Source organism: Dermacentor albipictus, chromosome 5, assembly GCF_038994185.2.
Source record: "Dermacentor albipictus isolate Rhodes 1998 colony chromosome 5, USDA_Dalb.pri_finalv2, whole genome shotgun sequence".
NCBI classification, from domain to species: domain Eukaryota; kingdom Metazoa; phylum Arthropoda; class Arachnida; order Ixodida; family Ixodidae; genus Dermacentor; species Dermacentor albipictus.
This window is the reverse complement of record NC_091825.1, coordinates 52,775,294-52,847,382: the sequence shown is the minus strand read 5'-3', so window position 1 is coordinate 52,847,382 and position 72,089 is coordinate 52,775,294. Positions and strand designations below refer to the sequence as shown.

The following is a 72,089-nucleotide window of genomic DNA, read 5'->3' as shown; positions in this document are numbered from 1 at the left end:
TCTAGGAATAGAACCAAAGGAAGAGGCTTTCCAATGCAACGACTCTACCAAGCGTTCGGTTCTCCGTGAACATAGTGTCTGAGGCTGCTGTAAAAACATTACCATGACGTCCTGCACCTACTATGCACAACTGAACTGATGTCTTTTACATAGCCAGCGCTATAAATACAGGGTTTGAATCCAACTGATTAGCTCAAACATTCGTGGAATTGCAAAGAAGGTCGAGCGAAAAACACAAAAAAAGAACGTGATGCTCATTACGGAGTTTATATAGATTACCAAGCTTTTTCATTGAAGGCGTAACAACAGGAATACTTTCAGTCACGTGCGACATAGTGCCGAGTATGATGCTATCCCGGAGCTATGGCCATGCTGTTGATACCAGTTGTCTCGTCTATCAACGCGAACTGAATTTGATCGTCACTAGCATACGAATTCCTCTCATGCAGACGCTCTTGCAGAGCGCGCGCCTGGCCGGAAGTAGGGTCCGCTACGTGCGCCGCATTTCGGCGACTACCCTGAACCACGGGCACCTCCGTTCCATTGGGAAAACGAGTGACCTGGCAGGCATTTAGTAAAGGAGGCATTGGCTCAGGGCGGGCACCCTTACCTGGTAGGCCTACCTTCCGGGTAGAGTGTACTAGAATATGTTATAAGGTGACACGACCGGAATGGCGCGCCTGGTTTTCCGGCGTCCCGTTATGCTCTGGAAAGCCGCTAGAGGCGCTGCCGATCTCCTTCATACTACTTGCATACTACTACATACTTACAACACTACTTTCATACCACTTAAGAGGAAAAAACGAAATCAGGAAAGAAACAATTTATGATAACTCAAAGGGAAACTCATACCTTTTCGAAGCGAGATCGGGATGCCTTAGAACACGCAACCTATAAAGTTAAATATAAGAAGAAGCATGTGCTTGCTGCGGTAAAGCTAGGGAAACTATGGAGCATGTTTTATTATAATGTGAAGACGTCTACCCAGAGGTTGATTTAGGCAGTACTGGCCTCCTTGAAGCCCTTGGGTTCAGCGAGAGCAGTGGAAAACTAAACATGTCCGCAATAGGGATTAGTAAGAGGTGTTTGGAGGATTGTACAAGAGCAATCGGAGACGTACAAGAGCACAGTTCGCTATAGGGGATCTGAAAATTTGGTTGTAAGAGTTCATAGCGCTTTTTCTCTTTTTTTATCGTTTAACCTAGGTAGGTCATTAGGCAGTATAATAGGAAGAGCTTGGTAGCGCAACCAGGCGCACCTTTCCAATGGGCCCGTTCCATTCCAACCTTCCCGTTCCAATCCAAACATCCATCCATCCATATTGCGGCGCGGACGGCTGGGCTTGCGAGGGGCACGGATAGTCATTCGTCACCCTGCCTCTCGTGCGTTTGGCAAGACTGCTGCGAGTGTTGTGTGCATCCGGTTGACCTTGTGTTTCATGCGAAGGGCCTTCTCGTGCGGACCGTGTGCCCTGTGCGTCTTCGCCGCGTGCAGCCCGCGGCATGGCGAAGAGGCGGACAGATTCACGCTGCTTCGCTCCGGTCTGCTGCACGGGCTACCCAAGCGGACCCAAAGCGTCGCTGTTCGCGGCACTGAAAGACGAACTCCATAAGAAGTAGGAGCGCAACCTTCTCACGAAGGATAAAGCTCTCGCCGTTCCTTCGGCGGTATGCAAGTATCATTTTGAACCATACTTAGTTCTGCGCGACTATGTGCACGTGGTAAACGGCAACGAAGTGCGGATTCCGCTAGGTAAGCAGTCGCTTGTTCCGGACGCGTTACCAACGCTGCTTCTAGGCTGCCCAACGTATCTTTTCACTGCAGCACCGCGACGAAGGCCAGAAAGGAAGAGGAAAGTTTTACCAACTACTGAAGTACAGCAGAAAATAACGTGCAAACGTAGCAGGAGCGGGTCCTGCAGCGGCGAGGATGATGCTGGAACGCCAGAGCATGAATATTCGCTTGCAGCCGACCGTGCTTCATTCCATCGTCTGTCGACTCTCTCCAGACCATGGAAGCTCCATCCAAGGATTGGTGCCGAATTGAGTTGGAGAGTCTCGAGGCCGTAATATTTCTAAAAACGGTGAAAAGACTATAGATGTAGCATGAGAAAATTGTGTGTTTTACAACGTCAGGAGAATTTGCTGCGAAGATGTACATTCAAGGTGCGCTATGTGCTGCAAAAGCAGTGACATTTGTGTCTGATGCACGCAATACTTTGAAAGATGCACATGCAAGCTATGCTTCTAAAGGAGCCATGGACATAAAGATTGCAGTCATATTTCCCACTCTCGGACGATAAAGCTGCGAGCTGCAACTTGATGTCTCCAACGTACAGTGCCCCGGAATAGTATCCACAGAAAGTATTTACCTTTTAATACCAATTGTTTCAGCTGAGGTGAACCAGAACATTTAAAGTTAGGTTTTTAAGATACAGAGCCAGCTCCCGCGGCATTGTAATGGCAGTGTTGGCAGGCATCAGTAAACAGATGAATTGGGGTAACTAGTTAGCTGGTTAACTGATTGCTAATAGTTACCTTTTCGACTGTTCACCAATTTTATTAGTTCACCTCGGCTGAAACAACTGGCTTATGTTTGTTGTATTTGTGTACAGTGGCACCATCTTTGCTGGCATGCTATCTAACTGGTGTGCTTGTCGTTTTATTAACTTTCAGGACAGATCTGCCCCCGAATGCAAGACTCTCTGAAAATCCTTGCTGAGTGTAAAGCCATGCGTAAATGCCGCTGTGCGCCTGTCTACTGGAAAAACCCTTGCTCATCGACTCAAGTTGCTTAAGCGGAAGAAGCAGTTAGATAAAATGATGATAAAAGACAAAGCTATTGCAGTGGAGGAACTGACTGAAAAGATGGCAGCCCTTTCTCCAAAGCAGCGCGAGGCAGCTCTTCATATCTTTAAGGCCTCATCACGTAAAAGCACCAGAATGAACTTCTCAAATGAGTGGGTGCTTGAATGCCTAATTATGAAGATGAAGAGCGTACGATTCTATGAACATTTAAGGAAGGAAAAAGTCCTAGTGCTACCAAGCAATTCCACTTTCGGAAATACCTGAAGCTGTGCAGGACTAGATTTGAATTGATCTGAAGATTTTTGAAGTGCTAAGACAACCTCCTCAATGGATATCTTCTAGCGCCACCATGGCCTCATAGTGGATGAGATGAAACTCTCAGAACACCTTTCCGTGACCACAGCAGGCCATGTGGATGGATTCGTTGACCTTGGTCCCCAGCGCTGGATTAAGGGGGCGGGGGGGGGGGGGGGGCATATGGGATCAGACATACCTAATAACTGACTTAGAAGCCCTGCAGAACAATGCTGTACGCTTCAATTTTTCAGAATATTCACGAGAAACCAGTGTAGCAGCGTAAAAAAATCGCGCCGAGCTTGAAGCCTTGTCCCTATGTCGTAATATATCTCGTTTGACACTATTCCATAAGCTTTACTATCACGTATCTCTTCATAACGAGTGCATCTGTGAACCCTCAGACATTTTGCGCGTCGGGATCATTGTTGCAAAACCAAATACATCATGTGTCGTTCCCTCGCATTTGGTCATTCATTTATACCTCACACATCGATAGAGTGGAATAATCTGCCATCGCACATTGTCACGGAAACAAATGCCTAGAAATTTACAGACGCTCTGCACAGTACCATGCATATACCTAATATATAACGTTTCACTCTCTGATTTGTAAACTGAGTTGTTTTCTTCATGCGCCGATAAACAAAGCCTCCGAGACGTTGTCATAGTTTGTGCAAATCATTTAAAGTTGTTGTACTGATGACTATTTTTATTTTTTATTTTTCTTGTGTTTGTATGCTGATGCACTGTAATTAATTTTGTCTCAGTTTTGTTTTTGTATTGTACTTCCATTTATGCACTTTTCCTTGCCTCACCAATGTAACCTTAACCCTATGTAATACCCTCCCTAGAGGGCCTTCAGGGTTATTGTGAAATAAATAAAATACCAGGTGACGATGAAGGGTAACATATATTGATCGCCTTTGCCTGCTCGTAAAAGCAAAGTAGCGCAATCAAGGCACAAGGACGTCCGGAGACGAAGAAAACACATGCTAGGGTCTTGTTCGTGTCCATGCGTGTTCTCGTGTCTGTGTGCCTTTTGCATTTGACTCTTCCCACGATTACTGACCTATACGCCTTCATCACCATTCTGATGATTTATTAGTCTCTGTCTTTCTGTGCTAAGCCTCATCTACGCAGACGAAATTTGACATGTGCAGAACGCTCGCGACATAAAAAAATATTTTCTAGAAGTAAGCACAACTACAGTGACTCCAAGATGAACGTGTTGTGCTACTTATTACGAGGTCAGCTGCTCCTGGCCGAATGCAACGTAGGCGGAATGCAAAACGAGACGCTCATGCGGGCGCGAGCCACTGCTGGTCCGTTGGCTGCATCGCTCCTCGCTGATTTCGTCGAAAGGTCGGTTCCTTTCACTTCCCTTTGCAATCTTTTGCGTGCAGGCTCTTCTTAAAGGCATCGTGCCTTCCCTGGACGAGACAGCTGGGCCAAAGGGGCCTATAATTTGATTTTCTGGCCGTTTGTAGCGGCTGCCGGTTCGGCCCCCTTCGGCCCATGGCTGAGGCGAAGGTGCCCGGCGCGGCATTACCGCCCGGCAGTGACGCATCTTTCACAGGCGACTCGACGCGGTCGGACGTTTCCGTATTCGACGCGGACGGGGACCGATTACTTGCAGATCTTCGTATCGGTTAGCAGGAGGCCGGGGCTCCTGCCGCAGTGGGGCGCGGGCCAACAGCGGCTCTGACGGATTGCAGGGCGCGGCGGCGCCTAGTTCGGAGTGCGGCGTAGTCGATGCCGCGCTCACAGATGCCTACCACCGCGTGGTGGGATTCTATCAGGAGATCACTGTCGTCCTGTTTGATTCTAACTGCAAAGTGAGCAAATGCCACAGGTCGCGCATCCTGGGCCTGTTGAGGCAGCTGATGCAGGAATACGCCGGCAGTGGCGGCGCGGCAGTGCGGCAGCGCAGATGAGCTAAGCGACCAGCAGGAGTGGATGCGTGGCGCCGGCCCTGTGATGTGCCCTGGTGCTGCTTCCCTGGTGACGCGGGGCTGTCTTATGCGGCCGTTTCCCGGACCGGTGTGCTGCCTGGTGCTCTGGCAACCGATGCGGCCGCGTCGGGCCTCGTCCGTGTGGGCTCTGCGTCTGCTCCGGCGATTGTTCCTGGGATGGTTACTTCGGAAGCTCCAGCCAACAAACGTAAGCACGCCCACATCATGTTTCTGACACCGATAGTGCCGTCTCCCACTGCCGCGCAGGACGTCTCCCGCCTCCTTAAATGTCACATTGACCCTGTCCAGGTGACCCTTACCGATCTGGCGCTCCGCAAAACACCCCGCGGAGTTACGGTATTGTCGGATGATCTCGCTCCATGTAGCGTTTACAACAAGGTAATGAGAATAATACCATTACGAGAATGGCTATCTATGTCTGTTCGCCTGGTTAACCAACGGAAGCCAGAAGTTACTTACAGGGGGATACCGACGTTCCGGCGAACGCACTTATCGATTAACACAACCTCCGTAGCACATACCTACACCTTGACCCCTCGTCATGTGAGGTGCGGGTCTCGTTCCGCGAGCGCTCGGGGAATTTCTCCATCATCGCGGGTAGACGCGCCGGCGTTCCGTACGCTAATGAGCCGCGGGCGTGTTGCCGTAGGATGGACGTGTACAGGACACGTGGATGGACGTGGATGGACACGAGTACAGCCCAGAAGACAAGGACACAGAGACACACGTAAAGCAAATGCAACAAGGTGAGGGAAAAACACTCAATGAGTAATTTTTACGGTTCAATAGTAGTTTTCTATATAATTTGCTCTCATCACTTATGACTCTAGTTAACTTTGTTTACCTCTGACTAAAGACTACCTGGCAATATGAATCAGTACCATTATAACGTTTCGTTATATTACAGTATTATGAGCAGTTAGACAACCGTAATGGTTGCCGGCGCCAGCAACGGTACGTTTCGTTTCAAGACAGGTTCATGTGACACACAGTGTACTTATAAAAATAAAAGAAATGTGAGAATCCCAGACGATTCCTATAATAATTGTTGAAACAATGTTACGTGGCTGGACTGTGCACATTTTTCAGGTGTTAATGCAATATGCCCGTGCCGAACGAACATGCTCAGCATAGTTCTTTCGGCACTTATCACTTATCACTCTGAGAAGGCAGAGGGACCTATCTACTGGAAGCGAAACCATCAGCTCCCAGGGTGCTGCATACGCAGCATAGCGATGAGATGAGGAAGTTCACACTAGCCTTCAGCCAACGCGTGTTGACATCATCCGCTGGTGCACGCGGAAAGCCCGTAGCCCCCCCCCCCCCCCTGCAGACATCTGATTGTTATGATTTTAAGGTCTTCACGACCAAGTCCAATATCAGCCAGGGTGCTCACAGATTGTCTTGACCATGTCCCTCGGTAAGATAAGGTCACTGTAGAGACGACTGCGCGTGAGGTTGAGTCCACGAGGGCTAGGAGTTCCGGAACTAAGTACTTCTTTCTTTTATTTTGATGGGCTTCACCTAGAGGAATTCGAGTCCCCACTACCTGGGCATCAAGAATCACCGTCTGGCCGTCCCTTTTGATGACCAGATCCGGAATTATCGTGCCCATTGTTGTTCGATAGTGGGGCTCCAGTTGGACCTGCCTACCCTTCTCATTGAGCCGTTTCGCGAGGTATTTTACAATGCCATCGTTTCTTTGAATTCTGGGATGATGTGTCCTGTGGCAGCGCTGCAGGATGTGCCCCAAGGACTGGGCTGTCTCGCAGCCCGCTCTGCATTGGATGGAAACATTTCTGCCTCTTTTGAGTCTTGTAAGATTTGGAATGGCAGCTATGTGAAACTTTACTAGATCGATGTATTCTCTTCCTTTGAGAAAGGTCGTGCCTTCCCCGAGCCAGGCCGTTGCTCCTATGGTGTTTGAGCAGTCCTTTAACGGCATCCCATCGAAACTTCTGTGAAGTGAGCCTTTCCAGAATTTCAGGGAATCTTCTGAATTCCTTATAATGTTATCCCTACATGTGCATGTCTAGCTTGCCTTGTGGCATCCAGCATGGTGTCTGTGGTGGCAGCCACCACACAGGGTTAGTATGGGGAGTGTAGGAGTTTTTCATACGTCCTCACCCTCATCCCGGGAATTGTTGTCCTAAGGTTCATTATCCCTAGTCCACCTTCAGAGATCGGGGCGTAGAAGAAGCCTAGAGGTACGTCGATCGGCAGCGCCAGCCACTGTCTCACCGAATAGCGGATAGTCTAGTCTAGTCTAGTCTATCTAGTCCTAAAAGTAGCTTGACCGTTACTGGCCCAAGCACCAAGCAGTGGAGTAGGCGAGGAACAACATATTGACGGAGGGCGACCAGCCTTTGTTGGGGCTTTAGTGGCGCCTTGGATAACCGATGTAGACACAGTTTGAGGTCCTGCCGGACCCCATTGTATGTTGTTCCCGTCGCCATAAATCGGATGCCTAAGTACTTCCACTGGGTTGTGCAGTTGATAGGTTCGATTCTGTTCCCGCCTATGGTGTAAGTACAGTCAGTTATGATTTTCGATTTCTTTACTTTTGCGCTTGGCAAGATAGTCAACGTTCGGGACTTGGCGGCATTTTATTCAAGTCATCTCTGCCACAGGTACACGTGTAGATAGTCTAATTGGCTTTGCAAGCCAGTCTTGGTGCTTGCAGTCAAAATGATGTCATCGGCAAATGCCACTGAGGTAACAGACAGTCCCCCACTGTGGATAGAGAGTTCAGGCTCCTGTGTCTCAAGGAACTCGTCCAAGACAAGGTGAAATAACAGTGGGGACAGTGGGTCGCCTTGACGAACTCATCCGGTTGGATGGTCTAGCAGCGTGGCCCCATCCTGGCAAAGGACGGTTGTGGCCAGACTGTAGAAGTCGTTTATGTATTGGCAGAAGAGTAATGTCTTTTTTCTCACACTTGGATATGAATAAATTTTCCACACTTTCAGTAAAATGCACATGAATGGGGGCGTATTGATAAAGTCACTTACCAACCGAAACATGCACCACTTACCAACCGAAACAAGCGCAATTTCCACTAGATTATTTGAATACTATGTGCGTTATCTACTAAGAAAAGACCACCAAATGGATAATCTGGCTATCTTTTTCTTTTGTACAGTGCATACATTAAACAGTCTGTCGAAGACGACGGCACTAAATGTAACAGTAATGAAAGCTGGAACACTTATAACGCACAAGGGCTTCATACCATGCACCACTGGCACAACGCGAATCTGCGCCAGCAGCTGCTTAGTGATTAACAGCACGTAAACTGCATAACGCCGACGCATCGAAACCCGTTGAACGCTTTTCATATAGCCCGAAAGATAACTTCTGCTGCTAAACTGTTCATAAAAGAGACAAAGAAAAATCTACCGTCAAACGCAATGCCTTCAGTTTGAAACATGTAAAGGTGCTTCCCGGCGCTACTTATTTATTGTTCTCTAATCTTTCCGCCTAAGTTGCGAAGCTGCGAGTGACTGAGCTTATCGCAGGTTTCATGCTCCAAAAGCGTTTGTGGTTGCATATATTTAGATAGGGTGAATCTAGATATTTCTGCTAGATATTTTTTCAAGTGTCGTGTTATGCTTGCGGTACTTTCCCAAAATTCTTTAGATTGGTTTCCAGCTAGGAAGCTTAAAAATACTACTACTTTTAAAGTTTACGAAAACGGCAGCGCATACACTGCTGATGAATGCCCCGCAAACACGGCCTTTCATCCGAGTGCGCAAGCAGTTATTCAACTAGACGTCTGTGTTTGAAAATTCTTCATGCTAACACAATTTCGAGATATATACGTAAAGTGTGTCACGAGAATTTCACTACACAAGCGGCGCAGCATTCGTCGCGGCCGAATCGAGCGCCACGAAATGAGTTATACCACACTGGCTGCCCAACACATACGATCCGCTTAGTGACAGCTCAGTATCAAGTTAAAACATGATGTACTTCCTTTTTTACGCACATCAACCATGCCGCTAAAATCAATAAGCGTGAGCGATCGCTTGCCTTAAAACATTCCGTATAGTAGAAGTGTGAACAAGAGCGCGTTATCAAATCATAAAAACGACAAACCGATTCTATGCCCCAGTCGCCTGCGCTACATGCAGCTGGTTCGCGCTACGAAATGCGCTCCCCTAATCATGAGCTATTGACGCAAAACATCTTTGCTAAAGCTTACCGTTTATTGAAGTTGACGTGTGATGCCACAAAAAAGACATGCATACAACGACACCAACGTCCAGGCCAACACCGCACACAGCTACAAGCGTTTACGTGCCTGGCGCACTCGTTGAGAATTCAAATCGACGCGGACAGATGGCGCACCGCCGCGCATGCACAGCAGCTCCGCACGTCAGGGCATGCGCGCTCCGAGGAGTCTGAGCTCCTTTCCTCTTTCTTTCTTTTTGTCTCTTTGTCTCTCTCTGCGCGTCATGCGCGCCGGAATGGATTGCTTTTCTTTTCCATTTTGCATATTTTTTTCATGGATGAAGAAAATGCGCTGGCAGGTTGTATTACAAACGCTGTGGGCTATCGCATGAGACTTGAACGCCCACATGGATGAATGCGCTGTTTCTAAAAGCCGTTACAAGGCCCTTCAAGCGCTTGCATTATCGCCAGCGACGATGAGTAATACAGCGCATTTGTAGCATATCTTCCAGCGTACCGCCAAATGTGATGCCCGCACGTATATTAGTGTTAATTTTCCGCTCCGATAGGTCAAAGCACTCAGTAAGGCAATGAGATATTCATATGCGTGACCGCGCAGGGGCATACCTCCTGCGAAATACTGGGTGGGCTCAGAGAATTTGGCACATATCTTAAGTGAATGAGAAACTTTGATGAGATTATAGTGCAGGATATCAGTCAACGGAAAGACCGCCCGGTGTTAGTGATGCAGCCGAGATATGAAAACAATGTGAAAAGTATCTGAGAATCGGACGAAACACAACGCGCACACCACATGCGCGACATCCGTTCATCGCACACTCACAAAGTCCGCGTTGTCAGCTGCAAACATTACGAGTCTCTGTGCAGTCAGCTTGATTCCTGTTTGGAATCCGCTTGTAGCTGAAGTTGGCGTTCATACCATCTATTATCACAATTGGATCGGCGTTTTTCTTTCTTTATTCTACTGCCGCAAAAGCCATGCTATGACAACGGTGAAGAGTGTCTTGGGATTGCTGAGAGCGACTACGCAGATCATATCATGTGGTCAACAAATGCGAAGGTGTACACTATGTGTATACTAAAGTCTACAAATAGGCTCTACAGCAATCTCAGCAGTATACAACTTCAGTGGCTTATATCAAACGCAGCTCCGTATTATCCACCGGTGCTGGGCTTGGTTATAGCGTACACGGGTTGAGCCCAGATTAACGATTTTTGACTATTGTCAATCTATAGACGGCATGTAAATCTGAAGCAATAAGTATTTTACAGCATCGGCTGTTTTCTTCTTCATCTTACGCCTTACCACGATTGGTATATGGGCTGTTCGCACAAGTTAACATGACCTTTGGTGACATCCCATCCTATGGCCTTCACCGATGGGGATATAGAAAACCGTGGAAAATAATTCGAAATGCAAAGAAGTGTATTACGGGGTGTTTCACTTAATTTCAGCCAGACTTTAACATATGCAAATGCTACGTAGCTGGAGAGAACCAAGGTAATGTTGTCTGCCATCGCTTGGAGATACTCAGATTATTCTTTTGCATTTGCCTGATTGGATAATTAGTGTTAATTTCTCGATTATTTTAATGAGATGAATATTCTCAATGATAAAACTGTAGAGCAACATTAGAAACTCCCGATACAGCTTTCTGTTGCTGAATACGTGCTCCATAGAAGTGTTTGACAGAGCGTGAAGAAGCCGGCTATTACACGCAATGTGACTCGAGCGGCCGGTCCCGCAGCAATATGTATATATATATATAACTGTCTATAAAAAGTCTATAGACTTTCTATAGACAGTCTAAAGTCGTTTTTGTAGGGGTTAATTGCCTCCGATTTTTTTCTTTAACTAATTGGCTTTTCTGTAAATTTTACTTGGGTAGCACCGGCTTCCCCTGTTCATTTATTTTTTATTGGCTTTTATGCCTGCTATACCTTATTGGTGGTGCGGGCTTCCCCACTTTATTTTTATTTACTTTTGGGGACACACAAAGCAAAACGAGACGCTTATGCATCAACTCGTCATGATATCTCAGCTGCTCTGCCACTGCGCTGCCGCATATCAATGGGGGCGACATGCAAGAACGCTTCTGTACTCGTATTTAAGAGCACAATAAAGAAACCAAGGAGGTCAAAATTATTCCGGAGTCCGCCACTACAGCAAGTTCATAATCAGATCGTGGATCATGGCCGGCTCCACGAAGTCTGTGCCATGAAAATGCGCAAGGAGATAGTGTAGTTTGTTTTACTTGGGCGAACCCATCAACTCTGGCTTTCCGGCATACCTTAAGAACACTTCCATCCGGAAAAAGAAAGTAAGTGAAAACCATAAATTCCAACCAGATAAAGTGCAGAGTCGGATCATGGAAAAGTGAACTCGTTTTCTCGTCTCGGCACAGAACAAGTTGTGATACATGTACCTTGAGTCTCAGAAACGCGTTTTTAAACGATGGCGAGTAATTTGCAGGAGGCGAATACAAAGCGCAAATCCAAGCACGCGGTTATATGAGAGACGAGAAGGGCTCGAGTGTTTAATGTTCGCCATTTGTTAGCAAAGAATATTACTGCAACACCGAGCTCTTCTTAAATGAGGAATATTGGCGAAATTAACGGTTGCCTCACTGCAGAAGAGCTATGAACGTCTTCGCACAATAATTAGCACAAGTGAAAGGTGGGCCACAAACTGCACGGGTAGCTCTGCACTTAGTTTCACAAGATAGCGACGCCGCCCTCCCCTTCTTTCTGTGTCTTCAAGATTGGATTGGCGCGGCTCGCTACGTGCTTCTGCTCGCGTTTTCGAGCACAGATTGGTGCGCGCATGGTTCTCCTACTGGGATTTCAACAAATCGCTGGTTTCTCGCGGAGTAGCCGTCTGGAGGAACTACGCCCTTGTGGTTGTGAGGTGAAGGTTGTAAAGGTTGTGAGGTGAAGTGAGCGTCGGCTATAGAAGTGGTTTGCCGCGCTCTTAATGTGTAACCACGCAGGAATGCCGGCAAACGCTGATACAAGTAAAAGGGTCAGGAAACCAGCTTCATTTACTTTTACTTTTTGATGCACCTTCATATTGGGTAGCGCCGAGTGATGGCTATTCTAACAACCGCAGGAAAGAGCCTTCATACGAAGGAAGTTACTTCGATAACACGCCCGACCGCATCAGACGTCCGGACGTTCACCCCTCCAGGGGGCGAGTGACTTGGCTCACGTGCTGCGTGAGCAAAAGCGTCCCTGTGTGGCTGCTTTTAGAGCGCAGCTCTTTGGCGTCCGTTCCTGGGTTTCGCGTCGGCGTTGTCGTCGGCCTCGTAACCAGCTCCGCCCCCCTTTCATCCCCCCAGCGCTAGCAGCGACCGACTGATACCGCTGGATGCCGCTGACGCCGCTAGAGAGTCAAGATAACGTGACTGCATAGAACACCGTCGCCGCCATGCAGAAAGAGGAGGAAAGGGCCCCCCCCCCCCCTGGTTCTTAGCGCTGCGGAAGCGAGGGTATCATATTGTTTGTGTCGGCATCGGCGGCGTTGTCCCTGAAACCAACTCCGCAGCTGGGGTTGACTCACTATCGGCGTCAGCGGCATCAGTCAGTCGCTGCTATCTCTTCCCTCCTCCCTTTATCGTGTTGTCCGCTTCCTGCACGCGCTTCTGCCCCCATCGTTTGCCGCTGGGTGTACACGCCGCCCCCCTCCCACCCCTTCCTGCGAGTCTCCGGTTGTCAAAGCGCCGGCTCGAACTTTGAAGTTGGCGAACTGTGCGCCGCAAAGTTGCCCAACGGCTTGCTGGTAGTAGCTGCCTACTTCGCCCCTACCGCACTCACGAAAGACGTCGTGCACTTCCTGCAACTCGCATTAACCGTCCATCGATCCACACCGATGTTAGTAGTGGGGGACTTTAATGTTGACCTAAAGACAAACAGCAATTTCCTAACACTTATGCGGGAGAACATCCCGTTCCTCTCGCTCGTAACGCGTCCCACGGCTGTGACAACCTCGCGAGGCACTTGTATAGATCTCGTCTTTGAGAATCAAGCATTGGTGTACCAAGTCGAACATATATCAGTCTATTTCTCCGACCACAAAGCTTCCTTCATGACTGTCAAGAACTGTTAGTGGAGTCTTTGTTAAAGGAATACGTGTGAAAAATAAAAAAAAATTCTGTGATAGCGCATACATGTGTTGCTCGATTTCTTTGCCTCAATCTATCGAAAAGGTGAAACAGCTTATTTGCTGCGCTCAAATTTCGCATTAGGAAGTAACGTAATCGTCGGTAATTTTTTGTGTCGGAGCACACCATCGCCGACTGAAGGAACCTTGTGGTTGTGAGGAAGACGCTGCTAGCGCCACCACCACTCGGGAACATGGCGCAAGTTCACGAGTGCCTTCTTCGCGGTAAGCGAAAGTCCAATTGAAGCCGCCTGATGACGGGCGAAAGGGTCCCGCCGAGCCGCCAAAATTACGGCTGTGTTGCAGATCGTGGACCGTAGGTCTTCAGCATGGTCTGCGCAACCACTGGGAGCTGCGACTTTTCAAGGTCGACCGACGAGACGTGGCGATGCTAGGCCCCATTACTGCGGCGCCAATGTTCAACCGGGGACCATTCTTCACAGTGACGAATGGGCCGTAGACAACTGTATCCCAGATATTTAGTGCATGCTAAGGGAGCGTGCCTCAATCTTCATTGAGAGACAGTCAAGCACAGCGTTAACTTTGTGGACCGCATCACGGGCGCTCACACGCAAAAAATAGAAAAAATGTTGTAAAAGACTGAAGGGCCACCTAGCCGGGTACCTGGTAACTGCACCGCTGCTGGAGTACCACCTAACATGGCAGTGATGGCAGCCGCGTGCGCCTCAGATATTACTTCCTGTGGTTGTTAGAATAGCCATCGCTCGGCGCTACCCAGTATGAAGTTGCATCACAAAGTAAAAGAAAATAAAGCCGGTTTACTGACCCTTCGCTCGCGTCGGTGTTTTCCGGCATTCCTGCGGTCTTGCACGTTAAGCGCGCGGCGAACCACTCTCCACTGGCAGACCCTACTTCGTGTCGCAGCCTTTACTTTTGCGTGGCCAACGAGCGATCTCCTGAAATCCCAGTGCAAAAACGAAGTGCGCACCAATCTGAGCTAGGAAATGCGAGCGCAAGCACGTAGCAAGCCGCGCCAATCCAATCCAGAGGAAAGAGGAGGAGGGAGAGTGCGGCGCTGCCATCTTGTGACACTAAGCTCAGCGCTGCCTATTTTTGTGTTGAGTTCGCGCGCTTCAATCAGTGTCCTTTTAAAGATGTTCTTGCTTGATAGTAAAAAAGTCTATAACGGTGTTTAATCTGGCTTTTTATTTTTTGAAAGTTGCCGTGAGTGATGATTTTAGCAATTCAGCTCCGGACATCGAGCTATAAAGCCCAATATCTTACCTTCTTACAGTACATGAACCTTACTATGATGTGTGATTATCGCAGCATGTTCTCTGTGCTGAGGGCCGTGCACTATGTTAAAGGAAAATATAATTGTCTACTCATCCTGAAGTGTATATAATTTCTTCATATAATTTGTTACACGCACAAAGCCGACATGGGTGTACTGTTGCCTTTTCAAGTTAAAGATACACTTCGAGATACTATTCAACAGTGCGCATTACAATGTTTCGGCATGAACTCAGGGGTATTATATGTTGTGCCATACAGAGTTACTCCCTAGAAGTACTAATTCCTCCGTCGCTTGTAATTTGTAAGACATGAAGCAAAAAAATTATTTCAGCCTACACTGAAAGTATAGGATTCCACGCAGTTTTGTTAGTTTAGTAATTGGCTTTATTTGCCACGAAATTATTGTGCATGTGGCATGCTTATATGCATTTGTCTGGACAATGATACAGGACATGACATGAGCAGCAATCTGATCACTAGGAAATAGGTTTCTATGTGTCACTACTGCTATTATGGCAGATTTACTGGGTGATCATGGGGTTGAATTTCTAAGCTACACATTTGCCAAGTTACTTTAGGCACAGTGTTTGTGTTTAGTAAACATTAGCCCTTTCTTGCCTTCCCTTTGTGGAATTCTTATCTGGTTCTCACATAATGTTTATTATAATGCAACTGAAAGCAAGCATTATCAAGCACAAATGTTATGTACGAGTACCGGTTTTCATCACATCATTCGAAATTGATTTAATGAAAGCTAAAAACAGAAACTTTCATTCGTCATAACCGCTTTTATTCATGCCTTTCTAAGCGTGTAGGAATGGTACGCATTCATTAGTCATTGCATTAAAATATTTTGAGACTGCTTGTTTTCCAAAGCTACAAATTTGCCAACCACATGGGAGTGGGTACTAGGATAAAACACCCAGTTGTTTATCCGCCATTATATAACTATTTCGCATGGCACTTCTTGTGCCAAGGGAAACATTAACGACTGAAGTTCCCCTCCTTGTCGAGAAAGGTGAAAGTGGGAGATTTAAGCAATAAATTTTAATTTTGAATTGTCACAACCTGGAAATATATACATATATGTATATACACAATGTAAAATAATATTATAAAGGACCTTTGTCACGTATCCCGCTATTTCGCAAGCAAATGCGTAACATTATGGTTATTGAAACTTTTGTGTTCATATACACGTTATTATAATTCAGCTCATGTTTTCTGTCGTAAGTTGCAGGCATAGCTCTCTTGCGATGGTTTCCATTGTAATGGTTCCCATCTTTGAAACGTTTAGCTACCCACTGTCTCTTCCTGTCGCCATCTTGAATCATTGAAGTTTTTCCATGCTCTGATTACCTCTCCAGAACTTCCTTTACTCAGGAGCTCCATCACAACTGGTAGAACTACATCAGCTTAAAACCATCCCGACTGAATGGCTCCTTCCATAACCTAGTGCAGAATGAGACTGATGCAACAATACATTTTTGCTATCTTTTACCGAAAATAAACTGAATACGCAATTATGTTTCTCATAAAATCTTAATATTGGCACAACTATATTGCCGCGGGTATGTGCCAGTGGGGACGAGGTTGAAGTAGTGCGGGGTTTTAGGTTAAGCGTCGAGAGGAAGAAGACGTTGTTGGTTTTCTTTGACGACTAATAAGTTCCATTTGTGCTGCCCCAGGTTTGGACAGCAACAATGAGCTGTCGGAGTTTTGGCTAAGTGTCGGGCGGATTTAGTCCAGTTTTGTAGGTGCCAAGCAGTGTTTTATATTGTCTGATACGGAGATAGTGCCACAAATGTCGAAAAAGTCTCCACGGCACGGCCCAGGGCGATCTGCGCGTTGGTCAGCCTCCCTGCCACCTGATTAAATGCCCCTTGAAGCATTATATCGTAATGGAACGTGCAGCATTCCTGTGGCGCTGGTGTCTTTGCATGAAAGTGCCATCCGGCTAAACAACCCAAACGTAGTGCACGCGGAACTTCAGGCGGCAACGCATCACTACTTGCACATCACTGATGTACGACAGTTTGGCAGAGGTAGGATTGTTTGCCGTTCGCCAGACCAGGCCCGTGTGTATGACCTACTTAAGTGCTCATTATTTGGATCCATGCAAGTGGGTGCCTTCATTCCCCCGCATCTTGCCTGAACTAAAGGAAGAGTTCGTGGTGTAGACTACAATTTAAGTCCGGCAAAGACTCTAGAAAGGTTCTCCGCGGCTGGGGTCATTGCTGTTTACCGGTGCAACAAAATGGTGGATAATACACGTGTCCCTACTGAGTCAGTAATTGCCACGTTCGCAGGTACATCTTGCCCTGCTGAGATAAAAGTCTGGTCTCTAATATTTAGAGTGTACTTGCTTGCCTCGCGTCCATTACAATGTCGCAATTGTTGGCGCTATGGTCATAGCATGGGTGGTTGTAAATCCAGACTTCGTTGTTGCGTCTGTGGCGTGAGCCATTCCGCTAGTTATTGCTCAGCCGAGTCGGACTCTTGCTGCCTCTGCGGTGGAGCCAACAAGGCTGATTGCTCAAACAGCCCTGCTAGAAATCAAGAAGTTCAAATACTGGAAGCCGCCAAGAGGCCATTACGGCGGTAAAGGAAAGAGCCCATGGTTATGCGAGTGTGACAGCACGACACCAGAATGTCGTTGATGGAAGCCTGTTGGAGGTAATCGCACAAGCTGTCGAAAAGTCTACGGCTAAAATTATGGAGCGCATTGCAGAAAGTGTCGCAGAAAGCTTTAATGTACTGGTATCCTCACAGTTAGCACAATTATTACCGACTACTACTGCTCAGCCATTAAGCTCCGACATGAATGCTTGTTTACCCCACTGTGATGCGGTAAAGAGGATGGGGCAATTGCGTCCACAACCCATATAAAGCAAGTAAGGCTGTTCCAGGTTCCTCAAACAAGGTCACTACAAGCTCCGACAACTCTCATTCTCCGAATACCTCAAACATGGAAATTGACGTGAGGGCACAGAAAAGGTGTTCTCCCATGGAGGCTACTTCACACTCAGTAAATCTAAGAAAATCCTCTCTGAAGTCAGCCCGAAATGTAATATTTTGGAGGAGGCTATAGCCTCTGCGGTGCTCTCATCACTGGAAGGTAGCTGAGAGTGCTGCAGTGGAACTGCAGATCAATATTCGCTGCTCCTACTGATTTAAGCGTTCTATCTTCTCAAATTTGTCCAGATACAATTTTACTGGAAGAAACTTGGTTATCCCCTGAAAAAGTATTTTATTTGCACAATTTGAGGTCTTTTCGCCTAGATCGCCCGTCTAGAGGTAGGGGATGGTTAATTATGGTCTTAAGCAAGTTTTGCCACAGGGCAAATATATCATTGCAGCTGATGTCTCCAGAACGCTAAAATTTAGCAGTAGAAATTATTCTCCGTGGCAGTAGGCCTTTCTTGTTGATCAATATATACTTCCCCGCGGGTGTGCAGGATACACGCCCACTAGACTGTTTTGTCAAAATGCGGTAAAGATATAGTATTGGCTAGTGACTTCAACTCGCATCATTTATCATGGAGATCCAGAACAGACCAGTGCAGAAAGCGTCTATGGGACAGGGCAACAGCAAATAACTTTTCATGTCAAAATTCGGGATCGTTTATATTTCTTCGCGGACAGTTTAGATCTGTGCTGGATCTTACATTTCCCGGTCCAGGTCTTTCCACATCCGCATGGGAAATGGTGAATGTTGGGAGAACTAGCGATCATTTTACATTTGTGTGTGAAGTGGTAGGTCCGCAGTCCACTGTGGAGGCTCGAATCCATTCTTTCGATGATTACCGTACATTTAAAAAATGCTTGCAGACCACTTTCAAATCAATTAAAAATTCTCCATTGAGCGCTGAGGATATTTGCTCAATCATAGGTACATCGCGCGAAAGGCCAGAGTTCAGTTAAAGGCACGCAAAGACACTGCTTCTACGAATTGATGGAATGGCGATTGCTCGCGGGACTACAAGAGACGTAAAGCTGCATGAAAACGACTGGTGCATAAATGACTCATGCATCCGAAAAACTGGAGCAACTATATATTTATTGCTTGAACATTTAAAAGAACGGTATCTAAGGGAAAATACGATTACAATATCCGATATTTCGAATTTCTTTCAAGATCAAATATTAAGCATGCATTATTTCGGTTCTTCAGATCCCGAAATATTATTCCACGCCCTTTGAACTTGGAGTGAGTGAGTGAAAACTTTATTGTAAATGTCCGGCGATTTGGGCGGCGTGGGGCCATAAGCACCCAAGCCTAGGTGTCATTAGTTTTAACCAACAGTGAGAAAGCTGGACTCTCTATATGTAATTGCGAGAGGGTTAGAGACCCGATTCGCTGCCTGTCTTCCGTTCTCTCCTCAGAAACACGACACTTCAGACGATTTCGAAGAGTTTTCTATGTCAGAATTGTCCCAAGCTTTTTCCTGTTTACCTGCTGCAGCCCCAGGTCAAGATGGACCCACCACTAAGATGATTAAACTTCTCTTTAACGTCGCTCTTAACGGCTTGTTAGATGCCGCAAATTACTCAATACAATATGCATGGATCCCACCTGTGTGGAGAATCACGAAGGTGATTGCACTGCTGAAGCACCAAACCAAAGGGTATCTTCCATTTTTTTCCAAGTTTCCATTTATTTACCCTAAAGGCCCAGCTTGGGCATTACTTATATTATTATCTTCTTACTTATAATATTATCTTCTAGATAATTTTCGGCCTATTTCTCTAACATGAAATGTTGTAAAATTAATAGAAAGGTTACTAAACGCACGTATGGTTATATTTGTGATCACAAGAAAATTATTGAGCCCTTGCCAAATGGGATTTAGACGAGGGATGTCGATTTGGTGCGCACACGTCAACCTAGAGAGCCGAATTCATTTGGCTCGTTACCAAAGACAATATACAGCTTTAGCTACAATAGACATTTCTAAAGCATACGATAGTGTCGAATACGCTATGATAATAAACAGGATGCAGGATATTGGATTATCTGAACACTTCGTAACATAGACTTCTGAGTGGAATTTCATTGGGAAAATTCAGACAAACGAGCGTGGTTCCTTAAGGCGCAGTTTTGACCCCGCTCTTGTTTACCATCCTACTCAGCTCCATTCCTTATCAGAATGTAAGCACGTACGTTTACGCTGATGATATAGCGTTTTTTTTTCCTCGGCAAGTGATATGTCACTGTACGAGTGCTTACAGGAATTCTTATGCGAGCTAGAAGCATGGCTGGACAGTATTCGCTTGTCCCTTAATTTACATAAGAGTGCCGTTCTTATCTTTCATACCGCTATTCCACAAGTGGAAAAGTCAAGCACCTTGGAATTATTTATAATGCAAACCTTAATTGGCGTCATCATATTGAACATATAACTTCAGAAGCTTCCCGTGCAATGAGGATATTAAGAAGGATAAACAATTATCCATGTGGCATGCGCAGCGACACACTGAAAATGATTTACCGCATGTATATCCGACCTATACTAGAGTTCGGCTGCGTGTTATTCTCCGGCGCCTCTGCTTAAAAGCTACGTCCACTAGTTTTGCTGAAATGGGAAGCGCTTAGCTTATGTCTGGGGCTACCAAAGCTTGTAGCAAACGCTGTGCTCTACGAGGAATCACGATTACCTTCCCTTGAAATGAGATTTAAAATACCCACCGTTCAAACATTCATAAAGATCTATGAATCTCCACTAAGAAGGTACCAGCCCATCTCCATCAATCAACGAGCCCAATTCTTTGCAGTCAAATGGCCTATGTTTCACACGCCACATCTGATTATAGCACAATCGCTATTGAGTCTGTTAGATGTACATATAAATTATGTAAGCACGGCAAACAGTATCTCAAAATCCTTGATTATTACTTTTGATGATTTGCACCCAAATAATGCAAAGCAGCTTCCCTCGCAAATATTCCTAACGGCTCATACCACGATCACTTGAATCAGCCCCACACTAACGTATTATATCAAGAGATGCTTCGCAGTGAGGAATAGGCTGGAGTGGGAATTTTTTCATCATCATTGCAGTGGTATTTTTCCATTCGGCTTCCCGAATCCACTCCAATATTCCTAGCGGAACTCCTAGCTGTTGTTCCAGCGTTGCGTAAACTACAATCTTCCAGGACACAACCGCGGTAATAACCACAGATTCTTTATCGCTGGGCACTTCACTTACTGCTCCCGGCGAGTCGCGTATATTAAAACTTTGTACTCACTGGCTCCAAGTCATTTGCCGAGTTTACGATTAATATGGGTACCTGGGCACAAAGACATATTTATTAATGAAGCGGCACACAGCTTGGCCAAGGCTTCTATCAGCGGCCCGGTGCTAACCCTTCTTCCAACGACGGGTTTGATCACGTCTGTCAGGTTTGGAAGATACATCCTTTTAACATCAAAATCAAATCTTAAATCATCCTCGGAACTACACCACTTACAATTCCCATGGAGCTGGAAATTTTGCAAAACAAGACATACGGAAGTGACATTAATGAGATTGCGTTGTCGAGTCCCATCCCTAAATTTATACATGCACCGATCTGGTCTGGCGATATCCCTTTGCACCATTTTTGTAGCTCATTAGAGACGATCGAACACTACTTACTGGAACGCCGGTGTTTCTCTTGCCTGAGAAAAATGACATTGGGAATAACAGTTCGACAGCTCGACCTGCCATTGAACACTCCCGTACTGCTGTCTTTCGGAGCGTCTGTGCTTGGACACTCACACAGGAATGTGTGCATCGCCTTAGAAAAATTCATTGAATCTGCGGGGTGGGTAGAACACCTTATACGTTGGGAAATAACGTTTATTCAATCTTCAATCAAACCGATTTCATTACTGAACGTATTATTGAGTTCATTCCTCCCTTATTGCCTGACTTATATTATGTATACTTTTTTTCTCTTGATTGAATGACAGTCTACTGAATCATTTTGAACTTCACTCGCTTCAAGTTATGCTACATAATTATGGATTGTAAATTTGATTACCTGAACACATGTGTAAAGTCTGCCCGACTATTGGCCAATCCCCGTGAGTGGGTATGGGCCAAACACATCAAGGACGTCATCATCATCATCATCAAGTGTATTTGCTGGTGCTACTCCGCGTCCTCGTCAATCCCACGTCGTTACACTTTATTGTAGCGTACAAGTCGGGAAAAGTGCTCGCAGAAGCCGACTGCCTTTGTCGTTTTCCTATTGAGCCGGCAACACAAGACGATGTCGACACGGTCTTTCTGGCATTCGTGGACACTGCCGATCTTTCACACCAGCAACGGTATGACATTGAATTGTTGCCTCTTATTGATTACCTGGAAGGACGAAACAACAGCGTGCCGAGGCTATTTGCAAGATCGCTGGCGTCGTACTGCTTGCACCGCAGCGTCCTCCAGAATAACAACTAACCTAGCCGCAGCAAATGCTCGTTTTTCTCTCATCGCTTCCACGTGAAATCTTACACGCCTCCCTCAACGAGGAGACCGCTTGGCACTTGGGCTACACTCGCACGTTGGCACGGATTCGGTATAATTATTACTGGCCGATATTTGCTGTAGTCGTTGCAAACCACCATCCGTCAAGCCAGCCAGCCTACTGCACCCTTTTCAAGTACCGGCCGCACCATTTGCATAAGTAGGCATGGATTTTCTGGGCCCCTTCCCAACGTCTACTGCCGGCATTAGGCGGATAATCGTCGCCACAGATTATCTCACTAGATATGCCGAAACAGATGCTCTGCAACGGGAAACAGCAGATGAAGCGGTTCGATTTTTTTTCTCAAATCCATCGTTTTAAGGCATGGCGCTCCCGCAGTATTCGTCACGGACAGAGGTACTGCGTTCATGGCCAAGTTTTTGGATATCGTTCTACGTCTAAGTGGTACCGCCCCGCGGAAGACAACGGCTTATCACCCCCAAACAAACGGACTGACGGAACGATTCATTAGGACACTGGCTGATATGATAAGCATGTAGAGCACGAGAACTGGGACGAAGTTTTACCTCACGTCACATTCGCGTACACTACGGCTCTTCAAGAGACCACTCGCAACACACCCTTCAGTCTCGTATATGGCCGTGAAGTTACGACAACGTTCGACGCGATTCTCCCTCATGAATTTGGTGACAACACAGGAGATCACACAAGCAGATCACACAACGAGCAGAAGCAGCTAGGCAGCTTGCGCGTCTTCGAATCCATGAACAACAGGACTCTGACGCCACACGCTACAACCTTCGGCACAGACCCGTAACATACAACATCGGCGACAAAACGTGGGTCGGGACACCTATTCGTCGGTGTGGGCTCTCTGAGAAGCTCCTGCGTAAGTACTTCGGGCCCTACATAGTTCTCTGACGCATCAGTGACGTCAACTACGAAGTCGTTCCAGACAGCTCTCACTATGCGAAGCGCCGACAGAATTTAGCCGAGGTCGTTCACGTGCTTCGTATGAAGCCATATTATGAAGAGCGACAAAAGTGCGCAGTTTTTTTTTTCGCTGTTTTTTCAATCCTCTATCATCGGGACGATGATTTTTTTCTAAATGGGGAGCAAATGGCCCAACTATATTGCCGCGTGTACGTGTCAGTGGGGACGAGGTTGAAGTATCGCGGGTATTTAGGTTAAGCGTGGAGACGAAGAAGGCGTTGTTGGTTTTTCTTTGACAACTGATAAGGTGTATTTGTTTGGGGCTTCTCCGCGTCCTCGTCAATTCCACGTCGTTAAAGTATGCCCTGTTAACGCCACCAGTAAGCACACTGTGACTTAGGGTGCAGCTTTGGCTGCGTAAATATTTGGCAAACACAGATATTCAAGTGATCCTGCAGAATTAATTGTAGAATATATGTATCAAAATATATACCATGCAGATATGCGTAAAAGCTCTTACAACACACGAACAAGTTTGCATGTCATCTGCTGGGAGCCAGGCATGGCCTCACCGAAGCACATACAAGGTACACATGAATGTACGATTAAGGCACGAACAGTGAATACGGTGTGCCATTGGTTCTATATGTGGCACGTACTGTTACGTACAAGGCACATATAAATGGATACTGGGAACGTATGGTTCCATACGAAGCACTTACTTATTGAACGCATACGAGGCGCCAAAGAACGCATACGTGGGACGCAAGGACGGATAAGTGGCACGCAAGGACGGATACGTCGCTCGTAAGAAAGAATACGTGGCTCGTAAGAAAGATTACGTGATTCGTAAGAAAGAATGCGTAGGAGGCAGGAATGGATATGTGGCACGTATAATTTCATAAGAGATTTTTCGATAGGGTGCGTACGCCCTCTAAGGGTAAGACAGTTTTTTTTTTTCTGAACTCGCGATGCATCACGCTTGTGGAAGCATTACCAAGCATCCGCGTCTGCGCCGCCTGCTCGGTGGTTCCAGAGAGGCCCGTGCAGCTTCTCCGCGGCTACGCACCCTGTGTGAATTGCGTGAATACGACGCATTTGTCTGTGCCGCTGCCGGAGCCCAGCGGGACCAGGACGACAGTGGCGCAGCGATGCACCAAGGCAGCGTGTACCCTGAGGACTGGGCCCCGTGACGTCATAAGGACTGGTGTCAGTAGCTCAGTCTATTTGCATTAGTAAAGGTGGAATACGTATTGTAAAGGAGACAAGTACTAAGCTTGGCAACTGTCAAGGTCATTTACTGAGCCACAAGGTGGTTTCACGGCCATGTTTGAGGAGCATCACTTTGACATTCACTTTCTCTTCAACTAATCAACCCATTACTGTGGAATGAACTAACTGTCGAAAATGCTTCTATATATCCTAACTGAATCACTTCTCTTTATGGCGCTTTAAATGAGTGCTAGTCTGCTCTGTTGCAAGCTGGAGCAATCAATGTATTGTCCAAGATCAACAGAGCTGAAAGAAGGAGGATATTTTTTATGGAAGCGTTTGAGCGCGTTGATACAGTCATTAGCGCTTGCGTTTTTTTATCTAACAATAAAATACACCATTCAAAGCAAACAGGCAATGTACCACTCGAAGGTTGCTGGGTTCGTCTCAACTAGCGAAAAGCTTTTTTTTTTCGTCCACTTTGATTTCTCTTTTTTTTCATTATAATATACACTTGAAGCACAGCTAGGAAAGCACCCTATCCTGCCCTTGGCTTCATTGCCTGTTGACTTTGTATGGTCGTGCTCAACAAAAATCGAGCCCCTCTGCTTTCCTTTCTCTCGTTCAGCCAAGTATACCGTATTACAGTGCGTTGGTACGCATCAGAATGGTTGTACAGATAAGTTTGGTACTTCATAACCGTGTATTACCTTTCTGTCACATCGCGCAACAATGCGGAACTGTTCGTGCACTAGGACATCATAACACTTTCGAAGAACTCAGAGAGGCACAACATGTTGCTCAGCTGCGCAGACTAGAATAGACTCCGTCTGGCAGGGAACTTCTGCAGAAGTTGGGATGCAGCAAACAGATGTAAGAAACCCAAAGAACCGCGACTATCCCAGACAAAATACGAAACACAATCAAGGTGGCTCCCATTCCCAAGAACATGGACCCCAACCTACACGAAGAAAGCAGGAAGGCGAGAACCGAATACATCCAAAAGTCGCTAGCTTCCCAGGCAACAACGGTATACGTAGACGCAGCCACATACACCAGGAGGGCGAGATAGACCAACCCCAACGCAGTAGCGGCGGTGATAAACTCGGACATGCGAGAAATCGTCAGCGCAACTCTACGGGACTGCACGGTAGTCGAGGCTCAAGAAGCGGCCGTCACCCTATCGGCAGCTGAGGCCTATCGGACTAGGCGGTCCTTAACAATACTAACCGACTCCCAAACAGCATGCCGAAACTACATGTTAGGCAGAATAGGTCACAGAGAGCTCCGCATACTCCGCTCTGAAGATCACCACACACAAAACCCAGAAAAAGAACACCCAATCAGACACACGATAGTGTGGACGCCGGGTCACACGGACGTGGAAAGCAACCGTGAGGTCGACAGGGTAGCTCGAGGATACACCGCGTACCGAGCACCCTCCGCCAATGACCTCGAGGAAACTGAGCCAGTCCCCAGAGAATACTTGGGTATCGTAAACCACTATAAGGGCAGCAGGAAGCGATACCCCCCGCCGCATAGCTCTCTCTCACTAGAGAGGACTCCGTAGCTTGGAGGCTACTACAGACGGGTGCATATCCGAACTTAAACACACTCAGTAAAATACAACCCACACAGTACACTGACAAATGCCCATGGTGCAGGAAACACGCACGCTCTACCATATAACGTGGGCCTGCCAGAAAACAAATGCGGCACCAATAATACCAAACCCGAGTGCGAAGCAATGGGAAGGAATCCTCTCCAGCGACCGTCAGGACGCCCAACTAGGGCTGATCTGACGGGCCCAGCTGGCAGCGGCATCCAGCGGAGCCCTGGACTAGGGGCAGATGGCCATTGCTAAGAAGCTGGAAGACACCATCTGACTCCGCGAAATTCATAACATTTTTCTAGAGCTCAATAAACGTTTTTCCTCCTCCTCGTGTCACACAAGTATGGCGGCGCTCCTGGAATAGAAAATAAAATGGCCTTCACAACTTCTACTTTCCACAGTATTTATATACAGTAAAATTTTCGCTGTTGGTGGGATGCGTCCTTAAGGCAGTTATGTTGGTAAAATGTTTCTAGGTTTTGTTTTTATTTTCTTCGTTTTACTTTCTCTAACCTTTTCTTTTGAGAGACCACATCACGGCATTTCAGTTTTAATGAAACGCGATTGGGGGCCAATATATTATCGTAGGTAGTCGCTATATCAAATCAAACTATGCTAACATGCTAGGTAGGGAACGTTGACGTCGCCAAGTGTGTACACTAAATAATTTATACCCTTAAAAGTGAATAACGGGGAGCATGATCTACAACTGGCACACTTAACCCCCTAAAAAAAGGCTGTCACTTATAATAGACACACTTACCCACTTAGAGGGCGTAAATTATTATATAGTGCAACGGAATATGTGCGCCTACATTTTACTGTACAGTTTGTTCCTGCTTCTACACTTTGAGAGCCTGGGCTATAGAGGCCACCGTCACGAAACATTGATAAATTTTAAAGTGTCACTCTTAAACATAGGTTGTTATATACGGGACCGTTTCCTGAGCCTGCTTCCAGTTCACCAGACCACATCGAATCGCGTCACAGCTAATTAAGAAGCGCAGAAGCACATCTACACCGTTCCCGAGGCGCGGCACGTGCAAACGAGTTGGCGTCCCCCACCTTGTGCGCCGCAGTTGGAGCTATTCACTGTTTGACTCTTTCCGAAAGTGTAGCGGGAGCCTGGCACGGTTTCAGGTACCGCAGGTCCTGACCAAAGCTGCTTTGCAGCACTGAAACGTCGCCCCCTTCCGCCTATTGTGACGGCGCTTGCAAGCCATCAAGGCAATACCGCAGAGAGAAATAAGCACTCGGACAATTGGGGCCCAAGGAGCGACCGTGTGCGCCGGGTGTGACACAATCGCACGGGCGCCTACCATTAGCCGAAAATGACCATACCTGAGCGGGCTCGCCGATTGGCCGAACGTGACGTGACTTCGAGAATTCTAAGGGCTTAAAAGCCAGAGAGGGGAGCAGCAAGAGAGAATTCCTTCATTCATCTCTTTCAAGCTTCTTGCCACGGGCCGGCAGCAACTCGGCAGCAAGCTCAAGAGCAACTGCTGCTGTTGAGCTTGACTCTAGTCAGACGAGAGTCAAGCTCAACAGGGTCTTCTTTCCCCGCTGATTTTGCCACGCCCGTTCCCTTGGCTGTGGTTCCCTTGGCGGAGGAAGAAGAAGAAGCATCGAAGAACATGGAGAAAGATCGGCTCCCGCTTTCAACATCGGTTTCGTCCCGTTAGTCTGAGTGTATCCTTGGTTCGGTTACATCAATCGACGCTTAGCATCAAGAGGATTACGGCGACACCAGGATTTCTACGGTGGGTCGACTATTCACATTTTAAGAGACTTTTTCGAGCAGCCACCATTGCCGCCGCGATAGGCCAGGTGCTGCCTGAGTGTGGCAATTGGAGGCGAGTCAGGCATGCAAGTCATGATGGATGGGGAGGAACTACCTCCCGACAAGTGCACCGAAGAGTACGGATGGCAGGCAGCAGTTTCTAGGCGAATTTCTACCAGATCCGCTGTTAGCGGCAATTCAGCCGGAGCTAGGCCTCATATGGCTACGTCGCCTAGAACATTCGAGAACGGCAGTCGAGTCAAGAACAGGGTCGCCAGGGCATCCCGAATGCCATACTTGCCGAAAGATCACTTTAAAATCATACTCCGACCACGCGGCGGACTCAACAGTAGCAAGATTGGCTCTACCAAGATAGGCAAAACCATCGTTGAAGCAGCTGGTCTAAGCTCGGACCACATTGCATCAGACATCATATGCCCGAACGTGAACCAAAACATAATTGTGGCGAGTACGCCGCAACGAGAGAATGCTGAGAAATATGTGAGAATCAGGTCAAAAAACCTGAATGGATGCAGCTTCGAGATCAACGCATATGAGGCTGCACCTCACAACACGTGCAAGGGAGTGATAAGGAACGTTGACTTAGCAGATGGCCCGACGGAGCTGGAGAAGAACATAGTCAACTCAAGAAACCCTTTGGCTCTCGCCGTTAAAAGAATCAAGAATACCGGTACGGTGATCATCGCCTTTGATGGACACAAGGTTCCGAATTTCGTCAGATATGGCCCGGTCCTTGTAAGGTGTTCACCATACAAGAAACAAGTCGACGTATGCTACGCTTGCGGTCGGCTCGGTCACAGAGCTGATGTGTGCCCGTCTCCGCAAGAGAGAATATGCCGAGGCTGTGGTGCAGTGAATCCGACTGACAAACATCAGTGCCAACCCAGGTGTGAACTGTGTGGTGGCCCACACCCAACTGCGGACAAAGTGTGTAAGCAGCGCTATACAACTCCATACGTGGTCAGAAAACGGAGAAACGAAAGAGCACTAGCAACCAACGTCAACAAGGACAATAACGACACGCAGCCAAGCTCAAGGTCCCGCGGCAGGTCCAGGTCCCGCAGTCGCTCACGCTCCAGGGGAAGAAGCGTGTCCAGATCCCGACCCAGATCCAGATCCCAATCCAGGACGCGATCCGGATCAAGGGATCGGAGCCAACAGGCTGCATCGAAACCCGGGGAAGGAATCAACGGATCCACATGGGCCGACAAAGTCAAGGGAACGGCCATAGCGGACAAGACGCCTCCTCACCGGGACAACAATAAAACAAGACTTATCTGGGCCGACGACGTGCGTACCGATCCGGTAAGTGCCATGCTTTGTGACCCACCCCCAGAGCAAAGTAAGGATCGTGAAATAGAAAGACTTAAGAAAGAGAATGCAGAACTAAGGGAAATGAATCAGAACATGATTAGAGAGATGACGGCAATAAGGAAACTCTTAAGCGAGGCTAAACAAGCAGAAAACAAAGATAGCACTAATACACGCAAAGAAGCCCCAGTCCCGGCGCCTGCTGGTGAAGGCCCAATGTCAGCCAAGCGTAGGGCTGTTGAAAGTAAACTCAAGAACACTGAAACACAGATGGAGGAAGTCAAACAAGCGCTGGCGTCTTTTAAAGACAACATGCAGATGCTTATGGACAGTGTCTCACAGTTGACAATGAATGTAGGCCATATACAGACGGCACTGAATGACCCTAAGGAGGGACTGAAGGCTTTTGGCGAAAGAATTAAAACCCTGGAAATGATGACTATGTCAATGGACGTAAGGGAACAATGCGGGTCGTCATTCCTCAGAGCTACACTAACTCCCCAGGCGGGGAGATGAATATGCAATATGGCTCACAATAAGAGGGAATTTCGAATATGGCAGTGGAATTGCGGGGGGTACAATAACAAACGTTCCATCATCCAGCAATACCTTAGGTCACTTCAGTCTAAACCGGATATTATCGCACTTCAAGAGACAGGATATGGATATGTCACACTCACTGGATACAGAGCCATAGAGTGTCAAACGTTCGGTAGGGGCCTGTACGTGCTTGTAAATAAGCAGCTTACACACATCCCACATGAATTAGGCGTCATAGACAAAAACCTAGAGTACCTCATGGTTGAGGTTGTAGTACCAACTTCACACAAAAATCAAAGGAACAATAGCTTATTCGTACTCAACATTTACAGCAATCCGAAACACCAGAAACAACACTTCAAGAGATTATTCGAAAAGGCTACTAATTTAGCTGGAAGTAGACCTCTGATTATATTAGGAGACTTCAATGCAGCCCACGAGCTATGGGGCTACGTTACGACGAATGCCAAGGGCAGGAATCTGTGGAATCACGCGGATGAGCTAGACCAGGGCCCGCTTGCACAAACGCCAGCCTCTAAGTCTAGACTTACATCCGAATCTTGTCTTATTGTAATCTAAAATAAGACTGGACTTTCCGGCCATCATGTTTCACTTGCACGAACCGACGAGACTGAACTATAGTCCGGACTTATTGAAGACGTTAGGTACCTTTAGTACCTAGGTGGGAAATTTCGCCGTCGACAGGGAATGAGATGGGGAATGGGCCGGAAGTTGGTTGCGGCGGCGACAGGCGTTCGCGCTGTCCAATAGTTGACCGCGATTCGATGTCAACATCCGGCCGCACTCCCGCGCTTGTCACCCCTGCAGAAGCAGCCGAACCAGCTCCAAACGTTGACGGTACGCGCGTGTTTTCAAGCATGTCGTCGCAACCGCCCGCAAAGCGACTCAAGAGCCATCACTGGAGCGAAGAAGAAAAAATAGATTTGGTCCGTATCATAAGCGAGAAAACCACTGCTTTATTTAGTAAGTTCAACGTTTATGGAGTGATAAAAGTGGCGGTTGACGTAGGCTTCTTCATGCTCTCCAGGAGCCTGTATCCGCACATGCGTGCCGTCAATTGCACCCGCGACGCGCGGAAAGCCAGCGACAGCGTAGAAGCAGCCTTGGACTCCCCGCACCTGTCTAGGCGACGGCCAACTGGAAAGAAAACGAGGGTGGTCACCTTTAGATTCACGCCGATGTCATGCGCGGTCTTGCACACAATGACACACGCACATATTCAGGGAGGCACACGTATGTAGCGTTAAGCTCGTGCTGACCATCACACAGCTACGCATGTCGTCGGCTTGAAAGAGCAAAATGACGAACTGCTCACTTGAGGCTGGAAACGTTATTCACGGAGAGCGACACCTTCGCGGTACGTGCAATCAGTTAGCTTCGTTGCAGTCGAGTAGGTACAAACATTCGAGACATCGTCAGCTGATGTTCTGGCAGCGCAGCTTGTTCAAATTTAAAGTTCGACGAAGCGGGAACGCGGCCACACGTTACATCACATTAGCGAGATCACCAGAGCCTAGTTCCACCGATGATTCGACGTACTGCATGCCAGACGCGGCCAATGCGCTCCGACGCGCCCGGCGTCTAACGCTCGCCCTCTACGCACGTAGGCATTTCGCATCACTAAATTCCTAACGCGACACGCGCTCCTACGTTCCGCAAAGCACTTGCATGCGGCGTATTTATCGTTATGACGCAGTACTAAAGCTGTCTACTAAAACAGGCAGCAGAAAATAAATGGTTGGAGAGAGGCTTACCTGATGAGGCAACCCGGCGTACTGTGCGGCTTGCGGTCGATTCGTGGGCGCCGATCACATCTCCGGCAGTAATCAAGAAGCATCCGGAGGCAAAAAATTTCAGTACCAGCATCACCTGCAGCTCGGCGCTCAAAGCACCACTCTGACGCGTCGGGTACTCGATCTCGGAGCGAAGGAACTCGACAAGAAATACTATGCCGTCCCGCCCGAAGCGTACGCGCCGCTGCAGTTCCTCCTCGCTGAAGGCGTCCAGCGGATTTGTTCTGTCGCGAAACACACGTTCGCGGCGCAGCAAGTGCTCGGAGAGCATCTCGAGGCGGGCCAACCGCAGGGCAGCCATGTTGGAAAATACTGAATAAGTTTTGGATAAGCCAGCTCGAAGGCAAGCTAGATTCCGGTACTGCTGATTCCGCCGGTACTTGAAGCACGGGCTTGAAGTCTTGAAGTCTTCAGGGAGCTAGATTCCGGCAGCGAGCTGGCTTATCCAAAACTTATTCAGTATTTTCCAACATGGCTGCCCTGCGGTTGGCCCGCCTCGAGATGCTCTCCGAGCACTTGCTGCGCCGCGAACGTGTGTTTCGCGACAGAACAAATCCGCTGGACGCCTTCAGCGAGGAGGAACTGCAGCGGCGCGTACGCTTCGGGCGGGACGGCATAGTATTTCTTGTCGAGTTCCTTCGCTCCGAGATCGAGTACCCGACGCGTCAGAGTGGTGCTTTGAGCGCCGAGCTGCAGGTGATGCTGGTACTGAAATTTTTTGCCTCCGGATGCTTCTTGATTACTGCCGGAGATGTGATCGGCGCCCACGAATCGACCGCAAGCCGCACAGTACGCCGGGTTGCCTCATCAGGTAAGCCTCTCTCCAACCATTTATTTTCTGCTGCCTGTTTTAGTAGACAGCTTTAGTACTGCGTCATAACGATAAATACGCCGCATGCAAGTGCTTTGCGGAACGTAGGAGCGCGTGTCGCGTTAGGAATTTAGTGATGCGAAATGCCTACGTGCGTAGAGGGCGAGCGTTAGACGCCGGGCGCGTCGGAGCGCATTGGCCGCGTCTGGCATGCAGTACGTCGAATCATCGGTGGAACTAGGCTCTGGTGATCTCGCTAATGTGATGTAACGTGTGGCCGCGTTCCCGCTTCGTCGAACTTTAAATTTGAACAAGCTGCGCTGCCAGAACATCAGCTGACGATGTCTCGAATGTTTGTACCTACTCGACTGCAACGAAGCTAACTGATTGCACGTACCGCGAAGGTGTCGCTCTCCGTGAATAACGTTTCCAGCCTCAAGTGAGCAGTTCGTCATTTTGCTCTTTCAAGCCGACGACATGCGTAGCTGTGTGATGGTCAGCACGAGCTTAACGCTACATACGTGTGCCTCCCTGAATATGTGCGTGTGTCATTGTGTGCAAGACCGCGCATGACATCGGCGTGAATCTAAAGGTGACCACCCTCGTTTTCTTTCCAGTTGGCCGTCGCCTAGACAGGTGCGGGGAGTCCAAGGCTGCTTCTACGCTGTCGCTGGCTTTCCGCGCGTCGCGGGTGCAATTGACGGCACGCATGTGCGGATACAGGCTCCTGGAGAGCATGAAGAAGCCTACGTCAACCGCCACTTTTATCACTCCATAAACGTTGAACTTAATAAAGCAGTGGTTTTCTCGCTTATGATACGGACCAAATCTATTTTTTCTTCTTCGCTCCAGTGATGGCTCTTGAGTCGCTTTGCGGGCGGTTGCGACGACATGCTTGAAAACACGCGCGTACCGTCAACGTTTGGAGCTGGTTCGGCTGCTTCTGCAGGGGTGACAAGCGCGGGAGTGCGGCCGGATGTTGACATCGAATCGCGGTCAACTATTGGACAGCGCGAACGCCTGTCGCCGCCGCAACCAACTTCCGGCCCATTCCCCATCTCATTCCCTGTCGACGGCGAAATTTCCCACCTAGGTACTAAAGGTACCTAACGTCTTCAATAAGTCCGGACTATAGTTCAGTCTCGTCGGTTCGTGCAAGCGAAACATGATGGTCGGAAAGTCCAGTCTTATTTTAGATTACAATAAGACAAGATTCGGATTTAAGTCTAGACTTAGAGGCTGGCGTTTGTGCAAGCGGGCCCTGGTCTTAGTCACGTATAAGACACATCCTACAAGGCTTGGCAATTCTGTCTGCAGAGACACCACACCTGACCTTACGTTCATTAAGAACACAGAGCATGTTTCATGGACTAATACAAACATGAATTTTGGCAGCGATCATTACGTAATAGAAGTCACACTGGAAGTTGAGAAAGGCCGAACTCGAGAATTCGAGGTCGTAGATTGGGACCTTTTTCGTAAATTAAGAGCCCAAAGCGGAAAAGAAACCACCAAACTCAATCTCAGAGACTGGTGTGAGGGCATCAGAAGGGACATCAAAACAGCGTCCAAAAGAATTGTTACAGATACTAATGTAGAGGCAATGGACTCGAAACTTGCCCACTTAATAGAAGCCAAGGAAGCCATAACCCGAAGGTGGCGGGCACAAAGGCTAAATCGTAGGCTCAGAAAAAGAATCGCAGAACTTAAACAAATCGAACAATACTGTAACACCCTCTGCCAGCAACAGTGGGACGAGTTTTGTGAGTCAATCGATGGGCAAATCAGGAACGGCAAGGCGTGGAAATTGATCAAGCATCTGCTGGATGAAAAAGGCACTAAAGCCAACCAAAGACACAGCCTTGCCCGAGCCATACACGTAGCCCTTAGGAATAAGCCCATCGAAACAGTTACCAAACAACTAATTGACAAATACCTACCAGTTAGAAATGAGCAGAACCAGCCACTTCCATCAGAATACAGGGGAGCCGCTCAACCGGAACTCGACCAACCCTTCACCATATCCGAAATCCGGAGGGTGTTAAGTGAACTAAATCGAAATTCAGCCCCCGGTCCTGATGGAGTAACAAACTGATCACTTAAAAACCTCGATGAGCCGTCCATTGAATCGCTGACAGACTTCATTAATGAAGCATGGATCTCAGGCGAAGTCCCAGAAGAATGGAAAACTTCACAGGTTATACTAATACCCAAACCGGGTAAACCTCCAAGCTTGGACAACTTAAGGCCAATATCACTTACATCATGCGTGGGGAAGGTCGCTGAACACGCAATCCTTAACAGGCTAAAAGACCACTTAGAAGACAACAATATATACACTCACAACATGCTGGGTTTTCGGTCTGCACTTTCCACGCAGGATGCCATGAAGCAAATTAAACACCACATACTCGACGGATATTCTAGAAATACTAAGGCCATATTGGGATTAGACTTGGAAAAAGCGTTCGACAGAATCAAGCATGAGTACATCCTCAGAACGATAGAAGACATTGGACTCGGGTTGAGGATGTTTAAATACATCAAATCCTTTCTCGAAGCACGCACGGCGAAGATAAAGGTCGGAGACACAAATTTGGAAGTGGTTCAGCTCGGAGATCGAGGAACCCCCCAAGGATCGGTGATCTCTCCCGTCCTTTTCAACCTGTGCATGATTGGTCTGTCCAGAAAGCTGGGCAAGATTAACGGCATTGACCATACCATATATGCTGATGATCTCACTGTATGGTGTGCTGGTGGCAGTGAAGGGCAGATACAGGACGCACTGACTGAAGCGATCAAGACGGTGGAAGAATACCTGAGGCCCACTGGACTCAGGTGCTCCCCCCACAAATCGGAGTTACTACTTTATAGACGTGAAAAGGGAGGCAGGCCTAAGGGCTGGAAACCTCTATCGGAAAGCAATATACACCTACATACAGAAAATGGTGCCAATATCCCAGAGTCAACGTGATCAGGGTACTAGGCTTTTTCATTGATGCAAACGGTGGAAACCATACCGAGGTGAAGAAAATCACCCTTAAAACGGATAACGCTTGCAGGATGATCAGGCGCCTAGCAGGAAGACACAAGGGCATGAAAGAAGATAACCTCATCAGGATAATCAACTCATTCGTACTCTGTCATATATCATACGCCGCTGCCATGTACAATTGGACGCAGTTTCAACTCAAAAAGCTTGACGCAGTGATCAAGAAGGTTGTTAAAAGCGCATTGGGGCTCCCCATTCGAACCAGCACTGCAAAACTGCTCAAATTAGGAATACACAACACGACCATGGAGATCGCGGAGGCTCAAGAAACATCACAAATAGCGAGACTATCTACAACCAGCACGGGAAGATCAATCCTGGGCAAGATCATGATCAACCCCATTACGGATTCAGCACAGTACGTTAAAGTTAATCAAGAATTCGCAGACAACATAATTGTCGCACCTCTACCCAAGAATATGCACCCAAAACATATCAACAGGAGAGTCGCACGAGCCAGGGCGTTAATCGAGAAAATGGATAAAGGGGGCAGAGGAGCCTGCTTTGTCGATTCGGCTGCCTACAAAGATCTAACTAAGTTCGCGGCGGTGGTAGTGGATCATCAGGGCAATTGCACAAACTGCGCCACGGTCTACACTAACAAACCTGAAGACGCTGAACAAGTTGCCATTGCATTGGCACTAACAGACGATAGATTCATCGAAATATATAGCGACTCGAAAACGGCTATTAGAGCTTCCAATAGGGGAAAGATTGCCCCGCAGGCTGCGAGAATAATTAACAAAAGGCAAACAAATGTTACACGTTACATTTATTGGTTCCCGGCGCACCTTGGTACACTTGATGGCATTCCCGTCAATCCAAATGAATCGGCCAACAGCGTCGCCCGCGATCTTACAGACCGGGCCGCTTTTACATATGGTTTTGATTCTGCTGGATTGGAGAACTTACATAGAGATACGCTCATTACATACAATGAAATTACAAAACATTACTACATGGGAAGGAGGGAGTTTCCACCCCCTCACTATAGGCTAAACAGAGCACAAGCAGTTACACTTAGACAATTACAGACAGAGTCTTATTATTCACCTGCACAAATAAAGAAATGGTATAACATTGCAGACATGAATATTATATGCAAAGCATGCAAAACGGAGATATGCACGCTTGAACATCTGCTCTGGGAGTGTGGGTCACTCGGCCCTGGCATTTCCCGGAATCGCTTTTTAGGAATGATCAGATCTCCTGATCATATCCCTCAAGTCCTGGCTGTCCAGTACGCCCGTGATAGGGCTAGGAGGCTTGACCTCCCGGTCCCAACATGGAACTAGCGAGGCAGGTGGCAACACCTTGTACAGGACCAGAATAAAGTTTTTCCTCCTCCTCCTCCTCCTCCTCCTTGGCTGTGGTTTCGCTAGATAGTAGATAGGGACAGTGAGAATCTCGTTAATCTATTCATGCGCGTCACTAATTAGATGACGAGGCATTTGGCTAGAAACTCTTTATTTTCCTTCCCCTTTGGTGGGCAGGGGTAGCCGTGCTGGAACCAGGAACCGTAATGTCGGCCGAAGTTGGCCGGTTTTAGAAGGCTTCGTGGAATTCCAGTTGGACTTTGTAGCAGGTATACGTTGTAGCTTTGGTCCACTGTTGGCTCCAACAGGCTTTAAAAAAGTCTTCCTCGGACTGCTATAAAAAAAGATAGAAGTAAAGACAAAAGACACAAAAAGTGAAGCATGCTAGAAAAGAGTTAAAAGGACATGCCGAAGAGACTATGCATCGGGGCGATGCTCTCGCACAGTTAGCAGAGCACCGGAGAGGCAATTGTGCACTGACGTTTCCCGATGGGGCCAGCTAAGTGGCCAGAATATATATATGGTATTTAACCATGAAAACAATGCAGCAGCTGGGAAAAAGGTAGGAATACGAAAGTTACATGAAGTGTACATGTTTATTAGGTACATTTTACCGAGTACCCTAAAAAGACTGTAAGGGGGGACCAAGAGGTTATGTCGAAAAAACAAAAACATCGCTATTTCTAAGTTGATATAAGAAGCCAAGGGATATATTATAGGTATCTTATAAACTGTTTTACTGCGGATGTACTATTCGCCTTTTACATTACTTAATACATAATATCTAATACCTATTAAGTCATACTTTTCAATTACTTTTATCATTACGTTTATCATTTAGGATAACGTACAGGAGCTCAATGATTTTAGTAAGTTATGGTGGGATGTAAAAAAAAAGTTAAGTACTAGGTTATCTGAAAAAAAAAGAAGAAAAAAAAGAACTGGTGATATGCGGGTTGAGATACAAGGATGGCCTCAAGAGGGCTGCCGTTTTCCCAAATCAAGCGATCACTTTTTTAGGAATACGGTTGAGGCAGATAAGACTGCCAACCATTGTGCGTGCCGCAATCCAGGCCAGTTCCCACTCCTTTAAGCCAATTTCTTTGGCAGCCCTCTTGGTGCTGGGACAAAGGAGACCGCGTGCGCTAAACGCCAGCCCTAAGACCTTCACCTCTTTTCCACGGCACTTGACCTGAAGTACCGGCACCAAGGCCTGGTACTTTTGGCGCTTAGCAGCACACATGCCTTCCAATGTTTCTGTTCTGGCATCCCAAGCGATCGCTACATCCAAAATGAATGCTTTTTCCTTGAGCTCGAGGACAATGTCGGGCCTAAGCCTTGTGTTGTCCTCGGTCACGAGGAGGCGCTCGCTCGAAATTTCAGCATCATTGTGCTTTTCCCGCAGTTTCGTAATTATGGCCTGAGAAATGAAGTAATGCCGTGAGCAACATGGCTCGTGGGGGGATGGACACACCTGGAGGATGTGGTATGTGGTTTGCTGTGCCTAATGGCACCTTCTACAAAACTTGGCCGAATCGTTAGTTGAGTGCCGATTGGAGAGTACCGATAGGTTAGTACGCAGGCGCAGGGAGCGGATGCGATCACCATCTCCCATGTACCTGGTATCTGGCCGAAGCCACCCATTTCCAACTGGATCTATCTCAAAAGCAAATAGGCTTTTGTTTGTATAATTTTTCTTCCAGTCCTCCAAGTGTGTTTTACGTGCCCGCTGTAGAGCTTTTTGCAGTGATTTTGGCTCTACGAGGCCGGTTGCTATGCCCATCTTTTCCTCGAGTGCCTCCCGGTCTCCACGTAGTGATCCTTCTAACACCGCATCCACGATTGGAGACCCTAGACGTTGGAGCCGAGCGAATGCTTTTACCTGGCATTCAGCCGCCACTCGCGAGAGCTCCAGCACGCCAAGGCCCCCTGCTCAATGAGGAGTATGTATGATAATGTCTGGAAAGGATGCCGGGAGATGTAGGATGCTTTTGATCTCCTGGCGTATGTCGCGGTCTAACCTTGTGGTTAATGGTAGAACTGTGAGAGAGCTGGAGGCTGCATACATCAATTTCGGAACCAATAAGGTTGAGATGCAGTTAAGTTTTTGAAATGGCTTCAACTGGGCCGAATTAATCAGATTGAGATCGCGTCGAATAGCGTCAATTGAAGCCGTCGGGTGTTTGTTTATGAAAAGGTCAACTCCCAGGTATCGAATGGGTTCATTACGACATTTTGGGACGATTACAGCATCCCCAACTGTTAGGTCAGGAATGCCATAATCGAACGATTTTAGCCTGTGGGAGTCGAACCGCCAACCAAAATATTGGGTTTTTAGTGGATTTAAGGCCAATCCGATTTTTTGAAGTGGATTTCTGCAACCTCCAGGTTTCTTTTCAGTTCTTCATATGATGAGGCGACGAATAAGAGATCATCCTTATAGGCCATTGCAGCGATCGTCTGACCATTGATGGCATAGCCAAATGCCGAGGAGTTTAGTTGGTTTAACAGAGGGTCCAGAGTAAGATTAAAGAGGAACGGAGACAAAGGATCCCCTTGTTTAACCCCCTCTGGACGTACACCCTGACATTGTCACTTCTTCCTCTGTAGGTGAATGTGGTAGCCTGCGAAGTGTACATATCCCTAATACTGTCCAAATAAGCAGTATGGCGGCCGCCTTCTTCCAGAGCCGCAAAGAGTGCGTGGTGACTGATGGAATCGAATGCCTTCCGCAGATCGAGAGAGGCAGCAAAAAGCGGCCTGTGAAATTTCTTCGCGTGCTTCATGATGCCCTGTAAGAGGAGAAGATTTGATTGTGCAGCCCTGTCTGGTGAAAAACCACTTTGCAATTTGTTGAAGTTATAGGAGTCTTGTAGTCTTAAAAGAATCAGTCTGGAAAAGGTCCGAACAATCACCGAAGAGATGGTTATCGGACGAACCTCAGCCGCAGAGGCCGCATCGCAATTTTTAGGAATAAAGATTGTTCTAGATAGACGGAAATCATCCGGCAGACGTCGGAAGCATAGAAAATTATTCAAAATGATTATCCATATGGCATTCGGAATTTTTTTTTCATTTCCCGGACGTTTAGGCCATCCGGACCCGGTGCCGAGCCTACGGTCATGTTCTTCAGTGCTATCTGAATTTAGTCCTCGGAAAAGAGGTTGGCCTCATGAGGCAAGGAATGCTCTTCTATACCAACTCTATCTACAGAAATTGACTCTGCTCCCAGGATGTCGTCAAAGACGTCGTGGACGTCGCTCATTTCAGTTACCCCCAACTCCCCCTGCTGACATATTAATTCTTCTAAAAGAACTTTTGGACCAAAGTTGTATAAGCGTTGATGTTCTTTATACTGTCGCCGTTTGAATTCTCTGGCCTTTTCGTTTTTGCTTCGAGTGAGGCGGATTTTGGCGTGCTTCGCCTGCTACGATTTGCGTGGTTTAACTCCAAAATGTTTATATATAATGGCTAGATCCGGCATTGTTATTGGAGTATTGCATATATATTTTCTGCCAATCCTGGAAAATTAATGTTGTAGTCTAAGAGGGTCTGAGTGGCGTCCGCAACATCCAATGAGTCTACCGTGGGGGGCATTTCATCATCATGGTTCTCCTCGGGGGACAAGGTGCAAGGCTCATTGTCATCGTAAGTTTGGCACAGCTCAGACTCTCTGGCCAGAGTCTCTCTGTAGCGTTTACTCTTCCGGAGACCCTTAATTGCGTCTAGGGGCCTAGATGGATAAATGGCAGCTAGCTGTTGGTTTATATATTTCCCACCGGGGGGAAGGGACAGCTCCGTCCTGGCCAGAATGAGGACCTGCGGCGTCGTCCACCTGCAATAGGAGCTTGCAGCCGGTACCGCTGCCGACCTTGCCCTACCCTGCCCATCCGAGTCCGGATTCGGAGGCGCACCTGCAACTGACCCGGGCGGCTGAATAAGATGGAAGTTATTAAATGAGTTATCAATACTCATACTGGGAAGTTTACTTGATTCGGAGGTAGTTCGAACCGATGACGTAGGGCCGCATCCATCCTGGGAAAAGAGCCCGTCGTACGAGCTGGAAGCAGATACTGGCCCTAGGCCATGTTCGTGGATTGAGGTGTCGTCACTATCACTCTCCTTACTCTGTGCCCCATTCCTAAGACCATCGTTGCGGCCGGCTGATGAGGTCAGAGGGTGGGGAGCAGGCGTACTCAGCTGAGCCGAGTGCTCATCGAGCCCCCCTCCGGCAAGAGTGGGCGAGAGATATCCAGCAGCGCTGTCCCCGGCTAGCTGGCACGCCCGTTCGTCATCGTCATGGCTTTGTGGTATTGACGAGGAATACTCTGCTAGAACCCCCTGGGCCGCTCCAGCGATCTCTAGGTCGCGAGCATCTTCATTGTCTTCACACCCTGGGGGCACACCGGCAGGGGGCAATGGTCGTGGGACATTGTCTCCACTTGGCGTTTGACACACTGGCCCATGGGTAGACGACGACATGTCCCCACTAGAGGTAGAGGAGAGTGAAATGAACAAGTCCACAGGTAGGTCTGACTTCTTGTGTGCATTTGCTCCCACCGATAGATTGCAGCCCCGCCTCCTCGGCTCGCTACGCAAAGGGATTTTAAGTCTGTCTGATTCCGGTATCCTAGATTCGAATTGCAAGAATTCAGCCGACCGAGTCAAGCATGCCACGTCCGCAGCCGAACGAGCCGGTAGGCTTAAACTTAATTGGTAGGCGCTGGCAAGCGAGCCCAACTGTGCCCTTGCAGCGTCGACAACACGCATCTCCCGCTCAGGCTAAGCCGCCTGATCTCCCCCTAGCAGAGTGCTCTTCCCCAAATTACCCCTACTTTTATTTTGGCGACCGACTCTGAGCCCCGCAACCCTTGTCTCTCGAGCTTCCTGAAGCCATGTGCCCGGAGTTAGACGAAGTGTCTTTATCCTGATATATTCTACTTACACTGTGGTCTCCCCCAGACGAGGGCTGCGAAGAGGAAATTTTTTTACGGCATTTGGTAAAGTGGGCGGATGCCGATTGTGAGGTTTTGCAACTGAATGTGTTGCAGCTGCTGCATTGCCAAGGTACAGATAGCCCGTGCTTTCTGAAGACATGCTGCTCAACTTTAACTCTTGAGGAAAATTCTGCAGATCACTTAGGACAAACATTGCAGGAAGGTGGATATGAAGTGTTAGTTCCTTATTTTGGGTTTTAGCCTGTGAAGAAACATCCTTCATCTCTGCAGAATCGACTTGCGATTTGTGCTGGCTAACCAGACTTTCCGCAGTTGAACTTGTACCGGTTAGGGAAGATTCTTTATTCCGAGAGCAGTAACCAAAATGAGCAGCAACCGATCGGGATGAACCCAGTAAAGCACATAGACTGCATTGCCACTTAATGATTAACCCATGATTGCTTGTATAGTGCCTCTCCAGTGGTGCCATTCTGCGCTCGCTAAAGTTGCATAGGTGGCAGTCCAAATGAGAGTGGGGGTACATTAGTACGTGGAGGTTAGAGGCCATTTTAACTGTTAATTAGGAAAGTGAGAACCAGGGTGAGCCCAGTGCTCCATATCCGCCCCCGATTAGTGGGTTACAAGTTAGAGGTAGAGGCGGGGGAGAAGAATAGTCATTACTGGGAATGAAGGAAAAAAAATGAGGGAAAGGAAAAGTGAGAAAAAAATGTTTTTTTTGTTAGCGGGGATCGAACCTATAACCTCAAGGTTTAACGGAGAAATAGTGTCCTAGCGGGTTAATGCAGTACGTGGGCAGTTCCTTCAAAGTTTATTTTCTTTTATCTGGGGACGTTTCAAAGAAAACTGCGAACGTCAGAATGTCCGGAATGTTGACTTTCCATACTTTGCCATGCTTTGCAGGAAAGGACTGTTAACAGCATAGCAGTGCCGGATTCCGGACCATTAAAGTGAGTTGACGTTGCCAGCGCCACGTCTCGCCTTACGCGTGCACTACGGCAGCTTCTGGTGTGGCTTTGGCGTCCTTCAGACACCTGATAGCGCTCTCCTCACTGACAGTCAAATTGCGTAATGACGAGGAAGTGTAATTACAGGCGGAAAATGTTACGCAGCGACATGGCGACTCGGCAGAAAACGTTCAAAAACAGAAAAACGCATGAATGCCCGCTACCGAGCCGCCAGTGCTGTGTTTACTTAATGCGGTTGCATGCCCTTTATGCGCTTAACGCAAATGGAATCAGACCCTAATTCTCGTAATAATTAAGCTGCCACGAGCCATAGATAGCAAGTGCTTGAGCATTCTGACGGGATGTGTTTTACCTTGAAATAAAATTATTTGTTTGAACTATTCGAGGGCCTTGAATAAACGACACGGCTGAGGAAAAAAAAAGATGAACAGCCGGCCTTGAAGGAATTAATCGGACTGTTATTTAACCCATCACTTTACGAGCTGGAAAAAAAAAGAAAGAAAAGTTGCTGTCTCTCACGTCATCGGGAGCGGATACCAGGCCCAGGGCGTGACCTGCAGGCTTCAGCCGCACATGGGTCCAGACGACTTCAGCGTGTGGCAAAACACAGTAGACAGACTGCCAACGCAAATGCCTAGCTTATGTACACCCCCTAGCTACGCCCCACGACGCGTGAGTGGACACAAAATTCTATGCCCTGATATCTATTAAAAAAAACAGATAAGGGCAAGATTAAGCTCCAATTTTTTTATGGAATGTAGCCATTGCGTGGCGGTCGGAGGAAAACGAGCCTGTTTAAACGTAGCCATAAAAAATGAAGGGAGAAGGACAGGAAAAGAAAAAATGATTTTAGGCTACGTGTAGGAGGCAACAGTGCGTGAATGTTCAATTCTTATTATCCCCCCCACTTTTTTTTTGCTCTAATAGCAGTGGCAGCAGAACCATTTTCACCAAATGTTCAGCGCCTTAAGGAACAAAAAAAAAACAGAGCGCGCGAGGGGTCGCAAGCCATACTTTGCAGGAAAGGACTGTTAACAGCATAGCTGTACCGGATTCCGGACCATTAAAGTGAGTTAACGTTGCCAGCGCCACGTCTCGCCTTACGCGTGCACTACGGCAGCTTCTGGTGTGGCTTTGGCGTCCTTCAGACACCAGATAGCGCTCTCCCCAATAACAGTCAAATTGCGTAATTACGAGGAAGTGTAATTACAGGCGGAAAATGTTACGCAGTGACATGCGCCTCGGCAGAAAACGTTCAAAAACAGAAGAACGCATGAATGCCCGCTACCGAGCCGCCAGTGCTGTGTTTACTTAATGCGGTTGCACGCCCTTTATGCGCTTAACGCAAATAAAATCAGACCCTAATTCTCGTAATAATTAAGCTGCCACGAGCCATAGATAGCAAGTGCTTGAGCATTCTGACGGGATGAGTTTTACCTTGAAATAAAATTATTTTTTTGAACTATTCGAGGGCCTTGAATAAACGACACGGCTGAGGAAAAAAAAATGAACAGCCGGCCTTGAAGGAATTAATCGGACTGTTATTTAACCCATAACTTTAAGAGCTGGAAAAAAAGAAGAAAGAAGTCAAAGAGTGTCATAGTTAATCCCGCCGTTCACCCGCGTTTATATGAATTTCTTCATGTTGACATTCAGAGCGCTGGGCAGAAATCGCATAGCGTCAGCACCGTCAACGGCCCTCGCAATGCCTTGTTTTAATTAGACAGTCGGATTCCCCCGGTCCGTGCCATTTCTGAGTTGGCTGTTTTCTGCCGGCCGAAGCAAGAACCTCAGGCGCGAAGCCCAAGGAAAATGCACAGCTGTGGCTTTCCACAGGAAGGTCCCGACGCTGGTCCGGGCTCGGCCGCACCGCTTTTTACGGCGGCGAGCCTCGCCCAGTCCCGGTGCAGTGCCGTTCCTGCTTCTGGACCCCAGCCCGACCAGCTCAGCCCTCAGAGCCAATCCTTTTTCCAAGGTTACGGATCCGTTTTGCCGACTTCCTTTACCTACATTGGTCTATCGACTATAGGCTGTTCACCTTGGAGACCTGTTGTGGATGTGGGTATGGTACGGCACGAAAATCACACTCCCTCACTAGGATTTTCAAGGGCCGACAGGAGCGCACCGGACAGCGCAAGAGCCGCACTGCTCTACGGAGCCACCATGGTCAAGTTTGGTCATCTTTCCAACAGACCGGCGTAACCGAAAGGCCGCGCCGGACATCGGTCCGACGACCTCACTAAATCATTCAATCGGTAGTAGTGACGGGCGGTGTGTACAAAGGGCAGGGACGTAATCAACGCGAGCTTATGACTCGCGCTTACTGGGAATTCCTCGTTCAAGGGGAACAATTGCAAGCCCCTATCCCAATCACGAAAGAAGTTCCGCGGATTACCCAGTCTTTTCAGACAGGGATGAAGACACGCTGCTTCCTTCAGTGTAGCGCGCGTGCTGCCCCGGACATCTAAGGGCATCACAGACCTGCTATTGCTCTGTTTCGTGCGGCTAGGAGCCGCTTGTCCCTCTAAGAAGGTTGTAAGGTGCTGGGAACCCCGCACCTATTTAATAGACTAGAGTCTCGTTCGTTATCTGAATTAACCAGACAAATCGCTCCACCAACTAAGAACGGCCATGCACCACCATCCACCGAATCAAGAAAGAGCTCTCAATCTGTCAATCTGTCAAGCCGTAATGACTGAGACTATTAATTTCTTTGTACTCTCAGTGTAAATAATGTAAATAAACCTCCAGTTTTCATCTCAAAGTCCTCCTCAACCTCGGCCAACTCCCGCAACCAACAGCAAGGTCCAAGTCTCTGGAGGACAGAAATTGGGATTGTCCTCAAGATCCAACAACTCGTGGCAGCGTGAGGGATGAACCTTCGTCCAGAGAGATCCAACAAGGTTCAGTATCCTTTCCGCATAGTATTAAATTGAGAATTGAACGAATGACTCAACGTTCTATTTTTCTCTTCTTTACCAGAGCGCCCAGTTAGCAGCAATGATTCTGGCAAGAGCAACGGTAACAGCACATGAGCCACGTACTTAACTTCGAATTATTTTGTTTAGGAAAGACATCGTTAAAGAGAAGTCTTTAAGCGAATCTGAGGAACAGTCATTCATGGTCGGCAGAAGTCCGTAGCTTTATAGAACTCATTGCTCCACAGCTAAGTCACTAACACTCGCATGGCGCTCTTTGGCCACAACAGACGCTTGTGCCACTAAACACTAGATGGTCATTCATTCAAAAGCCCGTAGCCGTGTTCCTGTACGACACATACGAGCTAATGATCACCTACATAACCGCTTTACTCATGACATGAGTAACGCGCTAGAAATTTGTGGCCAGTAGCCAAGAAACGCTGGTGCCGTATTGACATTGTGGTCAAGTCATGATAATTTTGCATGTAGGATATAAGTGGCAGAGACTGTAACTGCTCTATGAGTTGTTTATTATGAAGCGCACATATCCCGAAAGTTGAGCAGATAGTGTAGGTTTCAAAGATGAAGGGTGGGGCGTCTGTCCGCGAGCTTACTAGGCCGTCCCGAGTGCAAAACCTGCGTGGTTCACTGACACAGTTCTACCGGACAATTTGGACGCCAGCAATAACGCTCGCAAGATCGCAGCGGTTCACGCGGTCTTGCAGCCACTGTTGCACACGACGCGGACGCAGCGCTGCCCCAGTGCCTTTGCTGCGCTGTTGCTGCTGGTCCCAGATGTAGTACCAGAGCATCGGAGACGGATTCCAGTGCCTCGAGGTCGATCGCGCGATCTCGCTCACTAGTTTGAGAGGGCCGCGACACCTTCGTGGAGCATGCACGGGCGACGGCGTGCGACCTGACTTCCAAGGCATCGGGCTTAGCGAGAGCACCAGGTACACGTTGAACGGCAGCGAAGTATCCGTCTTGGTAGATGCGTCGAACGCCAGAACGGACGTTTCGACAGATGGCGGTGGGCAGGTGGACACGCGGTCTTCTTGGTCTTCGCTGCAGCTTTCTGGAGTGGACACTCGTGGTTCGTTGAGCTGCGTCATGCCGTCGACGTTTATTAGCCACTCAATGTAGCCGCACTGTCTTTGAAGGTGTTCGCATTCTCTCCGGCTCAGCGCCTCCGTGTCGTCTTGTGCGACTGGAAAAAGACCAAAAGACACGGCGTGTGCATTTTCGCGACTTCTGATGGTGCATAAGTTATTTCCTCCAGGTACGTGGCGGCGTTTAGAGGTCTGCGTGTCTCAAGCAGCGAATAATATCTAGAATTTTTCCAACGTGTTCCGGAAGGGTTAGCTTCCCTTAATGTCTAATAGCCATGTTAAAAAAAAGGCTTTCCATGGATACATTCGTTCGATGTTTAAATTCTGGTGTTATACGTACCAAAACCAGGATATGATTATGAGGCACGCCGTTGTGGGTCATTTCTGAACAATTTTAACCACCTCGGGTTTTTTAACGTGCCCGCAATGCACAAAACCGCCCGTGTACCATGCATTGGGGGCACGAGGTGGTTAAAATTGTTCAGAAATGACCCACAACGGCGTGCCTCATAATTATATCCTGGTTTTGGTACGTAAAACGCCAGAATTTAAACATCGAACGAATGTATCCACGGAAAGCTTTTTTTTTCATATGGCTATTAGACATTAAGGGAAGCTAACCCTTCCGGAACACGTTGGAAAAATTCTAGATATTATTCGCTGCTTGAGACACGCACGGGCGGTTTTGTGTTTCGCCCACATTGATATTCCGCCGCCGCCACCGGGATACGATCCCGCGCCCGAAGGCATAGCAACGCAACCCCGAAGCCACTGCGCCTCCACGGCTGGTCCCGTTCAATGTGGAGCATGGCGGTCAAGTCTACCGGGCCAAGCGTGACTCATAACTGCAAGCATTGGTTTTCAACATCTGTGTGGAGCGCCGGTTCTATCTTGGATGAGATATACTGAAGCTATTATTAGCAAATTATCTGGTTGTTGACGAGCTACGGCAGCACTTTAAAGAGACACTAAACTGAAAAAAAAATGCGGATCCAAAGCACACCTTGGAATCCATGGAAAGCGAGGCTTCTCGCGGAGCGCTTAAAGGACACTTGGTAAACTATAGAAGGTGCAAAAATTAAACAGTGGTATAAACACTGCTTTGAAGTACTCGCACCGGTGCCCTGCGAATGTGGCCAATTTTTGTCGGTGACTGCGCTTGCTTACTGATATTTATTCGGTAAAGATGGACTACAGTGCATTACAAAGAACTCAAAAAATGAAGTTAGCAAGTTTTGAGGGCATTTGCTGCGCAGCAATGTTGCTAACAATGCACTGAAATCTATGACTTCACTTTAACGTACCGACGTTGGGTTTCGGTGCGCAATAAAAAAAAACATGGAAGTGAAGTTTGACCTCCATTTTCTGCATTAACAATAAACCACTTACAGCGAAATAGCGTAAATACTTTATTAAATAAAGTTATTGGTCTAGACCGATTTGGTGCTTCTCTGTTGTGTTCCATTAATGTAAGCCTGCTCGTCTCGGAAATGGCGTAAATAGGTTGAAGACAGCCGAGGTGACATGTTTCTTAGCGTACGGCTGATATAGTTAGCCAACTGCCATTCTCATCCTCCAAAAGAACAATGACAGTTGATGTAAAATATGCTGCTATCCGACCGAAGAAAGCGCCAATCTGCATAAGCATCAGGAGTGATGCGTGATTATAGCCGTTTACGCGCATACATGCACGTAAACGTTGCGTTGGATCCATTCGTTCACGAAACTAGCTACGAGGCTAGGAAGGCGCTTTCATTTAACTTAATAACCAATTTCCCTTGAATCGTTGCTGCAAATGAGCTTTTATTTAAAACGTGGGCAGAGCGGTTCACTCATGTTCACATGGCGGCGGCTGCTAGGTCCAAGGTAGCGCACGTATGAACATGCGCGGTCTAATAGACGTACACGGGTGCAATCTTATAACAATTTGGAAAACGAACCGTTCGGTTACCTTTACGTAACTGATCAGAACGGCACTTTTGTCAGTGGGAACACAATTAGGGGGTTTTACGTGCCAAGAAAGGCGTTAGGCAGGGAGATACGATCTCTCCAATGCTAGTAACAGCATGTTGACAAGAGGTATTCAGAGAACTGGATTGGGAAGGATTGTGGATAAGAGTTAATGGAGAATTCTTAGTAACTTGCGATTCGCTGATAATATTGCCTTGCTAAGTAACTCAGGAGACCAATCGGAATGCATGCTCACTGACCTGGAGAGGCAAAGCAGATGGGTGGGACTAAAAATTAATCTGCAGAAAACTAAAGTGTTTTACTGTCTCATAAGAGAACAGAAGTTTACGATAGGTAGCGAGACAATGGAAGTGGTAAGGGAGTACATCTACTTAGGGCAGGTAGTGACCGCGGATCCGGATCATGAGAGTGAAATAATCAGAAGAATAAGAATGAGCTGGGGTGCGTTTGGCAGAGATTCTCAGATCATGAGCAGCAGGTTGCCATTATCCCTCAAGAGAAATGTGTATAACAGCTGTGCCTATCAGTACTCACGTACGGGGCAAAAACCTGGAGGCTTACGAAAAAGGTTCTGCTTAAGTTGAGGACGACGCAAAGAGCTACGGATAGAAGAATGCTGGGTGTAACGTTAAGGGATAAGAAAAGAGTAGATTGGGTGAGGGATCAAACGCGAGTTAATGACATCTTAGTTGAAATCAACAAAAATAAATGCGCATGGGCAGGACATGTAATGAGGAGGGACGATAACCGATGGTCATTAAGGGTGACAGACTGGATTCCAAAGGAAGGGAAGCGTAGCAGGATACGGCAGAAAGGTGGACGGATGCGATTAAGAAGTTTGCAGGGACGACATGGCCACAATTAGTACACGACCGGAGTAGTTGGAGAAGTCTGGGAGAGACCTTTGCCCTGCAGTGGGCGTAACCAGGCTGATGATGATGATGACGACGTGCCAAAACCACTTTGTGATTATGAGCCACGCCGTAATGGAGGACTTCAGAAATTTCGGCCACCTGGGGTTCTTTAACGTGCGCCTAAATCTAAGTACACGGCTGTTTTCGCATTTCGCCTCCATCGAAATGCAGCCACCGTGGCCGGGATTCGATCCCGCAACCTCGTGCTCAGCCACTGGGAACGTGTTTAAGCGAAGCTTTCGTTGGTATTTTTTAAAGACCTCTGTTCCTGCTTAGCGACCATTTCCAAGCAGGGACCACATAACCCCGTCGCATACATTTTCACTTAAAACCGCCTTGTCCGACGTACACTTGTTGCGCTCGGTCATACACACGCCACGCATGACGACGGAGGAATGCCATACATGCGAACATTACAAAATTTTGTGATCGTTTAACAATTTTACTAATGTTCGGTCAAATTTTGCGAAAATGCTGTTTGCGAGAAATTTTCGCTAGTGAGTCTCATGACCTCCCTTTGGAAGCTTTCCTATGGCGAAAGCGTGCAAAAGGGCCGCTTGCTTTCAGCAAGTTGATAAAGACGTGTTCCAGAAGCAGGCTAAATCTGCAACAGCAAAGTCGCTGAATGACTTACTGCGATATGAAAAAACGATGCCTTGCTTGCCAGTCTCAGCTGTTCCTGCTTTGCTGCTGTTGCTGCATCTAAAGCTAAACCATCATTACTAACGTGCCTTTCTTGGTACACTCTGGATACCAGGAAAGGCGGGCACCTAAAACAAGCAATAAATAAATACCTGCCCCCCTCCCCTCCTCTTCCGTCCCCGATCTTCCACCTGAAGCATTTTGCGAATTTGAATGTACGCAAGCTGGAAGGTACGCATGAGAACAATGGAACGACTCTGGTGGCATAAAGACGCTTGCAGGAGGACGACGGTACGACCACACTGAAATCGCTACAAAAAAATCACGACCATTGCTCAACAATGACGCATTGACGACGCTGGAGGAACGACGATAACGGCGTGAAAACGTGATGGCGACGCTGAAATGTAGACGACGGCATCACGACAATGGGATGACGGTGCTAAAATCATTACAATGGCATGATGATGACGTAACGGAGATAGTATGACTAGGCTGCTGTGATGACCATAAGCATAATGACAGTTGGACGATGAACGTGGAATGACGACGACAGTGCGACAACAAAATAGCGACGACTATGGGATGGCGACGACGGAACGTCCACGGTGTCCTGACAATGAAATGACGACGGCCAACTGATCACGACAAAATGAACAGCCGGTATGACGACGATGACTGGAATATGAAGGCGTGATAACAACGGTATGGTAACGTAGTGATGATGACAGTGAAAATGGCGGAAGGATGACGATAACGTGACAACGAAAGAATTATTACAATAGCAGGAAGGCGACGAAATTACGACGACGGCACGATGACGGCGGCGTGTTGCTGCTGCGCCTCACGTCCGCGCTTATTCACGTTACATGAGTTGTTCACACTTTGTCCGTTACCGGTCAGTCGCGCAAGATTATAGCCAGCAAACAGCATTGATGACACTGGTAGGCGAATGAAGGCGAGACGACGGCAGCATGACTAAAAACGTGTGGCGATGCCTGAACGACGATGTAGGTGTGTCGACAACGGCATGACCACAGCCATATGCCGTAGCTAGAATGACAATGACGCAGTGACAACGATGGAAAGACAACGACACCGTCCCGTCGACGTTGGAATATCACTCGCACAGAATGACGACAATGGAATCGCCATGACAACTTGACGGCGCAGGAATGATCGCGAGCAGCTGTAATAAAGCGGTAGTAAAGGTAGTAAAGTAGCGGTAGTATCATACTCTGTATGAGCTAATCGGCAAGACAGCAGCAGCAGGAAAGTCAGAGAGAGAGGGCGAGAGAAAGCCAGGATAGGAAAGGTAAGGAGGTCAACCAGACGAGTGTCCGATTTGCTACCCTAAATGTTGAATGAAGAGGAACAGAATACTTCGTTTGAAATACGCGATTCTCGCCAATCGCGCAAGCCCGGCAAACGGGCGGGTTTACTAAATGTTGCAAGATTGCACCCCAGACCTCCGTTCATTGCTTTTGACGTTAGGCAGTGTTGGTAAGCGCCATCTTTCTTCCGGGCGTAGTCTGGGGACGCTGTTTTACTTTGCCGCGGGGCGATGGAAAGACGCGCGTCTTGTGACACGCCACATGGCCGCGTGCATACCCAGTTAGACGAAGGCGTTTCCAGCGTAACTGCTTGTAAAACGCAATACAAGTGCTCCTGCGTGTCTTTTATAGTGTTCCCATTAAAAGTGTCAAAGCAGAAAAAAAAAATATGTGAAGTGTGTAGAAGTGGACAGGTGGCAGAAATAGGGCATGTAGTACATATACATGCATATACATACATGAACTATATATATACATAGTGCAACTGACGGTGTTCTGCTCCTAACCAACGTCAGCTACACTTCGCTCCTCGAAAACGCAGGTGGTGTGTCGAATGGTCGACCTCCTGAACTAGATTTTGCCATGTGGTTCACGAAATCCGATCCAGAGCCTTACAGAGGTGCGACGTAATGCTGACGCATTTCTCTCGAATTTACCGCTAAATCTTCATCGAACCTTTTTATGCTTCGCAAGCTTGTGGACGCACAAACTAGAAGCAGCAGCGTTGCAAGCGCACACTGGAATATACCGCACTCGCGCGCCCCACATAACGGTGAACATGACTGTATGTTATAATGCACGCAGATCACATAAATTTGGTGGAAGCTTCTGCTCCTTAGGGGCGTTGACAGCAAGCTGTATCGTGCTGCTAGCTGCTATAGTAACATTATAATGTAATAATTTGGACACGCTGAGAGCAGCATTAAATTACTTACTCCAACAGAGCCGTAGAAATTCTTTCCTGGGGCTGCAGTCCCTCGAGTGGAGCAGTTGGCATAGTAGAAAATGTAGCTGTGCCTTGGTGGAGGAAGTCATTCTACCCATGTGATGGGTGGGACTGCAAAAAATTAGGTTTTCCATCACTAGGAGTCTAAATACTGAACATCGAACGAGCAGCTGGGACTACTGGCAGCTGTGACTACTAAACAAACAGTGTGCGCCACAAAATTACTGAACTATGAAAAAAATACAAGAACAAGAACAAGTACCATGAATTTTTTCTAACAATTTTGTTTGAATGACCAGCACACACGCACGCACACGCACGCACACACGCACGCTAAGAAATAAAATAAAGCATACTCCAACAGAAGCTTCTAAAAGTCAACATCAGGCAAAAATAAAAGGTTAGGGAATGTCGCCTTTTTCGAATACGAATAGTAAGCATCGAATATCGAATACGAAAATGCAGACGCTAATATTTGCAGCAGGAATATGTATTTGGGGGTAATAGTTAACGCATTGGTATCGACCAACGAAAATAGACAGCTATTATGGACGATCAGGAGGAGTTTTAAACAACCGTTCACTATAATTGTCATTAAATTAAGTGCACGAATAACCGCTGGACATCATTAGGGCCATGTTTCAAACAAGCTTTCCAAGTTTGACAGGCTGCTGTACGACTAGATTTCAAAAAGCTCTCCATAACTGGTTCTTGAAAAAAGAACAGACGTTGAGGAAAAGGAAAAGAATAACTGCCGCAGTATTTCTGTGCCGTTGACACCATAAAGAGCCCGTTACAAGAAACATATCAGTGGTGTAGCAAAAATAAATCAATAAAACAACTGCATGACTACACGGCAAGACACACTGCCAGAACAACTATAGTTATCAAAAATGATAGGCTGTCGTGTATTGCACGAGCCGACGGCTAACTAAGGGGCCCGATTTTATTAGTCACAATCACATGAAGCCAATAATTAGCGAAGAAAACAAAAGCACAGGAAAATAATTTGTAATATTTATTTTATTTTAAAAGTTAAAAGGGGATGAAAGTGGAGGAAATAAAAGTTCTGCTGGTGTAAGCCGATCCCATAGCCTACACATTACGCGCGCACCGCGCTAGCAATTGTGGTGTGGCGACGGCTATTACCCACGTCCACATTATTGGGTTATGTATGCTGGAAGATCTAACCTGGGGAGGGGAGGGGGGCGACTTGGCCAGCACCACGCTTCCGCCGCGAAACCGAAATCAAAGCTTGCATTACCGGTTTTATTTCTGCATTGCTTTCAAAAATTTTGCAGTTCTTTTACTTCTGATAATTTGCGATACCTTGTTCAACGGTAACCAGACTGGTCGATTGTTGCGAAATATATTCCGTTAGTCTCGATATTCGAAAATGCGGAGTGTTTCACTTTCAATTAAGGAATCTGCTCTCGCGCGAGGCGAGGGTAGATTTGTGGGTGCCGAGTCGACTCACGCATGTGACGCTACACGTCCTCGCGAGCATTAACGCGCCGTATACATACGTGTAAATGGCGTCTCATCGCCTTTCCCCAATGCGTTTGGAAATGCGACGCGCTACCGTCGCATTCGTGTACGTGGCTACAGATTACTTTGTGGCAAGTCGGCTTTAGCCACCGATCTCTACATTAGGGGCCTGGATCGAGCGTCCTCGCCTGAAGCCGTCGGGACTAAGCTCCCTTGTGCGGGAAGTCGACGCTTTGCTACGTACATTGCAGCGACATTTGGCCTGCACCGGAGATCGGCGTCTTTTTTTTTCTTCTTCCCCTTAGATACATGCCTATTGTACCGTAAACTACCCATGAAGGCCGGATACGTCTGTTGGGTAAAAACTTTAAAAAATTGGCCATCGCCACGCCGACAGCGTCCCTACTGACACGAGCGGCCTGTGCATGAGGCACTGGCGATTGATCAAACGCTTTTTGTCAGGAATAAAGTAACGAATGGGGGTTCAGATTATCGTAAAAGTCCTTACCAGACATGAAGCGACAACAACGCCCCCTGAAATGAGGTAAACCACGAAGAAACTTTGTTACTGGCGCAATATTATCCGACCAAGCGCACTAGGAACTGAAGCATGCGCCCTGTACTTCCGGGAGAAGCCGCCGCATGACGCCACATATCCATTGGCTTCAGCTGCACCTGGCTCGACAAACAGCGAAGCGGCATTCAGCAAAACTTAGTGCAGGTCAGCGGCTTTAGCCTTTAATCGACCACGCATGCTTCGCAGGGAAGTAAGCAATCAACAATGGCTGCCACTCTGCCGCCCGTCCAAGAAAATTTCTGGGACCTCCTGGTCACGGACACAACTCTGCATTGCTGCTATGAATTACCGACACCAGTGATTTCAACGGCAGACCCGCTTCCATACCATGATGCAAATGAATGAATGAATGTTTGATGTTTAATGGCGCAAGGGCCAAGTATGGCCAAAGAGCGCCATGTCTGTGGTAATGAGTTTGCAGTGTAATTATGATTACTATGAAGTTGATGTGACGTGGCTGTAAAGGGGCCTAAAATATAGGCACTGTAAAGTGCGTAAAATGTACGTGTAATAAAATTATGGCGATGACAAATGACGTGTACTATGAGCATTAGGGTGCATTGCAATATAATGATACGATATAAGAAAATGCATAAGTTTTTAAAATTCACTAGAGCACCATGGCCTCGTTAGAGCCCTTGAGACACAAGCGCCTGGAGTCATGTGCTATATAAAACAACTATAACAGAGGCATCTCTGGAAAGAGGATGCGCTACGAATTTATTGGGCTCATAATATGTAGGACAACGTCATTTAAAAAATTGAGGACTACTTTGGTGTTGAAAAATGGTTCCTTACCAAGCAACATAGCTGGGTGATGAGGTGCGCCATAACGATATGAGAGAGGAAAATGTTTCTTTTAGATTTGGCTTTGCGACACTCCAAGAGGACGTGGAGGACGGTCAGCCTCCCACCACATTGACCACAGGTTGGCGGTTCATTTCCAGTAAGCAGAAAATTGTGTGTACCAAATGTGTGCCCTATTCTGAGGCGGCAGAATAGGACATCTCTTCGGCGCGATTTTGTTGGGGAGGGCCAAGAACCTAACTGCGACTTTATAACGTGCAGTTTCTTTATTTCTGCGTTCCACGTGCGTTGCCAGTGTTGTCGCAGTTTCTTACGGAAGAAAGGCTTCAGATCTGTGACAGCGACAGCAGCTGTAGGAAAAGTGTTTAGTGATGCGAGTGATGTGGCCATTTTATCAGCCAGTACGTTACCCTCGATGTCTCTGTGGCCAGGTACCCAGCATATTACTACGTGTCTATTCGATATATAATTATTCCATAAGAGCGAGTAAAGTTGAATGAAAACAGGATTTGTATGCTTTTGTAAGGAAATTAACGCTTTTTCAAGACTTGACGAGTCTAAATACTATTGCTTTGTCGAGTTTTAATTTATGTTTTACGGCAGACAGAACTGCATAGGATTCTGCAGTGAAGATACTTGTTAAAAGATTCAACACGTCAGATTCAGAAAACGAGGGACCAACTGCAGCAAAAGATACGCCAGAATGTGATTTGGACGCCTCTGTGTAGAATTCGCTGCAGGAGTACTTCGATGGAATTTCACGGAAATGCATAGCAATTTCAACCTCAGGAGCGTGCTCTGTGACCTCTACAAAGGATATATCACAGTCTATCACCTGCCACTCCCAGGGTGGTAATAGCTTAGGTGGAAGCATTAGGCGATATTCGAGAACTAGGACATCCATTTCCGTGCTAAGTTCTCTTGCACGCAGTGAGAAAGAAAATCTCATAGGGGGTCTATCCCGAAAAAGTGTTTTACACGTAAAGTCGTTAACGGTTGTGAAACACAGATTTTCCTAATTAGAGCAAACGTTGAGAAAATACGTTAAGCTGATCTATGTTCTCAAAAATGGAGTATACTTTCGACAGGGCTTGTTCTAAATGCGCCAGTGGCCAGACGGATACCCAGATGATGAACGGGGTCTAACATCTGAAGCGCGCTCGGTGCAGCAGAGTGATACAGTACGGCACCATAATCTAACCGTGATCGAGCTAGGCTCCTGTAAATATTCAATAAACACTGTCTGTCGCTACCCCACGATGTGTTGGATAGGATTTTAAGTAAGTTCATTGTTCTAAGCCATTTTTCTTTCATATATCTTATGTGAGGAATGAAAGTAAGCCACGTAGAAGTATATTACCAAGAAATTTGTGCTCTTTGTTTACAGGAATTTGTTGTCCGCCCAGTTCTACGCAAGGATCTGGGACCAGGTCTCTCCTTCTTGTGAAGAGTACACAAGAGCTTTTGTGGGGGTTGACTTTAAATCCATTTAGGTCTGCCCGTTTCGACACCTTGTTTAAGCCCTGCTGTACCTGTCTTTCACATACTGTAAGGCTGCAGGATTTGAAGCCTATTTGTATATCGTCTACGTATACGGAATAAAAAATGGCCGGTGGTAGTGAAGCACGTAGTGTGGTCATCTTAACGATAACGAGAGTGCAGCTGAGCACGTCTCCTTGGGGTACACCAGTTTCCTGCCTAAAAGGACGTGACAGTGCGTTGCAGACCTTTACACAGGAGGTACGACTGGACAAATAGCTTTCAATTATTTCCAACATATTTCCACAGATGCCCATTTCGGACAACTCTCGCAAGATCCCGTAACGCCATGTTGTATCATATGCCTTCTCCATATCGAGAGGAAATACTGTTTGCGTACAAAGGCATCGCGGACATATCCTTCAATGCGCACAAGATGATCGGTTGCGACCGCCCTTGTCTGAAGCCACACTGATAGGGATCGAGCATATTATTGCGTTCAAGAAAATGTATGAGTGTGATTTATCATTTTTTTTTCAAAAAGCTTACAACAGACAATTTGTAAGAGCTATCGAACGATAACTTGCTGCCAAGGAAGGGTCTTTTCCTTGCTTCAGAACAGGTACTACAATCGCTTCTTTCCATGTAGACGGGAGGTATCCCGCAGCCCAAATAGTGCTGAAAAGTGTGAGTACTGTAACTTGTGTGTCAGTATGTAAGTTTCTGATCATGTCATACATGACTGTCAGGTCCCAGTGCAGTGCTTTTGCATGTGTTCAAGGCAGCTCTCAACTCGGCAATACTGAAAGGCCGGTTATAGAGTTCATTCTGTCTGGATTTTCGTATCATTGGCTTACATTCTTCTATTTGTTTATATTTGAGAAAGGATAGAGAATAATGGGTTGCGCTCGACACGCTCTGAAAGTGCTCCCCCAGTGAGTCTGCCTAAACTTGTAGGGTATCGCCTTGTGTGTTTACCAAACGGAGTGAATATGCTTGTCGCCCTCTTATCCTATTAACCCTGTTCCAGGCTTTCGCCTCATCTGTGTACGAGTTGATGTCTGATAAAGACTTCTGCCAGCTCTCTCTTCTGGCCTGTCGGCGCGTTCTCCTGCCTAGGGACTTTACTTTCTTAAAGTTAACAAGATTCTCCGCAGTAGGAGAGGCGCGTAGCAACCCCCGCGCTTTGTTTAGTTTTTTTTTACGAGCGATCCTACATTCGTCGTTCCACCACGGGACACGCGATTTGTACGCCAAGTCATTTGCGTCTGATATGCATTTAGATGCGGCATCTATTATGAAGGCTGTAAAATACTCCAATGCAACATCAATTCCTAACGAAGACATGTCAGCCCAGGAGATAGTAATACGAGTTCGAAAATTTTCCCAATCAGCTGTCTCAATCTTCCATCTAGGAGCCTGTGGTGGATATTCGTTTTCTTTAGGTGATCTTAGCAGTATGGGGAAGTGGCCGCTCCCGTAGGGATTGTTGGTAACTAACCATTCGAGTTCAGGCAGTATAGAAGCGGAAACTAGGCTAAGATCAATTGAAAAAAAGGTTCTGTTTGCAAGACAGTAATATCATCATCATCAGCTGCAGCAGCAGCCTGGTTACGCCCACTGCAGGGCAAAGGTCTCTCCCATACTTCTCCAACTACCCCAATCATGTACTAATTGTGGCCATGTTGTTCCTGCAAACTTCTTAATCTCATCAGCCCACCTACCTTTCTGCCGCCCTCTGCTACGCTTCCCTTCCCTTGGAATCCATTCCGTAACTCCTAATGACCATCGGTTATCTTCCCTCCTCATTACGTGTCCTGCCCATGCCCATTATTTTTCTTGATTTCAAACAATATATCATTAACTCGCGTTTGTTCCCTCACCAAATCTGCTCTTTTCTTATCCCTTAACGTTACACCTATCATTCTTCTTTCCATAGCTCGTTGCGTCGTCCTCCATTTAAGTATAACCCTTTTCGTAAGCCTCCAGGTTTCTGCCCCGTACGTGAGTACTGGTAAGACACAGCCATTATAAACTTTTCTCTTGAGGGGTAATGGCAAACTGCTGTTCATGATCTGAGAATGCTTGCAAAGCGCAGTTCAGCCCATTATTCTTCTGATTATTTCAGTCTCATGATCCGGATCCGTGATCACTACCTGCCCTAAGTAGATGTATTCCCTTACCACTTCCAGTGCCTCACTACCTATCGTAAACTGCTGTTCTCTTCCAAAATTGTTATACATTACTTTAGTTTTCTGCAGATTAATTTTTAGACCCACCTTTCGGCTTTGCGTCGCCAGGTCAGTGAGCATGCATTGCAGTTGGTCCCCTGAGTTACTAAGCAAGGCAATATCATCAGCGAATCGCAAGTTACTAAGGTATTCTCCAATTACTCTTATCTCCAGTTCTTCCCAATCCAGGTCTCTGAATACATCCTGTAAACAAGCTGTGAATAGCATTGGAGAGACCGTGTCTCCCTGCCTGACGCCTTTCTTTACTGGGATTCTGTTGCTTTCTTTATGGAGGACTACGGTGGCTGTGGAGCCGCTATAGATATCTTTCAGTATTTTTACATACGGCTCGTCTACACCCTGATTTGACAATGCCTCCATGACTGCTGATGTTTCGACTGAATCAAACGCTTTCTCGTAATCAATGAAAGCTATATAGAAAGGTTGGTTATATTCCGCACATTGTTCTATCACGTGATTGATAGTGTGAATATGGTCTATTGTGGAGTAGCCTTTACGGAATCCTGCCTGGTCCTTTGGTTGACGGAAGTCTAAGGTGTTCCCGATTCTATTTGCAATTACCTTAGTAAATACTTTGTAGGCAACGGACAGTAAGCTGATCGGTCTATAATTTTTCAAGTCTTTGGCGTCCCCTTTCTTATGGATTAGGATTATGTTGGCGTTTTTCCAAGATTCCGGTACGCTCGAAGTCATGAGGCATTGCGTATACATGGTGGCCGGTTTCTCTAGAACAATCTGCCCACCATCTTTCAACAAATCTGCTGTTACCTGATCCTCCCCAGCTGCCGTCCCCCTTTGCATAGCTTCCAAGGGTTTCTTTACTTCTTCCTGCGTTACCTGTGGGAGCTCAAATTCCTCTCGACTATTCTCTCTTCCATTATCGTCGTCGGTGCCACTGGTACTGTATAAATCTCTATAGAACTCCTCAGCAGCACATAAGTCTTGTGGGGCCGGCAATTCAAGGGTAGCCTGGCCTGTTTGCTTGTTGGGTGGAGTAGGCTTACCTACTTCCACCCTGGGGGAAGGAGCCAAGGTACCTGCTCGCTGCACGCGGGCTGGGCACTTGGCTTCGGCCACTGCGACGCCGACCCCGGACGCGCGGAATCAGCGTAAGGTGTGCTGTGTTCTGGTGAGCACATTTTACGTGCTTCCTTGAAAGAAATGTTCTCGTTTACTCTTAAAGTGATAATTTGCTTTTATTTTTTCCAGTTTGGACGATCGGGAGTATGCTGGATGTTCACCGTCACAGTTCACGCAGTGAGATGTCGCTTCACAATTGTCTGAGGCGTGACGTTGAACTCCACATTTTGCGCATGTGAGTTTACCACGGCAGCTCTGTGATCCGTGGCCAAATCTTTGGCATTGGAAGCACCTTCTTGGATTAGGAATGTGTGGTCTGACAGCTATCTTTGTTTACCCAGTTTCTATGGTTTGTGGCAGTTCGCAAGTGGCAAAGGTCATGATTAAGTGCTTTGTATTAATTTTCGTGTTTTCTCGTCTGATAATGATACGCTGTACGTTGGTTACATGTTGCTCTTTCCAGCCATCCAATAATTCTGTCTCGGTCAAGTCCATCAGATCTGCATCAGACACTACTCCGCGTGCTGTATTCATAGAACTTTGAGGTGATACGGTGACAGGAATGTCCAAATGCTACAAGTTTATTTAGTTTAGCGTGCTGTTTGTTGTGGATCTCAAGCAGGAGGTCACCGCTCGCCATTTTGGTGACTTTATAACCTGGGCCGAGGGTATCAGTGAAGCCTTTTGCAACAAGAAACGGGGATACGGTTCGAGCTGGTTTTTCAGTTTTTTCGCTGTGAACAACTTGAAAGCGGGGAAAAATTTATTTCGGTTTGAACTGGCTTAATATTTCATCGGTGCGTCCCCTCTTTTGAGGGTGACGATCAAGTAGACGAGGAAAAGCAGGTATTCCCAAAAAGTTTCGGTCATTTTCAGCGGCAATGGCGGCCACACACCACGGAGCCCAACAAGGGGACGCTGTAGCACTTAACATGTAAGGCGGTAGACGCCAGCCGTTCATTGCTGCTATAACTCAATATAACACACCACCCAAGAGAGGGCATATACGCAAGTTTAACCCAAGCCGCCTACTAAAATGTAGAAGTAACAGAAAAGAAGAGAAGACAGGACAGAGGTAAAAGTATATAGGAAAGAAAAAAGTTCTGAGAAGGGGACAGGAAAAGGCAACCAGCCGATTTCCCCTGGGTGGGTCAGCCCTGGGGTGCCGTCTACGTGAAGCAGAGGCCAAAGAGGTGTGTTGCTTCCGCCGGGGGGCCTTAAAGGTCCGAACATCCGGCATCGGCTCAACCCCCAGGATCCCCCTTTCCCCGGACACGGCTAAGCCGCGCACGGCTACACGCGGGAGGGTCCAACCCTCGTGTGCTCGGGTACGTGGTGTCGCAACACACCAAACGCCTGCTGACGCAGACGCCCCTGCGGGGACTACTTGCCTAGATTGGTATCTATATGCTGGTGCGGCCGACCGCATAGCACACTGCCACACTTCTGATTGCTGTCACCCGAGTAATACCGTAATGAAATCCAGCGCTAGATATACCGAAACAAGAAGCTGCACGTATCTTACGTATCGACAATATCTATGCTTCGCTCGCCTTCTATTTCGATCGCAGGCAGGGTGATGGCAGCCCCTTTAGGCCCGCCGCCGTTCGATGTTGCGGCTATATGAAAGCTCACAGCTAAGAACGACATGGTAAGAAGTTTCCCAGTCGTAAAAACGTTTGTTCTGAGGTAACTCAAAAAGAAAGGAATCAGATAGCAAATTATTAGCCAGCTATACGTAATAATTTCATTAGCCGTATAAACTTACGAACATTCGCTAACTAAATTGACAAGCATATGTCACGCTCGCACAGATAAGATGTGTTCATGCTTGCGCATGAACACATCTTATTCCATTACCGCAGACACTTGCTGTGAAAACGCTGACGTGAAGAAAGCGGTAGCTCCTGCTGGCTATCGCTTCAACACGAATAACAAGCGGCGAGAACACAGCGCACACGAAGCTATCAACCGTCGGCCTACGTAGGCTATCATTGCAAATCGCTTTTAAGATAAGGCCCGCGTGGCCGCGCTTAGCCGCCGCAAGAGTAGAACGCGCCCTAGCTCTCTTTCGGTGCCTTGCGCGCGATTGAAGACTGCTCGATTCTTCTCCGCTTTTCTCCCTTGCTTGCGCGAGAACGAGTCACCGTCGTCGCCTAACCCTGGGACGCTTTCACTCGCACCAACAGCATGCGGCGCACAGCCACGATGTTGTCACGCTTCGACATTATACGGGGCATCATGGTGACAGCGACAGTGGAAAGGCGCCTGGCGTGTCCGTATAATTCCTATCGCAATAAATCTTGCTATTTGACCTTAACGACATCTTCGCTGTGCACCATACAGCGCGATCTCACATACCAGCACGGCGGCGGAAGATAGACGGGGCTGTGATTGCAAAATAGCGGCGTCCTCGATAAGACGGTGTACAGCTGCTGGCACACGCTTCAATACATTCAATCGAGTGATAGTTTATTAGTGCCACACACAACTGTAGTGCGAAATGCATCCGCTGCCTCCTGACGCCATATCACTCCTAGCAGACTTCGCGCATGCCATGGGGCCCGGGTGACAGAATAACCGCTTTGCCAAAGGCCTAATTTTATGCAAGGGCTCAGGCGCCTTCCAAATGTCTTAACAATATGTACCTCACATGGTAACTCACTGTGATCATAATCGGGTATGTTCTACAACAGTGAGCTACAGCGCCAACGCGAGTTCAACTGGAAAATGCCTTTAGCGCTGTCGCTGCAGAATGTTACCGAGGAAGGGGGAGGGGGGCAAAGGAGGATCCATGAAGGCATTTTCTTGGTCGGGCATTGAACGTCACATGCCTTGTAAAGGCCAATCCACACTACGGACGAAGTCCGCGGTCTGATCGGTCACGTGATGCGACGTCACGGCCCGTCCACACATCCACACGGCGGACCGCCATAGCAGACGGCAGAGCAGACCAACCAGCTACACTCTCGGCCAGAGTGTTTTAGTTATCATTCGGGCTCGAGTCCCACAAAGCCGCGAACTGCTGAACGAGGAATGCAAAATAAAAAAACCTCCTCGTCACTCCAAGAGGACGCGGTTTTTAAAAAAAATATATTTCCTGCACGCACGTGTAGGCTGAACGGCGGATATGAAACGACTGGCTTGGCTGGCTTTTGCTGAGCCGAAAACTAGACTGGATTTGGCTGAAGACACCCTGTTCCCGGACAACATTCGTTGGATACGCCAAAATCGCTGCGGTTTGCATGCGGTCCGCCGCCATAACTGAAGCGGGAACAGCCTCGGCGATTTGTTGGACCGCGAGGACCGCGGTCTTGCGCGGGCCTCGCGGTCACGGTGCTACGCACGAACTGGTGACGTCCTATCACGTGATGCGCGGACCGCGGTCCAAAAGAGCAATTTGGTCCGTCGTGTGGATCGGCCTTAAGCTACCTAGGGCTTGGTAAGTACATACTGTTCCACGGCGTTTCCTCGTTAGAAAAGCATTCTGTGTATTTAAAGTGCGGTGACTGTGAGTAAATGACGTTAGACGCACGCAAGGTACGTGAAATTTGATTCGACCGATTCAAAAGGCTTGCGTCTTGCCGTTACGAGCTTGCCTCCGCACTTAAGCATTCGAGATTTAGAAGCAAAGCAGTCTCACTCACGTGCTTGGGGTAGGCGTGGGCCCTTGTGGCAGGAGACCGTTCTTTTTCACAGTTGCTCTTGAATGAGCGGCACAAGAAATCTCTGAAGCAGCCTGTGCCGTGTGAACAGATTCTTGCTTCGCTGCACTCCTTGCTTTTGCTCAGGCCCTGAGCGTCTCTGTTGTGGCTAAGGATCAACAACGCGCGCTTGCCAGACACAAGCTGTGCAAGCTTGGAAAATCCGGCTCAAACCACTCGTTCGTCGATAACAACGGTGGTTTTCATTATCTGTAGTGACGTCACGGCCACCGCTTGGACAGCTAGTAGAAACATATCTTGTCCACGTGAAGCCTATCGGCAGCATGGTTCCGTATTCATTCTGAGTTATATAATTGCCCACACTTTGTACATTTACGTTGAGTTGGAACGGCGGGTATGCGCAACACTTGGTTTTATAACTCGGAACGAATACGGAAGCACGCTGCCGATACGCTTCACTTGGCATGCGCCCAAAATTCTGATGTCACAATCCGCCGTCCGACAGCGCAGCTCCAGCGGCAACGACATTACTTTCCTTGCTTTCAACGCGGTCACATTGGTCACATCACTTGGCAGTTACGGTTCATTGCTGCTCCTGAAAACGTGGTGTCTTCTTTGTGCGTTTTGCTACGTCTGTAGCGTCTACCGTATATATTTATTCGTGTCGTCATGTGTGACGATGCCGAACAAGTGTTCTGTGCCGGTATGCACCGGCAATTTTGATACTGGGACAAGGGTGTGAGTCATTTCTTTGCCCAAAGGTAGGGACAGGCGAACAAAGTGTATGCGTACCATTCCCCGAGAGGCTTTCACATCAACTACAAACACAAAGGCATACTTTTATATCAATTGTGTTCATGCTGCCATTTTTTCTGAGCATGCAGTTTTGCTTGTGGGTGAACTTAATTTGTGTTCGTACAGTTAGGAAACGATACAACTTATCGCATTCGTGACATCGCTATATTCATTATAGCTGTTTTTCTGTATGCAAGCGAATGTTTTTCTGAAACCCAATATTTTATCTGTGAAGATATCGTGTAGAATTAGGCTGTGTGAAGTTATTGTGTACGTACCTGTGTAGCAGTTAGCCAGGTTGCTTGCAAACAGTGCGACTGACGTACTTTTGAAGCATCCCTTACAAGCAGATGAATGGCCTTGCACGTGTTTAAAAAAACAGCACAAAAAAGGCAAAGCTTCTATCTTTACTGAGAAATGAATATTGGCAATTGACTGCCTTGCAAGGCTAAATTACATATTTCTTGCATTTTGTTTGCTGAAAATGAATCATAGTGAATTTAATGTACTTACTGCTTTCTTCTGACTTGTTTGCTTGTTTTACCCGTATTGCGTATCTGTAACACTGTGCTCATTGCGCGCAGTTGAGTGCCCTCATATTTTACTGTATATATACGATTTCATATAGGCTTCACGGGCGCCGCCAGTTCAGCCTGTTGCACAAACAATTCCTTTTTTTTATCAGACGTAAAGTGATGCAACATGGTCATGAAATGCTGAACGTATATATACAACTATTTTCATGGTTACGAATCGACTGCAGTCACGCGCGCTTCGGCTTTAAATACAGAAAACAGCAGCGTTACCAGCCCAAGATGTCGGCGCCTGAACGCTTCCTTAGAATAGTATGTAGACTGTTTTAGAGCGCAGTTCTTTGGCGCCCGTTCATGCGCGTCGCCGTCGTCCCTCGCCGTAACCAGCTCCGTAGTGGGGGCGCGTATTTACATTCGCTCGCCTGTGCACCCGGTCGACTGCAGCGCCGCCCGCGCGGCACCAACGGGAACTGCAGATCTAGGTAACTTTGCGCCCTAGGGGAGCCTAGTAGGGCCTTGCGCCATGTTTCCCCTAGTGCCGCCGCCTTCCCATCTTTTGCAGCATCCACGGAGCGACGGGAGCGCTGCAAGCCAGAGGGTCGCTGTGCATCAAAAGTTTGAAAAAACAGGTAAGTTTCACTTTGTCTGCTATATTGGTTAAGCGGTAGTTAACACAGTGGGGGTGCCGCAAACGTTAGTTTTGTATTCACTTTTGTTCTTTAATGAACTTATATGGGCGTCCGTGCCAGATGCAAAGAAGAAAACGGGTGCCCGTTCTGCCGCGCGTGTAGCCGTACTTGTGCGTCTGGTCTCCGTTTATTCAGCCACAGCAGCTGTTGCTCGGGTTTCTTTTGATCGCGATCGAGGCCAATCAGGATAAAATTTTGCGCTGTTGCACCGTCCTGCGCTCCGTGTCACGTTTATTGAGCTGTGGCGCAGAAAACTAATTCCCGCTCGAATACTGGATCGACGCTCGATCGACTGGATCCCCACCGAGCAATATCACTATCTTAAGTGCACGGGGGTCACGGGTGTAAACGTGCTATGTGCTCACACCGCACACATCAATCTATATGTTTAGAAAACATGCATTCCAGTTATCATTGGTGATCGAATAGTGCACTGATAAAATATTCATACCCACCAATATCTGTGATGTTCAGGAGCATCTCGAAGCACGACAAGGATCTTAAGCTTAGTAAAAGCCAAGGTAAATAAGCTTCTTATTCAGCATGAACTTTTGCACAGAATTTCGAATTATACCGTTTTCACAATAACAGTGCAGAACTCAATCATACCAATAGGTAAAAAAAAACATCGTATTTTCAGCGCCATACTCCTGTGAACATCTGTACAAGCACTAGAATTGAATGCAGCAAATGCTTCATAATGTTTACATTTTGTACAATGTGAAGAATCAATGCTGAATGAAAATAACAAAGAAAATTTCATGTGCCTGCAACTCCAGAACAAGTTTGATAGTGGAAGATTAAGTGCGGCACGAGAATAATAATAACCACAGAATTACAAATTGTACCACTTTCACTGCAACAGGACATAACTCAACCATGCCATAACGTCAAAAAAAGGATTTTCGGCACCCTACTCCTGTCAGCACCTATACAAGCGCTTCAGTCGAATGCAGGAAATGCTTTCACAATGTCTGCATTTGGTAAAATGTTAGGAATGACCACTGCATGAGAATAACAACAAACAAAACTGCACGTGACTCGAACTTCAGAACAAGTTTGATAGTGCTTCTTCTACACCAACAGCTGTGTGCAGTAGTAACAGTGGCCATAACTGTTCATCCTGAACAATGTGAAGTTTGGTTTGCCAGCACTGGTTGCAATGAAATTGACAATTATCAAACAGCTGTTACTCATCGAGGTGGATTTACTAGCATCACACTCACTAGTTGCCAAACAGACCTTTTGACATCACCGGCCCAATTGCTGTGCACAGCTGGAACCCACAGACCTTTTATTGCACGTATGGTCTGATAGAAAACATAAAATGGCGCTCCCAGGATGCTAACTCAGGGAGTTTCCATCTCAGGAGCAAGACCACACAACTACCTAGATATCGTACTAGGCTAAGGAGTTAGTCGGACAAAAGATTTCCAGAATAAACACTGTGACTCTTGTAGACCTGGGCTAACTTTTGGCTCATCATGGCATGATCAATAGGCACCCAGCCGGCACACTGGTGAACCAATGCATGTTTATTTGCTACTAGGAGTTACATTGATATTCCTGATATGCCATGAAGGGCCACTAGCTTTGAGTTTGGCACTACACGAGGAACTAGACATACTGGATGCTTGAGGAAACCATGCAGTTTGTTCCATGGGCCACACCGCTGCATTATTGACGAGAAAAATTGAACGGTGCGCCTTTGTGGCAAGTACTGTCTCACGATGAACCCTCCTTTTAGGTCAAATTCTTAACCTCTCGACAATGAATGAGTTGAATGCCACGGTGAATGCTTCTTCAGAAAGACAAATTCCAGCAGGCATACCTGCAATCACGAGTAGATGAAAGCCCCCCTTAAGATATCGCTGTGACCACAGCAATGTCACTCTACCGAGTCAATTTTCAATATTACCACTTTCTATATTGCCGTAGCGCTTTTGTTATTCCCGCAGTCCATGACCTCTGCTTATTGGACTTGACGGCACAAGTGTGTACATCGATGATAATGTCACAAACAGTGATATCATTGCCCCGCAACAATATCCTTAAAAGCAGTCCTGGGACCACTTGAAAGTGCAGGAGTCGGTGTTTTGAAAGAAAAGCTTGTGTTTGGTGCACGCTTTGTAGGGTTTTTCAGCTACTGTGCTGATTTGATGCTGGAGGCACCAGACCAACAGCTGGAAAGTAGAAAGCCATCAGGGAGAACTTCAGAGCTGAATAACAATACGGAGATACAAAGTATCCTTGGAATGCTCAGCTTCTATAACCATTTCCTGCAGTATCGAGCATAACGAGCAGAAAGCTTACATACACTGCTCGATTCAGAAATTTTACGGAACCGGGGAGGATGTGAAAGTACTGCCTTTCAATGACTGAAAGCAATTCTAAGCTTGGTGCGAAAACCAAGTCACATTTTTGAACTACGTGACCTTGTACTGCCATGCAATGCTTAACCCTACGGCTTGAAAGCTGTCCTCTCACGAATCGGTGGCGAAGGTCTCGAAGCACCAGTATCTTAACATCCTGAACATTGGAAAAAAAAGCAAGCAAAACTACACGCAGGTTCAAAGAAGTGGCAGCAATTGTCTTTGCAATGAAACATTTTGAACTCTATCTTGCCTTCTGTCACAAAACTGTGTAAACTGCCCATATGCCGCTACTGAGAATAATGAGCCAGGTGGAAGAAATCTCATTAATGGTGTCAACCAGGATAATATGGCTGGGTTTGATGCTTGGCTTCTACGACTATGAGCTTTACCACATTGGAAAAATGCACCAGGACCACATTCTCAGTCGAATCCTGCTCCCAAGGGAACGTGATGAGCTGGCGACGCCGGGAGACATTTTAGTTATCAAAGCAATACAGCAACCACTGCTCATAGACCACTGTGTAGCACTACTAATCGGGGTGGGCAGGGTTTTTCTGCTGTTCCTAGTGTATTTTAGGAAGGCGATACGAAGTAGTGGACTGTAAGAGAATTCACCCCATTTAAGTAATGTGGAAAAAAGCTATCAATCCATAAAGGTTACATTCGCAGAATTGCAGCTGTCATTCCTCCTGAGCCGTCGCCACCACAGAGCAGGTCTCCTTTCCACGGGATCCGAGCCAGAATCCCTCGAATTTTGGAATGTGCTCCTGTTGCCAGTTGAGCTAGTCGAAGCCCTGACATCAACGGTACATCTAGGTGCACCATTATCAAGTGTGCTAGAGATGGCGATTTTGTGGCGGCGAACACTAGTGGTCGAACAGGCATGTTCTTCGCCCCAAGGACTTGGTTGAACCGCTAGAGACCTTGCCAACAAAGGCAAACATGAACCAGCAAATTGTATGTCTTGAGGAGTGTAATAGATGTCTCCCACATACTCGGGATGTTTTGTCCAAATTTCAGAAAACTTACGTCTATCCTCTGGATCCTCTTGATCCTTCAGAGAGTACTGGGTCAATATTGTCTTTACTGAAGCTACCTCTCTTGAGCATTGGCTTCCGTACAGATTGCCAACAAACAATTTGTACAGGCGCTGGCAACATACTACAAGTGTCATCATTTTTGGTCCTTGCAAGTCAGAAAACACCGAGAGGGTTTTTGACGAGTCTTTGTAGGGTGCCTGGGAATAAACCTTTTGTGAAAAAAGAGTATGCAGATGGTCTACTACAATTTGTCCAGCATCATGGTTAGTTGAAGGGAAGGTAGGGGCCAATCTTCTCCTTGTACGAACCAGTGCACTCAAAACAGATTCATCATTCACAAAAGACAGAAATCCCTCATTTGTTAGAAGGTGGTCGATTTAGGCGATAAGTACAATCCGTAATTATCACGATGGGCTGTTTCCTTGTCATCATGTTGTAGTGATACGTGGATCGACAACTGCCTGCACTCATGACCCCTTTTAGCAAGCCTACTACATAATCCTTTACGGATACTTTTCCTCGGAAAGTCAGTGGAAACAACTTGTGATCTTGTTCCCCGTGTCTTCCTTCAATAGAAAACATTCCATAGGTCAAACCTTGAGCTACGCCGACATGGTATGACCGTTCACACGGGTTAGGTCGATTCCAGTCGCCGTTTCGGATGGGAGCAGGAATGCGTTCATGGATCACAGTTTCTTCGCAAGTCAATATCATCTCCTTCAACACGGAAGAGCAATTCTGGGGTGAAAACTCTTCCTCGCTGACTTAGCATAGGTCCTCAACCTCGCGAAAACATCCTTGGCAGGACGGATGCATGTGATAGCGAACACATCCTCGTTTTGTAAACAACTCTTTCCAGAACTGTTAATTGCCCAAATAACAGAGTTGGTTGATACATGAAGTCCCAGTTTTTTTTTATTTTACAAGAGGTCATCTCGTCCCCTGTTACGGAAATGAACCTTAATGCGTTAGGGTTAACACTTGAAAATCCGCCGGCAATTTGACGCGGGGAACTGTATAGCGATGAAAAGAGGTGCCAGTTCGGTCAGATTTCAGGGACTCTCGGCCAATTCAATCCAGTCAGGTGTCCGAGGTTGTTCATGATACGAGGCCGCCAGGGGAAACTCTGCTGCAACAAACCAGCCAACTGCGTACCGTAGTTTGGACGCTCTAGTGATGAGAAGAATCTTGACTTCCTTCTGCCAAGAGTGGAAGAGAGTGTTAGCCTCTGAGGTTGTTGATCCGAGATAGGGAGCAAGCGGTCGACATATTTCCAGGCTCAAGTGAATAGGACCTGGCACCAATATTAGCAGCTTGCCTCGTTTCAGGGACTCATTTGAGAAACATTTTTTGCATCATGGATTCAACTCTATTGGTGGACCCATATACTCGAAAGGGTGCGGTATGGTTTCACCTACAGTGGGGACTGCCCAAGATGGGTTCCTTAAATGATCTGCGTGTTCACAAACACATTTCCACGCCTGGGAACGAGGGTTCAGGGGGCTCACCAGCACCCGGGTGGCCAGCTGCTCACTTTTCCTTAACAATATGTCCACATACCTGGAGAAAGTCTTCTTGAATTGTGCGCGGATTGTGCGGGAATCTTGGAATAGTCTGATCAATGAATCACTTATTCCAGGATAAGATGCAACCTTGAACTCAGCAATGAAGCCAGGAAACATTGGACTGATCCCTCTTAGGAACTGTAGGAGAAAATGGTCTTTGTTGTGAATATTTTCGGCTGCCTCCCTAAACAAAGCATGCGTGATGTGGGCATATTGAGCTAGGTTTTTCCTTACTAATTCTTGCACCAAAGTGATGGCACTTAGCCCCTCGGCAAATTCAGAGAATTGGGTTTCTCGAATAATTTCCGGAAGTCTCGATCCTGGTATCTTTTATTTCTTGGGTTGCCAGAGGTTAAGAGTAGTTGCTTTTTAAGAGGGAATTTGGCAGTTTTGTACGGGAACAGCCAAAAACATAGGGACTCCGTCACTGGGTCTGGAAACTGACGAACCAAAAATCTGGTGAGCGCCATGCCTGACATCGAAATGACATCGAAGTAGACTGATCTCAAGTAAAAACGTTCCCATTGTTCTTGACTTAGCTGTCCTGTGGCACTTAACAAGGACTCCTGTAATAACGGGTTATGACAAGCCAAAATTGCACTGCAGAAAAGACTAAAGAAGACATAATTGATACAAGCAGAGACGATGGATAGAACTGACTGGGCCACTGTAAGGGCATTGGTTCCAACAGATGACATGATGCTGCCGAAAGAGGGGAGCTGATCATTTGTCACGCATGTGGTTCTAGACCACCTTTTGGTTTCTAGAGGATAAAACTGTCCTCGTAGCACCGTTATCTTGCCATAGTTCGGGTACTCAGATGTTCGCATTGCCTCTTCCCTGTTTAGTTTGAGTCCTAGTTTTTGGGTGCCAGAGTGGATGGCACGCATAATAGCGGAGTTGTTTTGATAGACTTCTTCTAGGCTTCGAGTCAGTTCCTCTTCCGTGTTTGTCTCGGGCAGAAGATGCGTAGTGTTAATGACCTGGTTGTCGCCTTGGGCCAACACAGTCACCTTCGTGTTTCTCACTCTTGACTCGCGTAGTATCACCAGAAGGTTGACCAATGTCCATCCTTTTTAACGTAGCCCTTCCAGGCCTCCCGCTTGCCCATTCCAGAAATACAGGTTCTCAGGGCAAAAAGGAATTCCGTCGTCCCCGATGTCCAGTACATCCACACGGTCAGCATAATATACCCAGGATGATTGAAAGAACTCGTGGGTTCTGTAGAAAACATTTGTAAGTCCGTATAACTGTTCCATGACATGAAAAACTGGGCCATTGCTTACGATTCGTTGGTGGTTGTTCCAGGAACTGTAATCAAGATGATTATAGTAGTTGATCCTTTTGCAAGTAGACAACCCTTGACCAGATGACGTCAACAACTTTTGAAGAACAGTCACATAATCATCGGCCATTGTCAACTCC

General features: G+C 47.2%; 2 protein-coding genes and 2 long non-coding RNA genes across 4 annotated transcripts in view; 1 reads left to right on the top strand and 3 right to left on the bottom strand.

Annotated features, from left to right (window-relative positions):
- The window catches only part of LOC135899155 (uncharacterized), a 25,206-nt gene extending 15,821 nt beyond the window's left edge, over nt 1-9,385 (bottom strand). Inside the window, exon 1 of the long non-coding RNA XR_010563544.1 lies at nt 9,282-9,385. This is a non-coding gene — a long non-coding RNA (uncharacterized lncRNA). The remainder of the gene's footprint in view (nt 1-9,281) is intronic.
- A 21,158-nt stretch (nt 9,386-30,543) lies between these two features.
- LOC139060283 (putative nuclease HARBI1) lies at nt 30,544-31,681 on the bottom strand. The gene is made up of 3 exons (XM_070539379.1): nt 31,342-31,681; nt 30,803-30,872; nt 30,544-30,724 (listed from the first exon to the last, which is right to left on the bottom strand). The coding sequence occupies exons 1-3, from the start codon at nt 31,679-31,681 to the stop codon at nt 30,544-30,546; spliced, it is 591 nt and encodes a 196-aa protein (XP_070395480.1).
- Nucleotides 31,682-40,986: 9,305 nt separating this feature from the next.
- LOC135899210 (uncharacterized) lies at nt 40,987-65,610 on the top strand. The gene is made up of 3 exons (XR_010563559.2): nt 40,987-41,085; nt 42,418-42,464; nt 65,558-65,610. It is a non-coding gene; the product is annotated as an uncharacterized lncRNA (long non-coding RNA).
- LOC135899209 (uncharacterized) lies at nt 45,917-63,782 on the bottom strand. The gene is made up of 3 exons (XM_065428464.2): nt 63,650-63,782; nt 52,309-52,430; nt 45,917-46,610 (listed from the first exon to the last, which is right to left on the bottom strand). The coding sequence occupies exons 2-3, from the start codon at nt 52,415-52,417 to the stop codon at nt 46,063-46,065; spliced, it is 657 nt and encodes a 218-aa protein (XP_065284536.1). The 5' UTR covers nt 52,418-52,430; nt 63,650-63,782; the 3' UTR covers nt 45,917-46,062.
- Nucleotides 65,611-72,089: the final 6,479 nt, after the last annotated feature.

Bases quoted from the DNA above. Each gene is read 5' to 3' on its own strand.
- LOC135899209 (XM_065428464.2), bottom strand. From the start codon at position 52,417: ATGGGTAGAATGACTTCCTCCACCAAGGCACAGCTACATTTTCTACTA. The intron at 46,611-52,308 runs GTAAGTAATTTA...GTCTTTTTCCAG, and splicing joins ATTTCTACGGCTCTGTTGGA to TCGCACAAGACGACACGGAG.
- LOC139060283 (XM_070539379.1), bottom strand. From the start codon at position 31,681: ATGGCTGCCCTGCGGTTGGCCCGCCTCGAGATGCTCTCCGAGCACTTG. The intron at 30,873-31,341 runs GTAAGCCTCTCT...TGCTCTTTCAAG, and splicing joins ACGCCGGGTTGCCTCATCAG to CCGACGACATGCGTAGCTGT. The intron at 30,725-30,802 runs GTGCGTGTGTCA...TTTTCTTTCCAG, and splicing joins ACGTGTGCCTCCCTGAATAT to TTGGCCGTCGCCTAGACAGG.